At 37.8% G+C, this 69,887-nt stretch overlaps 7 protein-coding genes and 1 pseudogene across 9 annotated transcripts; 6 read left to right on the top strand and 2 right to left on the bottom strand.

The window, feature by feature from the left end:
* Window positions 1-1,439: 1,439 nt before the first annotated feature.
* Window positions 1,440-5,332, top strand: LOC149014870 (B3 domain-containing protein REM16-like). 3 transcript variants are annotated; one of them, XM_089157105.1, is made up of 5 exons: window positions 1,440-1,674; window positions 1,752-2,133; window positions 2,258-2,496; window positions 2,583-3,021; window positions 4,747-5,332. In XM_089157105.1, exons 1-4 carry the CDS (start codon window positions 1,579-1,581, stop codon window positions 3,012-3,014), a joined length of 1,149 nt encoding a protein of 382 aa, XP_089013231.1. In that variant the 5' UTR covers window positions 1,440-1,578; the 3' UTR covers window positions 3,015-3,021; window positions 4,747-5,332. The 3 variants fall into 3 exon arrangements, with proteins under 3 accessions (XP_089013231.1, XP_089013230.1, XP_089013229.1); XM_089157104.1 differs by having other exon boundaries at window positions 2,240-2,496; XM_089157103.1 differs by having other exon boundaries at window positions 2,237-2,496.
* A 1,920-nt stretch (window positions 5,333-7,252) lies between these two features.
* On the top strand, window positions 7,253-16,180 carry LOC149014868 (uncharacterized). The gene is made up of 9 exons (XM_089155360.1): window positions 7,253-7,586; window positions 7,720-8,116; window positions 8,223-8,350; window positions 8,470-8,823; window positions 8,961-9,020; window positions 13,890-14,114; window positions 14,368-15,265; window positions 15,377-15,549; window positions 15,729-16,180. The coding sequence occupies exons 1-9, from the start codon at window positions 7,518-7,520 to the stop codon at window positions 16,002-16,004; spliced, it is 2,580 nt and encodes an 859-aa protein (XP_089011486.1). The 5' UTR covers window positions 7,253-7,517; the 3' UTR covers window positions 16,005-16,180.
* On the bottom strand, window positions 9,414-13,039 carry LOC149014869 (B3 domain-containing transcription factor VRN1-like). The gene is made up of 5 exons (XM_089156207.1): window positions 11,297-13,039; window positions 11,020-11,198; window positions 10,511-10,770; window positions 10,160-10,352; window positions 9,414-9,908 (listed from the first exon to the last, which is right to left on the bottom strand). Exons 1-5 carry the CDS (start codon window positions 11,583-11,585, stop codon window positions 9,642-9,644), a joined length of 1,188 nt encoding a protein of 395 aa, XP_089012333.1. The 5' UTR covers window positions 11,586-13,039; the 3' UTR covers window positions 9,414-9,641.
* Window positions 16,181-18,896: 2,716 nt separating the features above from the next.
* LOC149014867 (B3 domain-containing transcription factor VRN1-like) lies at window positions 18,897-26,222 on the top strand. Its single transcript, XM_089156029.1, has 5 exons — window positions 18,897-19,338; window positions 19,463-20,578; window positions 20,792-21,065; window positions 21,693-21,823; window positions 22,324-26,222. Exons 1-5 carry the CDS (start codon window positions 19,249-19,251, stop codon window positions 22,564-22,566), a joined length of 1,854 nt encoding a protein of 617 aa, XP_089012155.1. The 5' UTR covers window positions 18,897-19,248; the 3' UTR covers window positions 22,567-26,222.
* Window positions 26,223-33,365: 7,143 nt separating this feature from the next.
* Window positions 33,366-40,227, bottom strand: LOC149014866 (seven transmembrane domain protein). Its single transcript, XM_089156415.1, has 7 exons — window positions 40,029-40,227; window positions 39,490-39,559; window positions 39,150-39,209; window positions 35,714-35,828; window positions 35,104-35,219; window positions 34,612-34,736; window positions 33,366-34,034 (listed from the first exon to the last, which is right to left on the bottom strand). The coding sequence occupies exons 1-7, from the start codon at window positions 40,103-40,105 to the stop codon at window positions 33,911-33,913; spliced, it is 687 nt and encodes a 228-aa protein (XP_089012541.1). The 5' UTR covers window positions 40,106-40,227; the 3' UTR covers window positions 33,366-33,910.
* Window positions 40,228-43,128: 2,901 nt separating this feature from the next.
* On the top strand, window positions 43,129-55,526 carry LOC149014865 (transcription initiation factor TFIID subunit 6-like). Its single transcript, XM_089155533.1, has 12 exons — window positions 43,129-43,471; window positions 44,177-44,263; window positions 45,927-46,028; window positions 46,125-46,233; window positions 48,991-49,094; window positions 49,197-49,334; window positions 49,919-50,014; window positions 50,888-51,012; window positions 53,371-53,503; window positions 54,056-54,181; window positions 54,274-54,385; window positions 54,867-55,526. The coding sequence occupies exons 1-12, from the start codon at window positions 43,346-43,348 to the stop codon at window positions 55,238-55,240; spliced, it is 1,632 nt and encodes a 543-aa protein (XP_089011659.1). The 5' UTR covers window positions 43,129-43,345; the 3' UTR covers window positions 55,241-55,526.
* An 879-nt stretch (window positions 55,527-56,405) lies between these two features.
* LOC149014864 (pentatricopeptide repeat-containing protein At2g22410, mitochondrial pseudogene) lies at window positions 56,406-58,076 on the top strand (annotated as a pseudogene).
* Window positions 58,077-64,878: 6,802 nt separating this feature from the next.
* On the top strand, window positions 64,879-69,142 carry LOC149014863 (putative transcription factor KAN4). Its single transcript, XM_089156463.1, has 6 exons — window positions 64,879-65,354; window positions 65,484-65,560; window positions 65,724-65,760; window positions 65,916-66,075; window positions 67,553-67,661; window positions 67,765-69,142. The coding sequence occupies exons 1-6, from the start codon at window positions 64,904-64,906 to the stop codon at window positions 67,942-67,944; spliced, it is 1,014 nt and encodes a 337-aa protein (XP_089012589.1). The 5' UTR covers window positions 64,879-64,903; the 3' UTR covers window positions 67,945-69,142.
* The last annotated feature ends 745 nt before the right edge of the window (window positions 69,143-69,887 follow it).

Genomic DNA, 69,887 nt, shown 5'->3' with positions numbered 1-69,887 from the left:
ATTTCTAATTTCCGATTGCCAAATACCGCTATCCGAATCCGATTACCGGTATCCGAATCCGATTATCATCTACTTTTAAAGAAAAAATGTTAATTACTCTACTCTATCCGGATAAAAATTTATCCGGATATTATCCGATCCGATAAGCAATTATCCGAATCCGAATCCGGTTGCTTAACGGACATATACGAATATTTTCCGGTAAGAAAATTTTCGGATACGGATACCCTTAAACGAATACGAATGCGAATTCGGAGGCGGATTTTGGCTATCCATTTACAGGTCTAATTGATAGGACCCACTTACATGATTAATAATGTGTCAAATGTTGTATGAAGAGAACATAGATCACTAAATAGTGATTACCTCTATAATTTAAATACAACCGGTTTTGATCCCCTTGAGGAGATTCGAAGGAGACATGTGTTATTTGAATCCCAAAGTCTAAACCCTCGATCACATCGAATTTACATCCTCTACAATTCTCACTCTCTGCAATTCTATGCAATTCTTGTAATTCATATTGTTGCTGTGCAATCTTGTTCGTCCTCTCAACCAGATATACCTACAAGAATGAGCTCGACGTGGAGGTCGAGTATCACCTCCAACAATCTAGTTAGGAATTTATCCGATTAAGGAAGACAAAAAAACAACGAACAATAATATTGAGAATAGTTAATAGCATTATTCAGTGTACCTTTTTCTTATGATTACCTACCTCTTTATAAGGTTCTCTAGTGTTTGAATTTATCTCAGAATCATACTTTACTTAGACTCTGATATGAATTTTAATTCTTGAGTTCTTTTCAAATACATCTTCCTTTTCAAATATTCTTAACTGTGTAATAATGGAATTCGAATGGAACTCTACCAACTTTCTAGAGAGAAGAATCTTATCATCCAAGAGAGTACTACTTGGATTGTAGTTGTGGAATCCGATCTGAACTCTAAAAGCAATTCAAAATACCTGACTTGATTAGAATCTTTATCCCTATCTTTAATGAGGTTATATATGATTCAAACTGTACATGTAGCTTAGTACCTTCGTTTTATTCGTGGTCCGACCAAGGTTTGATCGGTCCAGTTCTTCTTTGGTTCGACCTAAATAAGTCTATTATAAAATACCCATAACACATAATCACATATATAAAATTATGACGTAGAACCTATAGTAGCTAAATGTAATAAATTCCAAAATTAAATCACAATAAAAGAGAGAAAATGGAAGAAATTTTAATAATTTATTAGATTCAGTTACAAATTAGATTTTTATTATGAATATTAAATTGGATTATTAATTGTGACGTGCCTAGACATTAATTATACGGAATTGCAGGAATTAATTTTAATTATGAATATTGGATTGGATTATTAATTTTGACGTGCCTAGATATTAATTACACGGAATTGCAGGAATTGACAATTGCAGGGAGCATGTGAACCCGATTGCATCGGTCCCGGAAATTATTCCAGTTGCACGTGGTGGTTGTTACCTGGATTTTACCCTAAACGGTGGTGCTCTCCTCTCGCTTTCCCTTCTTCTTTCTTCCCTGTCTCTCTAGATTGCTCTGAAGAAATATGGATGAAACCTGCATTCACGAATATGTTTACTGGACAGAATTTCAGTCAAAGCGATTCTACCAGATTCTGCCTCTGGGTTTTGATCGAGAGCTCGTAAGTCTAATTTTATCTCTCTTTTTCTTTCTATGTGTTTTTCTATTTACCACTTTAGTGTTCTATGACATTTCCAGAGGATCCCAAGTAAGTTCGTTGAAAATGTTAAGGAGCTTTGTGGAACCGTTTGTCTGAAAGGTCCTGCTCGAAAGACTTGGAAAGTGGAGTTGAACAAAACCCAAGATGGTTTCTTTTTCCAAAATGGATGGTCACAGTTCGTAAAAGATAATTGCCTGCAAGCAGGGAATTTTTTGGTGTTTAAATACAGTGGTCAGTTACATTTTGATGTCTCCATTTTCGATCATGAGAGCTTATGTGAGAAAGCTTGTTCTTTTTTCGTCGAAAATCGTGGCTGCCGTGTTAGTATGGAGCCTTCATCTTCTCGTTCACCAAATGGAGTACCCACATCATCAAAGAAGCCTCGAAGTCACAGGGTGGAGCCATCACGCCCAGTACCTGGTACCAGTTTCTTTTTCTTCTCTTCTCGATTTTCTAATTGCTTCCAAAATTCTGATTTGCTTCTCTGTTTTTCGATGGGAATGGTCGGCTTTCACTGATGAAGTAGTTGAAGATTCTTCTTCAGATGATGAATTAGACAATGCAAGTGAAGATTCTTCTTCAGATGATGAATTAAATGATGCAGGTGAAGCTCCACCGGGCTTCAAGCGTAGTGTTCGTGAACATAAATCGGGTAGACGAGCTGCAACTGAAGAAGAGAAGAAAATGGTCCGGCAATTGGCCGACGAGGCCTTTGCTGCTTCCTCGAAGGGGAGCTTCTTGATCACCATGCGAAAGTTTAATGTTTATAGAAGATTTGTGGTGGTAACTATAAAGCTGAGCTCTGACTTCTTTTGTTTGGGCATCGTTATAATCTATCCCCTACTCATCTGCTACCAAATCGGTTGCAGACGATCCCTTACGACTTTGCTCTGAAGCATTTTCCTCTAAAGGAAATCAACTGCACTCTCTGTTGTGAAGGGAAAAAAAGGGTTGTAGAGTTTAAACCCAGACAAAACTCTGCTGGAGGAATGTTTACAAAGGGTTGGGCTGATTTTGTTCTCGAGAACAACATAGAGGAAGATGATATTTGCTTGTTCCAGTTTGTTGAGCCACTGCAGAAGCAGGAGGAGCAACAAATTGTGTTAGACGTTCGCATCTTTCGGGTGGTAAAAGAGATGGTTCCCCTCATTTGCCTCAGAACTCTTTGCCCTGGCAGCGAAGCAAGAAAAATTCAGAGAGGTGGAGCTTCTGGACGAGGGAATGTGCGTGGCCGTGGCCGTGGCCGTGGGCGCGGGCGCGGGCGTGGAAGGGGCCGGCGCCGTGGGCGTGGTCGTGGCTAGAGTTCTTGTAAGTTTTGTTTCTCCATCATATATTCTCTGTTCTTGTGATGTTATACTAGTGTAGAAGGCCTTTTACAAATAGAAAACCCAATTCAGGGCTTGCAGAAGGTGGTTAACCAAGCAGAATTTCATTGTGGAACTAAAGAGCTTTCAAGTTCTATGCTCAGATATTGAAACTCTGATTTATACAGTATTAGATATTAGTTATAAAAGATATTAGCCATCTTGCAGCTTGGGCTGTACAAACCTGATACCCTTTGCCTTTGGAGCACAAAACCTGTACCAACCCACTTTGGAATTTTTCTTTGGGATAGTTAGAGTTGAAGCCTCTTATGATCTTTCCCAAACTGAAAGTAAGCTTTTCTACCCAGGGAAAAAAACAACTGGAACTGATTATATGTTCACATTTACAGTTTTCTTGATTTATATATTAAGCTCAATATTTTTATGATTGGTGGTAGCATGGTTGAAGTATCAAATGGTAACAGTCTCTGTGGATTGCAGCAGTTCAGGCCAACCTGAACTCTGAAAACCAAGCAACTGATTCCCCTTCTGATTATTGATTCTTCATTTTGATTTAAGTTTGTTACTATTACATGGTTGTATTGTAAGGGACATAACTTTGTGGTCACGAGTATGTTTGAAAGGTAGGTGATGACATTGGTATGTGCTATGATCCATTGTCCCTGTCCTACTTTCACCCACCTGGAAGCTGATGTGAAACTTTTTCATGTTACAGACAGCCCCAGGATCTCTGTCTCACTAACCCACAACCATTATACTATTATATGCCGATCTCCGGAAACAACATTTAGAATCATTTGAATGCTTGCGAAGAGTTATCTTTGTATCCCAAAATTCAATAGTTCTTTAGATCAGGGAAGAATCTTTTTGTCGAAAATGAGTCCTATAGAAACTCTACAAGAGTTTTTTTTTATCTGTATCAACTGCACCGTGATGACTTTTCAAAATTTTTATGTGTTTTGGTGGTACATTTGGGGAATACTAACTACTTTTAGGCAACATCCTTGTTTTTTCATACCGTGAAATTGTTTCAACATGGTTCTTTTGTATTCGGGTCTGGATGTTCTTGATCGGGTCAGCAGCCTCCATATCTTCATAGAAGATTTTTGTTATCCTCTTTCTTCTAAATAGTTGTTGGAACTTAGAAGGAAAGGAAATAGAAGTTCAAAAAACAATGCTAAACAATAAAGCATGCGCAAACCTTGAACAGCATCATTCTTCCTAACTTGAATCTGTATGGAGTGGCTAATGATTATGACATTTGCAAGATTCTTTGATCCTTGTTAAAACTATCCACCATTTTCTTCCAATGCCTAGCTACATGGGTTCTCACCTGGACACAACATACGCATGCATTCACGCATGAAACCTAAAATTATGTTTTCCAGTAAGGTATCAAATATGAGAAACATTTCATGCCTGGCCGAGCTTACCCTGACTCAAAAATCTGAAAGATCTTTGCCAAGGCTTGATTAAGGTTGGTTGTTGCAATTGCATAGGTGATCTTCATTTTGGATTGACTACAATTACACATTTCATTAAGTTTCAGTTCATGATCACATTTAGGTGTTCTCTCTGTTGTAATATATCCTTCTAATGTGGCTCCAGGGTTGTCATCAATTTGATATGAAGTACCTACTGCAACACATTCTGATTTCTTTCATGTGCTACATCTAGATTGTTAACTGTTAACAATTTTGTATTTTAGGTCATGACATCTAAAGATGGAGCTTCAATGGCTTTGCTGTACATCTTAAGTAACCTCTACTTGGCTGGACTAATCCAGTTAGTTGAGCATGTATGATCTTAACCTAGAATGTTTTCAGTGTTTTTAAGGTTTGATGCTTTTCTACTTAGTGTAATTGAACTTGCATTGGTACAGTTAGTGAATCTGGCTTTATCATGCAATTTTCTCTCATGATGCTTTCTATAGCTGGACTTTTATCGCAGTAATGCACAGGGTCTTGCACATTTGCAGAATGAATAGATACGCCTGTGATGGCAGTTCTTTGGCTGGGGAACTTGTTCTACACACTGTAGAATGGATTCTTAGATTTCCTGATTTTGACCCACAGGGGGGTTTTGAAAATTTGGAATACCACGGATGCTGGGATCTTGATTGTTTGTTTGTTAGAAGGGAAGGGAAATAAAGCAAGAGAGGTGAATTTAAATCAAAATTTTGTCTTGTTCTCTTCTTTTGGAATGATAGTTGATTTATCCAAAGAAGAAAAAAAATTATCATTTCAAATTCAACGCGCGAGCTGGTTTTACTTTGATTAGGGGTGTCAATTTGTAATCTTAACTGTTAAAATCGGACAGCACGGGCCCATTATAACCCGAACCGGCCGAACCGAACCTTAATAAGCTGTGGCAGAGCGCGCCCAATCTAAACCCTAACGGTAACCTATTATAACTCGTTTTATAGTTTTACATTAAATATTGTTTGAATCATCATATTACCACTAGGTAGTTGGTATAGACTATTAGAAAAACTGAGCATGAATTCAAAGATCAAATAGTCTTCTACTACGGGTAATGGACAATTAAAAGGATTAAGTATGAATACATAATTGAATGTAACAAATTTGTTTAAATAAGTAAATATTTATCCAATTTAGAGGTATTTCTTTTGCATGTCAAGTTAAATATCAACCAAAAAGAGAGAGGGATTTCATAGAAGGGGAAAAAATCAGCATTCTCACAAAACAAGAACCCAATTTTAAAAATTCATTTATAACCCAAGTTGGAATTTAAAAGGGTTTTTTGTTTGAAGATTTGTTTCAAGATGACTATCTTATAGAGCCTGAAGATGAGCTTACAGTTTATAGGTTACTACTTACTATCTGAGTTTTTTATTTCATAAGGTGGGTGAATTTCTACAAAGTCGAATGACTGATCAATAATAATTTTACTTTCTATAGAATTTTGGCTTTTGTTATAGGATGTTCAACTATTCATTTTTGTTCTTTTTCTTGCATATCATAAATTGTTAGTCAACCCAAATATAGACCGTTAACCCAAACCGTTAGTTAGCCCGAACTCAAACCGGCCCGAAACCATTATTTTGCTAATGGGCTTGTTTGGGCTGAGTGTTTTTGAACCGAAAACCGTTAAGCCCAACCCGAAATCGCCCCATACCGCACTGTTGACATCCCTAACTTTGATTATACACATGAGAAAATTTGAGTATTGAATTATCGTCTCAATAATCAAATTCAGTTGACAAACTATTGCATGTACGTGAAGAAGACTGTCCTCTCAAGTTTAATGTATAACCTGATGCACTTGTAGATCATTTATTTCTTAAATTACCTTCTGCTGTTTAGGATAGAAAGAAATGTAAGCTTCATTTTTCTTGGTGGTAACGCATCAAGTTTCCTGATCAATCCATTTTGTTGCAATTTTCTTTTTTTTTTTTGGTAAGCAGTACTTTATTCATTAAAGAAAGAAAAGTACAGACACACAGCTGCATGAAAACACAAGGTTCACACCGAACCAAGGAGCAGAAAGTGACCAAACTGTCATACATGCAATAGACAAGGTCATTCTGAGTAAGGGATGGGTCAAGCCCAATATACCCTTAGAAATAAGCACCAAATAAGCACCGGCACCTACATAAGAGAACAAAATACACGCCTCAAGGGCGGACACAAAAATCGTTCGTTTGTCGCAGTGGTAACATCAAAAGTACGGATGTGTATTGTATCTAGTGTATTCAAAATATACGCATCAACTAGTAGTATATATCATTGGAGACTTTAGATCATGCTTCGAGGGACGGAGTCCATAACTTTATCATTATGGTGGATAAAAACAACCCTAACTTTATCATTATGGTGGAGAATAGATTTTCTTGGTGGTAACTCATCCGTTACTAATAGATTTTCTGGTTGCTACCAAAAAAGGGAGAAGGTTTTTCTGAAAGAAAATTTAAAATTTGAATACAGCCCCTTTAATTCGATGCTACGCCAGGAAAGAAATCTATCCTGCTGGTAGGAACCCTGCCAGGACATCCTTCTCTAGAGGATTTTACAACCATTAATGCGCCTGAACAGACGAAGAAACTGGAGATTACAGGTCCAATCAAGGTTCAAGTCATCGACCTACAGTGAGAAAACAAACAAATTTCCTGGTTTCAGAGCTCTTGAGACCTGAAATCTAACTTAATTCAGCTTTAAATTTTGAAATGGTACGAAGTACGAACCAATCTTTCCGACCGTTGGAAAGATATTTATGGGTTGTGATTTGTGAATAAGATGCGAGGCTGACATCTGCAACCCATTCGTGTGACATGTCTTTGGGTATTTCACTTTAAGGCCACACTACTTCTCCTTTTTCCTATGCTTTTTCCGCCTCTGTTTTCACTGGTTTCCAATGGGAAGGAAGCAATAAAATTAATGCTTCTCAATTCAGTGTTCTAAGCTCTGCTTTGTCCTTCTACCTATTCTGTTTTCTCCTCTTTACTCCTGAAGCCTTCCAATGGGTAGGAAGCGACGAGCTAGACCATGCTTTTTCAAAATCCTCCTTGGTGACTTCTCAAGAAAAGTGGTAAGAATTGAAAACACCTTTCCACACTGCACTGCACGCCTACATCTCCCACCACAAACCCATTCCTTGCTTTCTCCTCAAGCTCTTTGGGTGCACTTAGCTGATTTGAATATGTTTGTAATTTGTCTTACAGAAAATACCACAAGCTTTCGTCAAAAATTTCGAAGAGAATCAGCCTAAAAAGTTCGTCCTTCAAAATACAGATGGGAAGTCATGGCGTGTGAAGATGAAGAAGACGAAGAATGGCTGGTTTCTTCAAGAGGGTTGGCAGCACTTTGTGATGTATCACTCTTTAGACGTTGGGGATTTGTTGGTTTTCAAATATAATCGCAAATCAAAATTTAGGGTGACTATCTATGACAGAAGTGCTTGTGAAAAGGAATTGCCTTTAGACAAGAGAATGAACTGCCATCCTGATGAAGTAAATGCTTGTGAAAAGAGGATGAACTGCCATCCTGAAGAAGCAAAACCCATGTACCACATTAAGAAAGAAGAAGAGGAAGAGGAAGGCTCTCAGGAAGCAAAAATTTGTGAGTGCTTAGGGACTATTCTTCTTTTTTATGAAAGAAACAGCTACCAGCTCATGATCATACTTCATTTTCAATTTTATACAAATTGTTTAGCTAAAATGTGTAGGTGGAGCCATTGTACCAGTGAAGCAAAGAAAGGCTAAACATGACAGAGTGCTTGAAGGAGTCAGTTCATTCAAAACAGAGCGCCCACATTTCATACATATTGTGAGGAGTTCCAGAAAATATCATGTAGTGAGTTTCCTTCTGGAATTGAATGGATGTTCTATTCTATTACACGCACCCTCACTGCTCACTACAATCACTACAAACTCACAATTTTCTGTTGGTCTCATTTTACCTTGTGGTGCTAGACCATTCCAAGGGCTCTGGCGCTTCAGTTTGATCTTTTAAGCAAGGGAAGCGTAATGCTTCAGGTTCCTCAGGGGATATCACAGCCGGTAAGGATAATTCGCAAGAGCGATGGTCGCATCCAGCTATCTTCTGGGTGGTCGGAGTTTCAGCAAGCAAACAATCTGGTTAATGGCGATGCTTGCATCTTTGAGTTCATCCAAGAAATGGATAATGCATTCTGTGTTCACATATTCCAAGCCCTATCACTTGCACATACACCAATAGTTCTGGAAGTGGATCCAAGCAGCTACTGTGCACCCAGTGGGGATGTTGGAATGTTGACTTATGACAAAAATGCTTCTGATGAAGAAACCTAACAACAGCCCAATGGAAGAACTAGAACCACCTTCACCACTAAATCTACTGTAATATTTTCTTTTTATTTGATAGTTTAATGCCATGATTCAAGCTTCAACTAAATCTACTGTAATCTTTTCTTTGTATTTGATAGTTTAATGCCATGATTCAAGCTTCAACTAAGGTTCTAAGTGGGAATTGTCTGGTTAGCCTGGTTAGTTTCTAAAACCCAGATCTATGTAGTTCACTTTGATCAATGACGAAGGTAAATGTTTCTAAAAATTTGTCCATGTAGTTCACATTGATCTTAAAGTGTATTTCTCATTGATCTAAAAATTTGTCCATGTAGTACATATTTCTGGAAATTAAATGAATTTGAGTTCTCAATCGTCCTAAAAGCAATTGTGTGAAACTTTAAAATTCTAAACCACCTGTTTATACACCACCAAGCATCACTTGAGAAAAACATGTATGTGTGTCTCCCAAGTAAAGCACTCCCATAGTCCCATTCACTTTTAGTAATGAAAACTTCATTCAAGAGGTTCTACCAAAAAGAAGAGAAAAAAACTTCATTCAAGAGGCAAAATCCAAAATGTCGACCCCATACATAAGTGAAAAGAAGTTGGATATTGATCAAATCTAGCTCAGAGGCATGTGTTTTGTTCACAAGATGCTTCAGATAGTATCGACTATCTTCTCCACCAAAATAAATTTAGAATGAACTGTCACCATTGATGCATCCTTCCAACAAGATCTCTGGTTTCTCTTTTTACATGTCATCATCGCCTTTCTTCTTCATATTAACTTACAGTTAAAGCTTAATGCAACTATGGACTTACCTAGCTTCTTCTTTCTGCTGCCCACAGTATATGAAAACTTTCAACTGAATAGGGCTCTTCTTAACTAGCTCAAAGATGCAAATATCACCTTGCTCCAAGTTATTCTCCTCTACAAACTGTTTCCACCCTAATGTTATCTTAGTGGAGCTTCCAGGTGATGAACAACGGCACTGTACGTCCCAGTTTCTTCCATCTGGGACCAAAAGTGTTAATCCCAGACGGGGCGCCGTGGCAAATTTCCTGGCTAGACTTAGTGGCACATTCTGCAAAAATCAAAAGAATTGAATACTAGAACTTAGATCAAGAATACAAAAGCAACAAAAGTTGAACAAAGTGTTTGGAATGAATCTTTTAATGCTCCTGATTCTGCAAGGAAATGTAAATGGTCTACTCCTGAAGATGATAACTGGTTTCCTTCACTTGTCCAATGTAGAAGTGGAAAGCAGCAGGGATACGATAAGTGATGACTGTATAGTACCCAAACCTTGAGCAGAATCCAAGTTTTAGAGCTTACCAAAATAAAAAGACCAGACACATAAGATGAATGCATTTTCACCATGCAGTAGGGATTTGCGGACTTGAAAGTGGCGGCTACTAGAAGCCTCTTTTCTCTTGACACTGAAACCTTTGGATCCATATGCCCTTGAGCAGCAGACAGGTTCTGATCATTATCTGCTTGTTGCAGCCTCGAACCATATTCATGGTCACTGCATCGATATTTTATTTTGTTGTAAGGGTGCAGTTTACAACTATGTACTATCTCTATGAAACATTAATGTCTGATTCTAATTCTACGTCATTGCCTTTTTTTAGTATTTCTAAATTTACTATTCACGGTTACAGCCTGATGCAACTACATACATACCTAGCTTCTTTTTGCTGCTCACGGTATATGAAAACTTTCAACTGAACAGGGATCTTCTTAACTAGCTGAAAGATGCAAATATCACCTTTCTCCAAATTATTCTCCTCTACAAACTGTTTCCACCCCTTTGTTATCTTGGTGGAGCTTCCAGGTGATGAACAACAGCACCGTACATGCCAGCTGCTTCCATCTGGGACCAAAAGCGTGACTTCCAGACGGCACTCTGTCACAAATTTCCTGGCAAAGCTTCGTGGCATATTCTGCAAACATCCAAGAAATTGAATACTTGAATTTAGATCAAGAATACAAAAGTAACAAAGTTGAACAAAGGTCTCAGAATGAATCTTTTATGCTGCTACTTCTGCAAGGAAATGTGTGTGGTCTACCCCTGAAGATGATGACTAGTTTCCTTTCACTTGTCCAATTTAGAAGTGGAAAGCCGCAGGGATATGATGAGTGATGATTGTACAGTACTGAAACTTTGAGCAAACTCTTAGTTTGGAGCTTACCAAAATAAAAGGATCAGACACATAAGATGAATGCATTTTCACCATGCAGTAGGGGTTTAAAGACTTGAAAGCGGCGGCTGCTTGAAGCTGTTGTTCTCTTGACACTGAAACCTTTGCATTCACAGTAGCAGACAAGTTCTTATCATTATCTGCTTGTTGCAGCCTCAAACCACTTCTTTCTGCATTTTTGTAGCTCAAATTACTTGAAATAGTTTGCAACTCATCCAGCTGCACTATATCAGCGAAGAGTCTAAAATACATGGAGATGATGGATTACCTCTGGTTTTACAAAACAGTTGCTCTTCTGGTTCATCACTCATTATCTTTCTTGAAGCAGCAGTTCTTCCGCTTGGCCTTGAAGGAACATTGAGAATTTTTTCAAAGGACTGCTCTTCAATTTCCTCAATTTTACATCCACCTATAGGATTGTTTTCTTCACAATCCAAGGGATCACATGGATATTCTATTTCGCAAGCCGTCATATCAAATATAAAAACATAGAATCTTGAATTACCATCATATCTGAAAACTAAAAGGTGGTTCTCACGAATAGAATGGTATTCCATAAATTCCTGCCAGCCATTACCAAACCAAACCTTCCTGTTGGATCTCCTCAGTCCAACATGCCAGATTTTCCCAGTAGGGACCTGGAGAACTGCAACGTCAGCAAGTTCATCTCTGAATTTCGTTAAAAACTTCAGAGGAATCCTCTGAGGGAGAATACAGGGGAAATCACGTAAGATTCAAATGATTTATATATGGAAAGAGAATTATGTTTTATGATCTAAGGCAGTCTCTAATAGTATCTATTGATGCTAGCAGTATATTAAAGGGAGCAGCATATTAAAGGGCTTCAGTCCTTTCTAAGGTACTAAAGTTCTCTGGAAAAGTGAAGTAGATCATTGTCCCACCATAACAACTTGCAACAGGGGTCTGAATTAGCAAATAAGAGTTACCACTAAGGGATGTGATTCTGATAATCTTAGAGCAATATTAAAAAAAATAGCCATAAAAATAAAGATGATAAAGCATTATTTTAAGCACTTCCTAGTGTTTAAAGTTGGAAAGAAGAAAAAGCTTTATCTGATTTCGACACATTGAAATTTATATAGAATAATAAGGTGAACAAAAGGTCATTATATCAATATCTAGAAATCGGATTTTTTAAACTTATTAACCAACCAACGAAGTGACAAGAAATTATCATCAAAATAAAAATTAAAACTTAAAGTGACCTGAAATAGTATAAAATCTTTTTGGCTATGAAGGTGCCCTGAAATAACTTACAAAGTACACTGTAAATGCTCATGAAATCAAATTAAAACACTTTAACAGAAAATATCCTTCTTAACAGGGGTAAGGCTGCCTAGGTTTGACCCTCCCCAGATCCAAGAGGATGTGATTCTCTTTCAAGTAATTTACTACTACTACCCCTTTCAAATATGGGATTCATGAGGGAATAGGGTTAAAGAAGTTTGAATGGCAAAGAGATGGGGACGAGTGGGAGCAAGAAGAAGGGATAAATGACAGAGAATTGTTTATACCTTTACTGAGGAAGAAATTAACTCAGCTAGTTCCACAAATGAGGAATCATAGACATTTGAGTTCAAAATAAAAAAAAACAATGAAATAATATAAAATTAAAATTAAACTAAAAAACATCACGAACAAATCCTCCATAATCCAACCATAACCTCCATAAAACCCAAACCCACATCTTGCAGGCTACAAGCATGTGAAAAGAAAATAAAAGTCAAATCTGAAAAGGTCCAAATGAGATTCTGCGGTATTATATTAGCTTTGGAGTTAATTCAATTGTCGGCCCTGGAGACTCAAAGTAATCTTCCTTTGTTCTTAAAACAATCATTTGTAAAGTGTAACTAAACTAAAACAAACATAGCCCAAATTCAGCCAGAACTCAACAAACAAAAGAGTTGATCTTTGTTCCAAATATATGATCAAGAGCATTCATGGAACTTCTCGTTTATAGGTCATCCTCCCCTTAAGCATATGTCAGAAGACAGAAATAAAAAACCATGCATAACAGAGAGAGAGAGAGAGAGAGAGAGAGAGAGAGAGATTACTAGTCGCTGATATCGAACATTGGCCTCAAGAATGATCTTGAAGAAATGACATCCTCCAGCCGGGTGACCGGAGCTATCAGGTCCTTCTCTACTTCTCCGGTGACGGCGCATCGCATAACCACCAAGGAAGGCTTAAGAGGGTGGCTCTTTTGCTTGTGCTGGGGCTCGACTGGTAATGAAGATTGTCACTTCCAAACTCAACGCCAAATAAAACTAAGTAGAACATGAAACGAAAGACGATCTTTTCCCTTTTTGAATTTGAATGCGAATCATCCATTGTTTAATATTCTTTCCAAACTACTACCGAAAATTCCTGAGATTCTCGGGTTGTTCAATCGTCTTGGGACTGTTAGAACACCAAAATCATTCTTTCCATAACGTCTATATTGTGATTTGACATTCCAATCGACGAAGAACGGAACACACTGATTAAACTGACTAGGGTTTAATAAAGCAACGAGTTTCAGAACTGATTGAATTTGACTCTTGGTTGTGCTTTGGAAATTGGAATTTTGCATCACTCAAAACACCAAAAAACCGAAACAAATACAATACTTGATCTCTGAGATCGCAAGTGGGACCCATCCACCAGGTGGGCCATATTGTAATTAGAAACGTTATAGAAGAGAATTTCTCGGTTAAAAACGTTACAGAAGTGTTAATGTCTATAATTATAAGATTAACCACTCTACTGAAAGGGTTTTAGAGGGCTAAAACTCGCGAGATTTGAAAATTCTGAATTCTATCATTACCTTAGACAAGATTTCTTTCCAGATTCGAAGCTAGAACCTGAGTCATATCTCTCGATTTCCTCTGTTTTTCTACTTCTGTTCTTGTTGTTTCCAAAAATTTTCTCTTTCTATTACCATCGTTTTTCATAATTTAGCAGAAAAGAACATGAACAAACGCCGGAGAATCCTTGAAAACTCTGGTACACGGGCGAGTCAGTCGGAGCAGGAAAATCATTTCTTCAAGATAATTCTCAAACAAATTCTTGATAGTGGAGAGTTAGTAAGTCCCTCCCTCCCTCTCCCCCGTTTCGGATTTCTGTTTTTGTAAAATTTTAGGTAATGAACCTTTCTTCAATTTTATACTCTTGGTGCTCTTTATCCGTATTTTTCGTCTTGGATTAAAACAAATTCTAGTTGATCGTTTGTCTTCTATATGTGAGATTGACCCTCTTCTATGGCGAGAATATTATGTTGTTGGTTAATGTGAATTCGATGCTTTTGTCACATCTGATAATAATTTGGGGCTCTTACAGGAAATCCCAAAAGAATTCAGAAGAAAATTTCTAGATGAAGTACCTGAATTAGTTGCAGTACTAAAGAATCCATTTGGTAGAAAATGGCAAGTAGAGGTTAAGAAAGTAGATGGTTCAGTTAGGTTTCAAAATGGACTGCGAGAGTTTTTGGAGTACCACTCGGTTGCTGTTGGCAACCTTCTCCTTTTCAGAAACGATGGGGATTCGATTTTTTCGGTATTTATATTTGATCAAAGCGCTTGCGAGATAGATTATCCAACTGACGATGGTAGTGGTCGTGAAGAACCGAACTTTCATAATAAATGCTGGAATCTTGTAAAGAAAGAACCGAAGGAAGAGGACCTTGTAGAAGTGGAACCCTTGGATATTTCTACTCCACCACAGAGTCTGCCTTTTTCAACAGAGGAGCCCATTGACAGGTCTCAAGAGCCACAGATTACTAAAGGCAAGAGACCCATAAGGAGAAGTTCTCGGAAACAGACGAGACACAGAAATATTCAGGAATTGAGAGAATTGGTTGATGGGAGTGCACCACTTGGATCCAAAGGTAAAGATCAACTTTCCTTTGGCATAAGAAATGAAATTGAAATGGTTGAAGTCCATTCCGATGATCATATCAATCAAAAAAGCACATCTACATCATCAGAATCTTCTTCTTTAGATGAGATGTACATGCCTTTGGATTCACCTATGCCTTCTTCCAGAGAAGTGGTTGTCGACAAAAGTCAGGAGAAAATACGTATTAGTAGAAGAAGGCCAGAAACGATAAGTTACTCTCAAAAACAGAAGAGAAACAGAAACAACGAATCGAGCAATCTGGGTGTTAAGCCTTCTAAACCATCTACTTATGGAGTAGAATCCAGCATTTTGGAGGGTCAATCTGGAAAAGAAATTTCAGGTAAAAACAGGGGTACTCCAACAGCAAAACCCAGTGTCTTTTAAAACCGGTGGTTTTTTCCATGCAATAGCTATCATAATCCTTCTCATTTAACCGTTGATTTGTCCATAGATGCAGAGAAACACCTCAACCCTTCAACCATGAAACAAGTGAATATGAAGAGGAAGTTGGATACAGAGGAAGAAAAAGCTATGGTGGAATCTACAACCAAGAGTTATGACACCAAAAATCCTTCTTTTGTGGTAACCATGAATGAAATTGCTGTATTGAAGTCTTTTATATTGGTAAGTTTTCAGGTGTTCACACATTCAAATGTTTTTTCTGACTTAAATCACACTTTCTACAGTTCTAAAAAAAAATGTTCTGTAAAGCTTTTTTGGGTCATGATTTTGGTGGAAACAAGCTCCCTTTGCATCACTCTGTTTTAAATCAGTTACAGATTATGCAAATCTTTTTTGTACAGTTTATACCAAAAGATTTTGCTGAAGAACACATGAAAAGAGGACCCCAGTATATCAAATTATCAGTTTCAGATGGCAAAGTGTGGGAGGTCAACTGCATTTTGTATGAAAAGAAAGCAATCTTCAGTGGCGGTTGGTGCAAATTTGCTCGTGACAATAAACTAGAAGTGGGTGACCGCTGTGTCTTCGAGCTCTCTAAGGTTGGAGGTGTGGATCTCAATGTTAATATCTTCCGTTTCGCTGAAGAAGCAGAGCCTGCGTCAGAAGATGATAAATAAAACTTATTGATCATGTAATCATTTAGGGTTTTATTCATATTTTTTTCCCTCAAAAACCACCTGTACCCAAAATCCATCCTCTTAATTATACTGAAGCATTGGTTCCTTTTCTATACTTTTCTCTGGAATAAACAGATAAAGAACCATTATTTGCATTGTTTGTTTTTCCAGTCTCCATGGAGGGGACTTGCCCTAAACATGCATGGGAACCAATGAAAACATGCTATCCTAGCTATCTCCCTCATTTCCCTTGACAATAATTGATAAACCTAACTTGTTACCCTCCCCAATACTTATCAGATAATTTCCTAAATTAATCACTTAACAAAATATTCCCCCAATCATTCTTATTCAGCAGAGGTTGAGAATATACTCGAAACACAAGGGGTTTATCAACATTTCCCTCCAATAGTTTCAACCTTTGTACTCAAGTCTCAAGATAAAAGTCTAGAAATTGGTTGTTTGCCTCATCATGGTCTTTCCACGTATTTTCACATGGAGTCAGTTCTTTCTACTTAAGCAACACTTTCAACAGCCCTTTAGTCGCAAAATTGGTTGGAGAGTGATATGCTATCCGATTACTTTCTTCAATTGGGAGATGTGGAACACAGGTTGGACCTTCAAATCTGTCAATAAAAGAAGTAACCATTGAGTACAAACAAATAAATTAAGAAATAACCTTCAAATCTGCAAGTAAAAGAAGTAACCATTGAGTGCAAACAAATAAATTAAGAAATAAGAATGTAAAAAGCAATAACTCAATAATAATTTCTATCATTATATTTAGCAATTCGTATAATGTCGTTTTATCGAGGTTGAATCGGTTTATGTCATACTATATTTGTAGTGAACAAATATAATATGGTATTACTATAACATGGTGTTACAATTTAAAAAAATGGTATGATACTAGTATAAGGGCAAAATGATATAACCTATCGCCCCGATATCGTACCAATTACCAAATATTGAAACCATATATTTACTCAAAATACTAAAGAGTAAATTATATTCACCCCTTTGTATTTGCAAACAATTATGTTTATGTCTATTCTAAAATTTATTCTATTACATTTACACACTTTATATAGAATTATTTAACAACCATACCCTTAGTGTCAAAATCTAGGGTTAAGTGATGAGTCAACACTATTATATTTCTAGAATTTGCAATATTACCTTTCTGTATTTAAAACCCTTAAAAGGAAAGGGGCGGCGGAGAAAAAAGAAAAGAAAACAACTGAGTCACCTATCTTCTATCAAAAGCAAGTCCTTTTTTTTAAGCAATTTCACAAAAAGTCTCCTTAAAAAAAAGGCTGATGCATCTTTAAAATTGACTAGCTTTTATGTATGCTATTAATATTATACGTGTAAATGCACATGGTAGGGTGCATTTGAGTTTTTACTAATGATATATTTGATATTTCTTTTATTTGTAACTCATTGAGATTATTTATGAATAAGTTAAAGACTATATATGACGAATGGTTAGTCTGAAGTGGATTTTGAGACCAATAATGGACCTATGATTTAACATTGGGGGAGGGGGAGGTAATTGCTGATATTATTCAAAATTTGGAAAGGGGAAAAGAGAAATTCCAAAAATTTGGGGAGGACCATGGCCCCCCTAGCACTGTAGTAGACTAGTAGCTCTACCCTGTCTTAGACAAAGTAGGCACCCACAACAGATGACAATCTCACTGCCAACGCTTTGCCCATAAGGGCACGACCAAAGGTTGAAGGAGTGGAAACAACTTTGGACACTGAGCCTGAATCCTTCAACCTGTAGGCAAGAGGCCTGGAACATAAAGAAAAAAACATGCTTCAAAGTTTGCTTTGAGCTCGTAAAATACATCAATAATAACCAAAATTTTGATGGCAATTGAGCTGAAATTATCAAATCGGTCGTAGATGGTAAATAAAGATGAAGAAACAGGTCAAGAGTAAAGTTTTTCATTCAAGGTTATTCTTATCTTTTTTGAAAAATTTAACTTGCTTACATTAGCATTTAATTGTGATACCTACTCCTAAACTAAACATAAGGGAGGGGGCTGGGCTTATCATATCAAAAGGGTTGTAGAAAGAGAACCCGACCACCTATTTCATTAGATGTTCTAGTGCTCGAGAGATCGAGTCCTTCTCATTATCGCTACATAATAGACGTGGCTCCCAGATGAGCTCTCCCAAGGAAGATGGAATCCAAAAAAAGTGTGGTCTCAAGGTTAGATAAAATTGTCTTTTGGATTATATGTGAACCTGATTCCAACTGATCGTAGACCACCCTCAATAGGAACATACGTCCGTGATTACTTAATTTAGCCACGCCCTTTTAGACCAATCGAATCATGAGAGCCGAAATGCCCCGAACTCCAGTTTCCTCTTGTCTGAGCCAATAGGGATTTCTTAATGGTAAGGATGTCATTGATATACTTTCATCCCTATAGGAATCTCATTGATAAATTAAATAATTCAGAGGGTTGCATTGATTTTAAGGAAAAATTTGAGGTTGTCGGTTAAAATTTCCCTCTGCATTTGTTTGCTGGAATAAAGGTGGGGTGGAAAAATTCTTAAAAAAAACAAACATTTTATACTTTTCCTTTAAATCCAAAAATTGTAGATTGTTTGGTTGCTTGGGATGGGAATGTTAGAGATGGTGAGGTGACAACCCAACTTTCTCACCCCAAATTTTTAAAAAGGCCTATAAAATATATAAGATTTTAGATTTTGTGAAAACGTAAAATATGGGGCCAAATGGGTGCGAACCCAAGACCTCCCCTTAACCACTTTACTAACCCAGGCATGAAGGGCCACTTTAGTAACTCAAAATAAGCCTAAAATCCAATTTCTACTTTTTTTTGGCCAAAACAAAATCCAATTTCTACACAAACACTAACACGGGAAACGATTTCCATAAGAAGTAACTCAAAAATCTAATAACTGAAAGCACCTTCGTCGAATTCCTTTTCCAGGGTTTCTGCTGAAAATTAGTTTTATCAAAACAAACACCACCTAAAATTTCTAAAGCGTGGAAGGATTAGAGTGAGAGAGCTGATCAGAAGAAGCTATGGAGTGAGAACGATGATCAGATGAAAAAGTTGAAGACCGTGGACTCCTTCCTCTGTTCGACTCTGTAGTTTTCGAAACTTTAATGTGGCATTAAGTGAAGTGACATCCTTAGTAGTCTTTTCTCGCCATTCATTCTCGTTTTCCCAGATTCCGATTTTCTCATCCCAGAAGAAAAGAGATGCATCAACGCCGCCGGAAGAGTTCTAAGAAGAGGAACCCTCACTTTTTTAAGGTTATTGTTCATTCAACAGTCGACTGTGGACAGCTGGTAAGTTCTCTCTTCTGCTCTGTAAATTTCTTTTACCATACCAATTTTGTATGCTACATGTTTGTTCGTTTGAGCTATGTAGAATTTTGTGGGTACTACAAATAACACCGCTTGGTTGTTTCAGGAAATGCCAGTTGAGTTCGTCCGAAAATTTGGTGAAAATCTGTCTGAGTCTGCAGTTTTGGAGGTGCCCACTGGGGAAAAATGGGTTGTAGGCTTGGATAAGGTAGATGGAGTTTGGTTTGATGACGGTTTTCAGGGGTTCTTGGAGTATTATAAGATATGTGTTGGTTATTTTCTAGTCTTCAGATACGAAGGGGATTCACGGTTCTTTGTTCTTGTATTGAATCATGATTCGTGTGAAATAAAATATACTACGGAAGAATCCAATGTTCATAACTTTGTTGTGAAGCTTGAAAGTGAAGAATGTGGAGATGAGGAAGACACTCCGGCTTCTTTGGAAAAGGGAATTTCTATTGGTGATTCTCAAACCAGAGTTGAAAAACAAGGGGAGAGAAGTCCTACCTATGATGGTTCATCTGGAAAAGACAAACAAGGAAAGAGAAGTTCTTCCTCCAGTGCTCCATCCGGAGTTAAGAAACGGGGAAAAAGAATTCCTACCTGCAATGCTCAACCCAAAGATAACATACAGGGAAAGAGAAGTTCTCTTGATTCAGGAAACCCAGTAAATGAACCCTTTTGTCCTGCTCAAAAAAGAAGGAAAGACAAACCAAATTTGTCAGAAGAGGAGGAGACCCAGAAAATTCCTACCTGCAATGCTCAACCCAAAGATAACATACAGGGAAAGAGAAGTTCTCTTGATTCAGGAATCCCAGTAAATGAACCCTTTTGTCCTGCTCAAAAAAAAAGGAAAGACAAACCAAATTTGTCAGAAGAGGAGGAGATCCAGAGAATTCCTACCTGCAATGCTCAATCCAGAGATGACAAACAGGGGAAGAGAAGTTGTCTTGATTCAGGAAGCCCAGGAAATGAACCCTTCTGTCCTGCTCAAAAAAGAAGGAAAGATAAACCAAATTCCTCAGAAGAGGAGGAGACCGATGAACTTGAGCCTGTATCACAGATTCTTTTGAGAGATGAATATGAGTGGGCTTTTCTAAGGAAGGAAAGGCCGGTGACAAAGACGGAAAGAGAAAGGGCAGTTTGCGCAGCCAAGAAGTTCAAAACTGAAAACCCTTCATTCATGATGGTTATGAAACCATCATATCTGCGCAAGGGATTGGTATGAACTCCTTTGAATTTTTGAATATGATTTGCATTGCCTTCAAAAACACTTGAATGCTCCTCATTTCCCCAAGTCAAGACAGGGGTCATCATTTGGTGTATAAAACATCTCTTTTCCTGCTTAGTAATTCCATTGGTTGCCTTTCAATTGTCAAGTAAAATTTTAATTATTGTGCCTGTACGTTTAATGCAATCTTTTTTCCCACCGCAGAATGTTCCTCTTGAATTTGGCAGAGAGCATTTCACAGAGGGTTTTCACAGTGTCAAACTTATGCTTCCAGATGGGAGGAAAATATGGCCTGCCCGATTCTTTCTCCGCAGTACCATTAAAGCACTTCTTAGTGGTGGTTGGAATGCATTTGCTCGGGAGAACATTCTTTTAGAGGGAGACTGTTGTGTTTTTGAGGTGTTTAAGAAGGAAGATATTGAGATGAAAGTTACACTTTTCCGTGTTTTGGAGGATCGGATCCCTCTTCCCAGATCTGGTGAGTAGAGTTTGAATTGGATCAAGATATTTGTGAAAATTTTTCTTATGGCGTTGTTGAATTGCTTTTTCTTTGTTAGTTCTTTACTTTTGGGGAATTAGGTCTTGCCTGGTAGCCTAGCTACATTCTTTATTCTTGCTATTTTGATATGACAACATGTGGGTTCAAAACTCAAGTAAAGATAGATTTTAGAAAATAGAAATTCATTTTGGAATTGCATTAAAAAGGTGACAATAATATATTAACTGATGAATTGCAATAGAGACTTGATGTTTGCTTTGGAATAAGAGGAGGGTCATGGTCACTCTTGAGTTTGAGAATATAATTGGACTGTGCAAGTTATCAATAAGTTAGTGGTCTAACTAAATAATTGCAGTAGCTTGATAGTCCTAATCAGCTATAAGAATTAATTCCATCTGGTTATATGATATGTAATCAGTTAAAGGATAGAAAACATACCAAGAGTATTGTAGAAGGGGTGAACTACACTTTGTAATTCCTGGGTTGACATGCTCCCAGCTTGATCTCATTTTGATAATTGCTTGATTATACAAAGTTTAACTTTATTTGTCTGTGATAAAGAAGAGAATGCCCTCACTGTTGCTAAAAGTCATTCTTTCTCTATAGTTACTGTAAAGACGAGAATACCTCCTGTGATCAAGGAAAGTAAAGCTACTCAAGAAGCAAGAGAGTTCACATCTGAAAACCCTTTCTACACAGTTTACATGCATCAAAGCTATGCTCGGAGGTCTGGGATGGTGAGCTTCTAACCTGGACACTAATTGTTGATAGAAAATTTGGTAAAATTCTGTCATAGACTATCCTCTAGCTGATTTTTTCCGTCGTCTCCTAAGCACTTTAAATTTCTTCATGTGTTCTGGAATATCTATCTCACTAGCCTGGTGAATGAAAAAGTTATAGTCAAAAGCATCGCCCCAGGTGACAATGCTCTTCTTGTCCTTCATGTTTAAGGTGTTTCCTTGTCTTGAATATCAGGATGCTTAGACATAAGAATGAGAAAATGCATTTCCCTTGGGTGAACTTGGCCCCTGCCTTATTGATGCCTGGGCAACATGCTCACTGGCCTTGGCTTAGAGTCACCCTGATTCCATGACTTATATAATGAAAACAAAGCGGTCATCTAACTGTTGGCCAAAGTTTCCATATATACTTGAGGATTGAAAGTTTACAGCTGAAATTCTAATTTACTGGTATGGACTTATAGTGACATTAAGTGAAACACTTCTCCATTGTGCAGATTATGAAGTCCGACTTTGTCAAGAGCCATATGACAAATGAAGTAGATAAAGTGATGCTTCAGAATACAGATGGGACAAAATGGTCTGTTAATTGTGTTATTAAGGATGGTGCAGGTAAGTTTGGGCGTGGTTGGGGTCCATTTGTTAAGGAAAATAATATAGAAGAAGGAGATGTTTGTGCTTTTGAGCTTATTGATAAGAAGGATAATGTTTTGAAGGTCTCCATCTTCAAAAATTGCTGAACTTCTGGTGAAACTGTAACACGTGGTAATTTAAATGAAAATTTTCCTTCTTATTTTCCTATTTGGAGAAGAATTTGGTGTTGGGGGAAGCTACTGAGACTCTTTCGTTCCATTTTTTCTGCTTTCTAAGAATCAATCACGTTTGAAAATAGATCTGTATATTGTATGTGAATGTTTCTCACACTGTTTTCACTTAAATAAATTGACCTATGAATTGGCTATAAGTCAGGGTTTGATGGTTCAACCGATAAAGAGACACAAGGAAATGGAACCAGTTTGACTGTTATTGGAATATCTTACTTCAAAAAGTAGCATGTTGCACGTACTGATTCTCCACCTAATGCAATGGATTGACCTGGAGGAACGTGTTTTTAGTTTTTTTTTTTTTTCACTTTTTTAATCTTGCGTCTCATTTTCTAACTGAAATAAACTGAAGATGCAAAGCCTGTGCAAATATCATCAGTTGCTAAGAACATAGATGATGAGATCATTCTTTGATCAGTGATGGTGTCCTGTCCATTGTTCTGTACAAGAGATGGCCATCCTTTGAAGGTTAATTTCATCTCATACCTTCTTCCTCCGGTCACCATATCTGAAGGTTGTATTTCAAGTCCGGCAACAAGGTACATCTCTGATTGCCAGTTCTCTTGCTCTGAATCATGGTTTGATCCTTTATTTTTGCTTTCTCTTTGTTGGAACTTTATTTAGTTTTCAAATGTGCAGAAGGAGAAGGATTATTTCTTGCTTTTGAATACATTGTCATTGCTTTGTATATTGAAAGCTAGACTAAAACCCAGAAAAAGTACATCCACAGGACTCCAAAAGCTATTTGAAGATGGCCTCTAATGTAGATTAGATTCAAACCAGAATATCCAACTAGAGATTAGTATGAAACAGGATGAAAGAACCGGGGGCAAACCAGAAAATTGAGTAAAATCAATGGTGCTGCAGCATGAAGAATTTGACAGAAACCTAAATTACCTAACTTTCTGGCTTGAATAAAATTGTTAAAAAGGAGGAGGAATAATAGAGCTGGAATCCACCCTTCCACTAATGCTAAAGAGTTCACTTTTTCCTTCACTAGGAATCATAGTTGTCATGGCAGCTACGTGATCCAGGCATGGTTGTCAGGGCAACAAGGCGAGGTGAGGCGAATAGAGGACAGCAAAAACCAAGGCAACACCAAGCAAGGTGACAAGGCGACAATAGGATGACTTGACCCAAAGAATGGCCAGGATGCCGAGGCGACGCTTTGGCAACGCCTTGACCCATATGGATCCAGGCTGTCAAGGGGAGGAAAAATACCAAGGCAATTATGCTTGGAATCCACCAAACACCAATTGCTTAATCCAGGGCAACAACTACCGAATTTGCAACAAAAAATTTTAGGAAACTAAACTGTTCTGTAAGGATAGATAGGAGCTATACAACCCCAGACAGGTTGCAATCACAACTTGAGTACAGGTACTGGTTCAGATTTGTAACAGTGTTAAAGGTAGATAAACAAGGTTGCTGAAATTTGGACTGGTTTCAGAATTAGATAATAGAACCACAAAATACAAACAACTGTTTATAACCAGATCAAGCCTTTATCACAGAATAAGTTTTGGAGAAGCCTCAGATGGGTAATATCTCAATATCTGGAGTGAAACTGGTGCCTGATCAGAAGATATTAGGGCCTGAAGTTACTGCAATTCCAACAGAGTAGGGCCACAGATAGTAATGTAGTACCGTATGTATTTGATTGATCAAAACAGTAGCCAAATAGGACCTTTCACAGGGAATCAAGTTCAGATTTGATAGACTTAAGATGAAAGAGAATTTAGACGTGAAAGAGGGCTGAAACTAGAGTGGTTTTATAAGGATAATAGCATAACAATACGGGCTGAATAGATCTTCAAAATAGGGGCAAAACTATGATGAAGAAATTGAAGGGACAATATGAAAGAATTGAGAATAATAATGTAACACCCGGGCTTCACACCGCAAGGTGGAGCAATTGGATCAAACACCAACCTACCTTGATCAAACACAAGGAGTCTTCATAGAGAAGGAAGGCAAACAAAGCAATTTGATTTCAATTGATGAGTTGTATCTTCACCTCTTGCATAAATCTCTTTATATAGCATTCTAAAGAGACAAACATTAATGGTAACATCCAACCACTAGCTAACATCACCTATCTATTAATAACTCAACTACTACCTAACTCTTGACAAAGGGAAACTCCTTTGATAGTGAGTTCTTTTATTTCAAAGCACAACCCCTTTTATTGACTTTTTAAGAACTAGACTTGGGCTTAGGTCTAGACCATGAATATGAGGGCTAACTTTAACCCACTAAAACAGCCCTAGCCCATGAAAGCCATGGGCTGATTTGGGTGATAGCTTTAGGCCTTTGATGGGTCTGACCCAATGGGTTTCTTCTTTCTTAAATATGTCTTCAATTCTGCATCAACTCTCCTCGGCTTGAAAACATTCATCTCCGATGAATGGATAAATGATATGTAATGCTCATACCAATCGAGATTGAGTTTCTTGAGATTTTTAGCATGAATCCAAGTGCTATCATGTTGTGGACAATTTTTCCATTTGAACTCGCCCTTGCCTTGCTTTAAACATTCGGTAATAGATGCCATGGCTGCACTGAAGTTCCGAATGACTCTCCTGTAAGATGATGCAAGTCGATGGAAATTACGAACTTCAATGATTGTCCTTAGGTTAGGCCAGCCGATGATGCTTTTTATCTTCTTTGGATCAACTTCAACCCCCTGTGTTATAACCCTCATGAAGGCGCTAGGTGCATTTGTCATACCAAAAAGCATGACTTTCCATTTAAATAGTCCATCCTTGGTTTTGAAAACAGTCTTCCATTCGTCTCTAGGCCTAATACGGATCTGATGATAACCACTTCTGAGGCCCAATTTAGAAAAGATCTTAGCCCCGGACATCATTTCTAACATGGCATCAAGCTGCGCAATAGGAAACCTATACTTGACTATAATTTTATTGATTGCTCGACTGTCAACACACTTACGCAGTTACGCCATGAACCGTCCTTCTTTGGAGTGAGTAATGTCAGTACAACACATGGACTTAAGCTCTCTTGAATGAATCCTTTATGTAGCGACTCATCCACCTATCGTTTGAATTCATTGTGTTGTGCTAGGCTAAGGTGATAGGCCGGTAAGTTTGGCAACATCGAAGCCGATACCAAATCAGTGGCATGCATAATATTGCGAATAAGAGATAGCTCATTAAGCAAATCATCAAGAACCACCTCAGAAAAATTAGAAAGTAACTCTTTGATAAGTGGAGGGAATGTCACCTTAGGTTAAGGGGTAACTTCTCTCGTAACAAGAGCCAATACTAGCCTTGTGTTATGGCTAGTGTGAATGAACTCCTAGTGTTCAAGCTTTTACCTTTTGAGAGTCACCAACATGCTTATTGAATGTAGGTTATTCTCCAGTGAAATAACTTCGTATGTGCTGTTCGAGGGTTGGTAGCAAAATTGGAATCCTTTGGGGCCCTCTCTTTATATTCATCCGGGTAGGAAAGTTGGATGGGATTCGTCACCAAGTGGAGGGTGTGGAGCATGAGTAGAGGCAACAACTCTAGCCTCCATTGCTGAGAACCTCTCTTCCACTTGCTTGTGGCTTGCAGTGATTTGGTTGTTCAATTGTTGCAACATCCCCATCATTGCGCCGTCAAGGTCAGTATCCAATCCAAAAGTTTCACTCCCTGTCATGGCTCTGATACCAAATAATATAGTACTATATGTATTTGATTGATCAAAATAGGGCCTTTCACAGGGAATCAAGTTTAGATTTTAGATGTGAAAGAGGGCTGAAACTAGAGTGGTTTTATAAGGATAATATCATAACGTTACGGGCTGAATAGATCTTCAAAACAGGGGCAAAACTATGATGAAGAAATTGAAGGGACAATATGAGGGAATTGAGAATAACAATGTAACACTCGGGCTTCACACCGCAAAGTGGAGCGATTGGATCGAACACCAACCTACCTTGAACAAACACTAGGAGTCTCCATAGAGAAGGAAGGCTAACAAAGCAATTTGATTTCAATTGATGAGTTGTCTCTTCACCTCTTGCATAAATCTCTTTATATAGCATTATAAAGAGACATAAACATTAATGGTAACATCCAACCACTAGCTAACACCACCTACCTAACTCTTGACAAAGGGAAACTCTTTTGACAATGAGTTCTTTTATTTTCAAAGCACAACCCATTTTATTGACTTTTCAAGAACTAGACTTGGGCTTAGGTCTAGACTATGAATATGTGGGATAATTTTAACCCATTAAAACAACCCTAGCCCATGAAAGCCATGGGCTGATTTGGGTGATAGCTTTAGGCCTTTGATGGGCGTGACCCAATGGGCTTCTTCTTTCTTAAATATGTCTTCAATTCTGCATCAGGCAGGAATTTTAATTTTCATGAACCAGCTTTTGTGACACCAGATTGGGAAAATTCTCGGGATCTCTCAGTGATAACAATGATGGCAAATAGTGTCTCGATAATTCACATGGGTTGAATTCATTGCTGAGTAATGAAAGTGGAAAAAGAAATAGTTAGTAAGAATGACAAGGAGATCAAGTACAAGAATGGGGGTTGTGGGTAGAATGGCTCTCTATATAACAAAGCCTCCCCTTCTAGATTGTATATAACAAAAGCTTTGCTTCTACTTTTTTATATAATAATACGAAAGAAGGAATATCAACCCCTTCCCCACTAGTTAAAATTATTTACACATAGGTCATTACCGAACAATTTTTGTTAAATTTATTTATAATTAAAAAAAAAAGATAAAAAAAAAAAAAAAAAAAAAAAGAAAGAAAGAAAGAAAAGAAGAAGAAACACAAACAATACCAAAGAGAGCCTTAGGTAAAGCTTACTCTAGAGATAAAGATAAGAGGCATACCTAATATTAGGCATTTTCTCCTTAAGCACAAAATGAATAATAACTAAGATATAACATATAGAACATAGTTGTTAAGGCGTCGCCTAGGCCACGCCTAGGCGTCCGGGCACCTTCGGAGCGCCTCAAATCGGTGTCGCCTCATTTTCAAACAATAAGGCGACCGCCTTGTGGTATGAGGCATTGCCTAGGCGTCGCCTCAAGAGCCTCGAACACTTTATACCCCAAGGCGTCCGCTTTCTTTTTCTTTTTAAATCACATGAGAGATGCCAAATTGAAGGCTTATATTGAATTACTTATTAGATTCCAATTGTAAAGTATCTATTGTTTGAACCTATATGCATATATAATGACGCTATATGTGATCAAATGTTAAAAAAAGACAAAAAATAAACAAAATCGAAAGAGAATAAGCTCTTGACTCGAGTCTCACACTCTCACTCTCACTCTAATCCCTAATCTCTTTCTCTCTTCCTCTCTTCTTCTCTTCCATTCCCGTGATGACACTTTGGCAAGCAGCAGCCAGTGACAAATGACTTCTTCTCTTCCTTTCTTCTTGCGACTTTTTATTTAGGCCCTACTATGTGTGGTTTGTAGTATGTTGGATGACTTGAGGTAGGCTAATATTAGTTTTTTTTATTATATAAGATATGATAGATTCATAATGAATTGGTGTGAATGAGATGTACACTAAAAATTTCACTTAAAACGCCTCAACCGCCTCAAAAGTGCCTCGGAGGGCGCCTTTTCGACTCATTGCCTCAACTAGCCTAAACCGCCTCGCATCGCCTCATCGCCATGACAACTATGATATAGAACAACTACTAAGACTCTACTTGCCATATTTCTACCTTCTACTTGTATTTTAGGCCCATTGAATTGGCAAAATATATTGAAAACCCTTGGATTAAAGGCCCAACATGTATATAGCCCAATTCAGATTATTTTAACGAAAGCATTTTTTTAATTGAATTCCCCCTTTGTTATGTCCGGAGCTTTGAAGTGACATACAGTCTGGACCACAAAGTAAACTTCCATTCTGACTAAGTTCTTGCTTCTCTCAAAGTAGAAGAGTAAAGTCAGCAACACCCAAACTGATCTCATCTAATAAGTGATGGTTTTGATGCCAAATAGTGTAGCTTTATCCGAAGCCTGAAAATTCCAGGCAGAGACCTATACATTCAGCATTACAGACAGGGCAATGAACCAATAAATAGAGTGAAAGCATTGTGACTGCTGGGTGAAGACATTGAGAAAAATCTTAGCTGTTAACTTGAATAAAATAGATTGAAATAAAATAAAATAAATTTAAATAAAAAAATAAAAAAGGTGACAAGGCATCCTCACAAGCAGAGTCCAAGGTGGCATTTTTCCTTTGCAACCTTAGCGTAACAATTTTTTCTGACAGGCTGCTTCAATACCTTGACCTTAGGCTACAGCGTTGGTCCACCAACCATTATGCCAAGCCCCACCCCTTTGTATATGATAGATTGAAATTTTGGAGTATTAGGGAGAGAGTACTTGTAAACCCTAGAAGAGACTCCAGTCTTCCACAAAGGAATCCACTTGAAATCCACCGAGCATAGTACTGAATACGCAGGGGGAAAATTCAGTAAGTTTGAACTGTTATTACTGCAAATCATTGGGGGAAGCATAAGGCCTTCACATATATATAGCCCTTTTTGCTAACCAGTACTAGGATGCGTCAAGTGTGAATTACAGAAAATTTGAACCAGAATAGGTGATTTAAAAAAGCAGAATTATTAAAAGGCATTAGAGATAAATATAAGTTGGATTCTAACATCAGGCCTATTCCAGCTACTGAGACTACAATTAATCCTGTATGCCTACTGCCTATCACATTTTAGGCCCATTAGACTGACCTAATACAATGAAAGACTTGTTGGAGCAAAGGCCTAACAAGTATATAACCCCTCCCAAGGCTTATATCTGCTAAATGAACTTCATATTTGTGATTTATCTGCATCAGCCTGGCTGCAAATATTTATTAAGTACTCTGTTATTCTACCACTGCCCCCCCCCCCCTTTCCAGTTGGGTAAGAAGCATATACATAAAGTTGCATTAAACAAGGTTACCAAATAATAGCAATCTCAGTTGGGCACCGTTGCAGGTGCCCGCCCAAGGCCCTTTGATCTCGAGATCCGCTGGTTCTTCTCCCACTTTTAGGGCACCTCCATTGGTGACATAGTTGGGAAACTAGTTTTTAGGGCTTGTATCTCTCATATTTGGTTAGAACAGAACCTTTGTAGATGGATTTCCAAATCTAGATCCCTTGACCAGATTTGGATGGGCATCTGTAAAAATGTTTGCTCTAAGCTCCTTTTGATGCCTCACAGGCTGCTTATAGACACCCCAAGGAATAGACATATTGTTGTTACCTGGGGTTTAGATTTGTCCTTGCTCTCCTATAGCTGTTGCAGCGCCGCCACCCCCCCCCCCCAAAAAAAAAAAAAAAAAAAAAAAGGGAAAAAATACTATCAACTTTGCTTAGGATTAGGGGTATTGTGGTCCCTAAAGTTTGGTTTTCTGGGTTTTTCTGTAATTATTTACTCTGGTTGTAATTTGTGGTAAGTTAGGTAGTTAGAAATAATACTGTGAACACTTAACAGTGTATCTACTAAATTAGGGAACTGTTACCTTAATAAAAAGGAAGGCTGCCAATGATAGAATTCGCAGGCTGCTCTATTGAAGGCTTGTGGCATGTCCTCTCCTCTCTTCTTCTTGTTTTACTCTCTGTCTGTGGTTCAATGGATCTTGGTTTACTACAGACTTCACCACCTGCCCACTACATTAAACACGCAGGATCCCACCCTTTCACAAGGTAATAGCTACCTCCTTGCCTAGAAAAACAATTTAATCCTCTTTCATACCTGACTTGTGCTACACTACCACCACGCCCAGTTGAGTTGGTGTCAAATTACTGCTTTGTCCCACGAAAAAATTGTTGCTTCAACTGCCACTTCTTGCTCTCTCTTCTATGAGCATTTACATCTTCTCTCTCTTCTAATGCTGACTAAATATTCCTCCCTGGAGTTTTACTCAAGCTCAAAGCTTCAGCTTACAACTGTATGTTACTTCAGACTGGTTAGTGTTCAATGCCAGCAATGTTTCTGATGGATATATGAGACTCATAAAAAATTGAATATGGTGGTATCTTGAAATCAAAACTTTTATTTAGAACAATGTAAATGGCATGTAAAACACTATGCTGTAGAACTTTGAAAAAAAGGAACTAATTCAATTACAATGGATATTTTGTGAAAAATAAAAATAGGAAGCAATGTTTTAAAATAAGATTCTAAAATTACAATCCAAACTCTCTGATAGATAATGCCTCCAAACTCTGTCAAGACTTCATGTTTGTTACTTCTTTCATCTTCTCTGTTTATTGGTCTGTTTCTTTAAGTAGTTCAAAAGATATGGAAACAGAAGATCCTTCCTCCACCAGTGACAAAAAAATAGAAAGATCCTTCTCCATTTGGCTGCCACTTCAGGGTTCAAAAGCATAAGTTGGTATGACTTCCTTGATTGTGTCCCAGCCATTGGCTGTTAATGACAACACATAGCAATTTTCAAGGAAGACTAGTAGTTAGTAGATATGTTAGAAGGGACACTGATCTACAAACACTGGAAGTTACATTAGATAGATGGGACACTGAGATACATCTCCATTTATGCAATACATGAAGGTAGACTCTTTTCTTTCAACCTGTTTCAGTTTTGATATCTGAATGTTGACAGTCAGTCCCTAATGTGGTGAAGGGTTGAAAATCGACCTTTCTAACAAGATCCCCAGACAAACCCCCATTTGGAATAAGTAAAAAACAAAAAAACAAAGACTCAATTCTGGCTGAAATCAATACCTCTCAGCATATTGCCAAACCATAGGAAACAATAGCCAATAGGATGAATAGGATCTCAAAATATGGGAACAATCTTTTGGTGTCTCCCCTTCACCCCTGGCTATGCCTGCTTCATTAGGAAATGTTATTTATCTCTAAAGTACTACAGGTACCAAAGGACATTCAATCTGCTAGAATGATGTCTCTGGAACCGTTAAAGAGAAATTCATTGGCATATCAAACCATAGCAAGTCTTGACAGGCTAGGGGTAGAAGTGAGCCTCCAGAACAAGGGAAGAGTTGAGGATTTATCAATCCAAAACCATTAGGATTTACAACAGTGAAATATCAGTGAGGGAGAAAATTGGGTAATGAGATTATGAGAATTGATTAGATGGGATCAGCTAAGTTGACACTAGACCTGGATGTTGATAATGTGCTGTCTTTTTCTCTTAGACAATTTGACAAATTATCTTAAAATGGTTTTTGTCAGTGCTTCTTGTACTTGCTACTATATTTGTTATCTTGCTGATTTGCTTCTTTTGAACTCTTCCAGGTTGTAAGATACATGGGTTTCTCACTCCCAATTTAAGTAATGCGGCTAGTGATTTTTTCCCCTTAAATAAAGGCTTGATCATTTAGTAAAATCTTGATGAAATTACCTGCTCTCCATGGTTTTTAGCCCTTCCATGAATGTGGCTGATTGGATGTATTATTTTTTGACAGAAGGATTCATCAAGTTATGTTGCAGGTCTTTTTGGAGTCAAAGATCTATATCATGGGCCAATATCTGAAACATATTGCTGAGCATGGGTATTCTGTCTATGCAATTTGGTGTGGCTACTGTAATATTTTGGAGGCCGTCATTACATCAAATACTACAAGCTGCCCTTGGTACCCTCATGTCCTGCATTTTTCCAACTTAAACTTTTAACAAAGCGGTAAGACTGCGTTTGGTTGACAAGAGATCCATACAAATGACAAGAAAATCACTTTATTTTACTTACATTGGGCATTCAGGTAAGGATTTTGTTCCCAGTGACCTAGATTCTTGCACAGACATCAAATCTGCTTTCTGTATATAAAAGATTTTCCTTTTCATAATCCAATTTTATCCAAAGTGAAAGGGCAAAACACCTTCCTAATAATAAACATGAGAATTCCCAAGCTGAGATGTATATCATTAAAAGGTATGTGGCCAGCTGAGATGTATATCATTAAAAGGTATGTGGCCCCAGCATACATAAGAACACATAAAATTACGGCGTTGCTTTTTATGAAAAAAAAAGAAAAAGAAAAGAAAGAAGAAGAAGCTATGTTTATGTTCTTGAGTTTCACTCATGAGTGCAGGGCTTGGTGACCAGACTGTGATCTCTTTTCTTCAATGTAATAACAGCACACGCACAAGTGTGCATTTTGACCTGGATCTTCTCTCAATTGGGAAAAACGTTCCCAACCCTACACTAGTTCCTTTCTTGGTGAATGAAAACTTAATTCTATTTAAGATGCTTTGTTTCTTATAGGAGAGGAAATATCTTCACATCTCTTCACCACACATTTAAGAATGAATTTACCTATGATCCACCATATCAATACTTGGAGGTGGGTCTTCCTAAATTTGTGGTAAATGAGTGTAAGAATAGTCTTCCAATCTATCCATCAGAACAAACCTCAGTTGAGAAGCCAGCTTTAAAAGAGGTCAAATGGATACCAAATGGAAACTGCGAGTGTTCTGCTCATTCTCAAATCTCACAGGATTGAAAAAGCACATTTTCCAGATTTCTGAACATCATTAAATATTTAGGAACATGAATCATTTGTCTTTCCTCCTCTCCGGAAATTTGTCTATCAGAACGCCAACAATGGTGAGGCATGAATTTTTGGCATTGAAACTTGTTTTTCTCGGTGACCATTCTGACACAATTCAGTCCATCCATTCCATCGCATATAGGCAACACAGACATCTGCGAGTTCAAGGATCAAATTTGATGAATACTGTCTTTCACCGGATGTTAATTCTCTTCAGTTCTTCAGGTTGACAAGACTTAATAAGCACCTCAATAGCTTCACATTGCTACGAAAAGCTGGGTGCTGATGCAACTCTCATTCGTTCCAAAAATCTCTACCGTTTTAAGAAGATATCTTTTGTCTAAGTCTGTCCATGCGTGGCCAAATATTTGTGTTTAGAAGCCACTACTGGCATAGAAGGATCTTTGGGCCATGTAATGCTTAAAAAAATCATTTATAAAAGTGAACCAACCAGTGAATCTCAAGAATAACAAAAGAACAACAAAATTATGGTTGGGCTTACAATTCAGTGCAAAGTTGGAATTCCGCAAATAGAGTTGACTCTGCTTGTTAGTGAAAACTTGAAAAATCAAAGCATACAAACACAGTTCCTCAACATTGAACTTGAATGAGGATAGGCTTATTCCATGTTGGGAACTTAGAGATCCTGCAGCAATAGAGTTAAATATGTGTTGAATCCCTTCATGATTAAAACTGATTCGACTTCCCTTTGGCAGATAGCAGTTTTTCTAGGCAGAAGGTCGCTGGCATGCAGAGACAAGTTGCCAACTAACGAATGCCATCGCAAGAGAAGAACAGAGTTCAAAACCCACCACTTTCGGAAAGTGCCATCCCAAACCTCGCCTGAGATAGCTGTCAAAAACCAGATACCGTTTATGAGGAAAAATATAAAAATTAAAAGAAACTAGCAGAACAGGCTGTTCTATCATGGATGATAAGCCCCATTGTGACTGGTTTAAATTAGGAAGTTTACCATCCTAGGAAGCCGACAAACAAGAGATTTCATGATTCAGGGTCAAATTCCGACATTGACACATCTATAGCTATTTTATTGTCATTTTGGATCATCTCAAAACACCACGGAATTAATATAAATTGGAGTGATCATCGGGGAAACGTTTGAGTGATTGTTTGAAATTGGGAATAAATTAAACAGGTCATGCTTCAGTTGGTTGATGATATCGCTTGAAAACAGACGTTTCATTTCAAATGAGAAATTCCAGAATTTCACACCTCTGCATTTCTATTATGCCAAAAAGAGAAGGAAACAGAGCAGCTTGCAAAAAAAACTAGGGGCATGGTTGTCCATACATGGAAACAAGAAGTTGAGCTTAGGGAACTATCAGAATTCAGAACATAGAAGTAAATAAATTCTTGCTTTTGTCAAGCGTACTTAAAATTACAGGGTAAGTGATGAATAAAAGCAAACCTTGTGATAGTTGGCATAGTAGCAAGGATCCCAGCACATGCATAAATTAAAGGAATCAAAGTCTTGGGTTTGTTTTTCCGGAGCCACATCAAAGATACCAAGGCAGCAAGACATACGGTAAAGACCTGAATGCAGAATACAAAAAATTTGGATCACAAATCATCAGAATAAGACCCAAAAATAAGACCTGAATGCAAGCGAGAAAAGGAATGAAGTGAAATATATAAAGCATTCTCTAGAAGGTGAGCCCAAATTGACCAGACCCGGATCCCACTACAAGACAAAAAGATGAATAGCTTTCTTCTTTACTCAAAATTACTTTTTGTCAGTAGAATTTGATGCAGCTAAACCGAATTTCCAAACCCCCAACACACTTTAAAATTTGAATGAACTACACAGAAATTTGACATGTTTTCTGTCACTTGTCCACAACTGCGGAAGTTGGAAGGCATAGTGCAACTAAATAACAGGGGTTGCAAGAAAGAATCTCACCAGATTGGCATTTGCCTCAAGGCCTTGTAGAATGTATTCATAAGTAAACTCCAAGCCTCTTGCACCAACCCATAGGGGTGCGAGCCTGTGTAGAACAGAATCAGCAAAAGCCCATCCTGGAGGCAGCAAAAAGATGGTAAGATAAAGCAAAAGAATGAATGAAAAATCAACTAAAATAAGAGACTACGTAATGGTCAAGCTCCATTGCTCATTTCTGGTACACATAATCATTGACATTACATGTGCAAAATGAAAATGAAAAAGAAGCCACAACCCTATGATTCTTCTTTCACTTGACAATATCTCAACTAAATTTATTTCAAAACCTCAATCAAAAGGGGATCAAGGATCAGATGTTAAAGTAGAAGGGGTCTCAAATGTTGAATTTCTCACGGTATGTCATAACTAGAAATAATTCAAATGCAGATATGGTTCTACTGTTACATTACATAGAAACATAATTATGTAAACTACCATCACTATATTGCATGTATTGATTATGGCATGCCTGGAGTGCCCTGTTGCATAGCCATTCGTCCAATGCCTACGGCTGCCTAGTCATGTTAGCAACCATGAAAAATTGAAAGGCAAACTATTAAGGTTCTCTTACCAAGTCCAACAGCTTGAAATTTATGATTCTGTGATATGTTTCTGTGAGTCAACTGAGTCAAAGCAAAGTACAGCCCAACAACATCAATAAACCCGATCAGAGCTTTCAATAATTCCTGAAAAGATAATCAATAATCTGTCACTTACGGAGCAGTATGACAGTCTCTTGAACGTAGTAGATTAGGTGGTATCCCACAAAAAAAAGAGTAAAATGTCCTAAAACTTATTCATAAGAAAAATAAAATAAAAACTTGGAAGTAATAAAACATCCATTCCACTTACTCCACATCCATGGAAGATAGACATAGATAATTTCCCAACCACCTTAACAAAGGAAGGAAGCAAGTTGGGAGGGAGGTTTAAGGTGTGTGTGACAGGTGGGGGGGGGGGGGGGGGTTCAATTAGGTAATGTATTGGAAAACATACTTAAGTAAACCTCTCCTATGTAAGGCCACAATCTTTTTCTCATCTAAAAAGGCACTATCATAAAGAATAACCAATAGAACCAGATATGGTAATATTCTCAACTTCTGAGCTGCAAACAGGAACACCAAATGGAGAGAGAGTACAAACAGAACTTGCTATAGCATTTGAAGTACTGGTCTACCGTCTACAGATCAAACTTTAAATGTAAGTTCATGTGAGTTTCCAATGTACTCTGGTGCTGCTACCCAGACTCAGAATCAGATAATGATTCCAAAAAAAATTTACACGTCATGAAAAGCCCTTCACAAACTGTGTTCGTGCTTCGAAAGAGTCAGCAAGTATGTACAGACTTAATTGACTCAGTGGGAGAAAATATGTCATGCTTCCATCCTTAATTGTCTAACCTTGGTGGCGTCCAACCCAAAAGTCTGAGCATAAGGCTGGAGCGGCCATTCAAGGTTATAAACCCAACAGCCACCCACTACTCAACAATGTGCGATAAATTCCCTTCGAATTCCTGCCATGGAGTGCACACACTACATCAACTTCCCCTAGATTTGGGCCATGAATCCCAAAATTGACCAATGCACTAATAACCTGTTTTAATAACAATTTGTTAGTGTGACTGGCATCCAACCCAAAAGCCTAAGCTTCATTAAAAAAAAAATTTATAATTTTTTTTTTAAAGGAAAAATTTTTTATTTTTGTAAATTTTCCTTTTTTTTTTTTTTAAATAATAAATTGTGATAACCACGATATAATTTGAAATAAAGAAAGAAAAAAAGAGACAAACAAGTCCACAAGGGAAGTGAATGATGAAACCAAAAAGAAAGGGGGGGGGGGAAAAAAAAAAATAAAAAAATTAAAAATTTTAAATTTTATTTTTTTTTTTTTAATTTAATAAAACAGTGCACCTGGTGTGTGGGGGTGGGCGGGGGGGGGAAGAGCACAAACCACACCGGGCAAAATTTGGGGCGGGGGGGGGGGGGGGGTTTTAAGGGGGGGGGGGGACGGCGGGTAAAAGGCTTTTGCCCGCAATTGACACCCATATACTATGATTGCTATCCAACTGATGTGGGATAAACTCCACTCCATTCCTGGCCATAGAGTACATTCACTACATCAACTAATGATAAAGCCACATTGTCAGGTCATCAATTTCCAAATGACCCAAGAGTTAACTGGTACCATCCAACCCTTGTAATATTGTACTTGGTTCATCATTTTGGTAATAGACGTATACTATACTTTTTGGTATCACAGCAATTTCAGACCTTGAGGCTTGTGATGGCTTTATGGATACAAAGAACTCTAAGGCCAACAAGAAACTAACCAAATGTAAAATATCCTACCGTGGGATGTAAGTTGTCCAGGAAAAACATAACAAAAATATTAGGATCATGAAAACTTTGCGTACGCATTGAATGAACATTAGATCATCATTATTAACGCCTGATTCTATGCTACAACAATGAAGAACAGCAAATGGGTACTGCTGGACAAATATCAGTTGAAGAACATACAGAAGAAAGAAGATAAGAATGGAAATGGTTGACCAGGCTTCACCAATGTAGGCCATTGAAGAGGATTTCACCACCCAATAATCTATTACTTCACCACAATAGAGTCTTCAACACTTTACCCTTGGAGCACAAGCTCTCACAAAAGCCATTCTTTCCAATCACATAAAGCCAATGGGTATATCTCCCCTTATTCTATTTAAAGTATAGTAACGATCATATTATAAGTGCTGGACAGTGGAAGCTAATAGTAGCTACTCAAATGCTATTACAATAAAAATCTACTTCTTAAAATTGAAAACTGAAAATGGCAACTTCTAGCTGCAGCCATTACCAAGAAATAGAAAGTAACAATTACCAAGAAATAGAAAGTAACATAATGGTAACTAAGTTGAAATATCTCAGCAGCTACTATTCCATCCTAGTTGCCAAGGTGGAGCACATGCAATAGTTTTAAGAAGACCACAAAGATCTTCTAATATATCTCTCATGTAAAAAGACCAGAAAGATCTAATATGTCTGATTCATGCAAGGCAGCATCCCAACTTCATAATGACTCCAAGCAATGGCCAAAAAAGGTTGTCCGACCAGATCTGGAAAATCACCCAATGACTATCCTTCATGTGGAGGCCATATGGAGCTCACTATTTCCGAAGGAATGGACACCTTGACAAAACTGTTTCATGGCTATTTCGGGGCACAAAATAGCCGAACCAGGGAACTTAAATATACCATCAAATGAGGCCTGCCTAGGGGTTAAACAAGGGCTCTTGTACTGCATGAACAAGCATGTAACAATTTATCCATTTCAAGTCACTCGATTCCCTGTGTAAAATTTAGAAGCACTCTCCATCACTTATAAAGGTACTGACTCTGGTCAGGAACTTCTATATTCACCCAGATCTTGCATGACTAGCTACCAAAGCTAACAAAGTAGCATTAATAGGTCTTCATCTGGAAGATGGAGTAACCTTAGCTTGAGGATCTCTCTGAGTCCACCATTGTCATGCTACCGCACAGCATAGGTTGAAGATTTTGGAACATATGACCTATCTGTTACAATAAATTATTTGTACCTCAAATTTCACTTCTAAAATTTGACTGCATCTCAGTTTCCATGCATAAATTACACAAAGCAAATATTATCTGCAGTGTTTTCCAAAAACATTTTAGGACTAGATTTGAAGCTGCAAGCTAGAAACATAATCTAGACTCTGGCTTGATTAAGGAATACTATATGTGACTTTAAAAAAATAAAAAATAAAAAAAGCACACGCAACATACACACAGTCATGTAGATATTGGTTGTTACAGTTGCAAATTATATTCCACGTGAAATTTAAGGGACACATCAGAAGGCTATGAAACTTGAGACATACTAAAGAGAGTTGTCACACCAAAACTTAGGAACAACATAAGAATTGTAACTTTCCAACAATAAATGACACCTCAGTGAAACATTTTGAATTGGAGTTTATGAGTGAATCAGACCTGATACGGATCAAAACTGTCGTTCTCTGGTACTTTGAGAAAGGTTGCTATGCATACAAGCTGTCAGGATGAGCATATAGTGTTACAATAGCTTTAAGGCATAAAATGCTTATAAAATTAAGAGAAGAAGAAGAAAACTAAATTCTCAACTGAATCAATTCAGCTAAAATCCAATTATCAAGGTAGAACGACAACAATAACAAAGACGTTTGGTCTCATGCAACCAAGACCAATTGTACAAATCAATTCAGCAGAAAAAATTAAAGAATTCGAGTCAACTAATTCAAGTCAGCCTTACTGCTGTACCAAAACCCCTAAAATTACACTAGTGTTTACAGACCTTTACTAGAGCTGCTCCAAGATAAACCAATGCAGCTTTAACAGATGTACCAAGCGTATCGTACTCGGATCTGCATACACATATTTCACACTAGCCAATTACAAATTTTGATGAGAAGAAGTTGGGAAAGCTAAATTGCCGAAGTACCAAATTTGAAAAAGAAAAAAGACCAACAAAAATTCTGTGATTAAGTGTAGGTAAATCTGAGACCATAAGTTCCAAAAAAAAAAACATTTATTTTTTACATATTGGGGAGTTTCAGTACCATAATCTACGTTAATATTCAATCTCCGAAAGAGCACTGTTTTACCCTTGCAGAAAAAATTGAGGTAAGTAAAAATGAAAATTTGAAGAAGGAAAGATTTAGAAAACAACATGATCATTGAAGTCGATCAAATTTATCGGAAAAACAAAAATTGTTCGAAGCTTCCCTTCCAAAATACCAGTTCAGGGAGATGGATCGAAGTGGCGGACATGTATGAACTATGAAGCTTCTCAATAGAAGGCAGTTCTGCAAATCAAGCAAAGCGATAACTTACAATGGAGTCGCCGAGTAATACACGGCATGAGGACCGAAAGTAAGAATTGCACAGTTGAAGAAGTGAAACACCGTCATCTTTCTCCCTCTCTCTCTCTCCTGGAGCGCTTCCTCTCCCAAAACTGTGGTCTGCTATAGAATCGGAAGACGGAACTGGAGACGCGAGGCCCTGCGATTCCAAGTTCGACAATAAACGAACCAGGTCCCGGGTGGAAGGACCCGGATATGTACGATCTCCATCTTTTCTTTTCTTTTTGTAATTAAAAATAATAATAATAAATAAATAAATAAGTTTTTTTACATCAGGGTCCCTTTAGTCACTAAGGGTGTCAATTCCATACCGAAACCATTTAACCGTATCGAACCTCACCGTTCAAAATTTGGTACAGTACATCCCGAAAATGAATTTCTTTGGCACGGTTCCGTTTTTAGGTATTCATACTTTTGGTATGTACCGAAACCATACCAAATTGTTACCGTACTAAATTAAATAATATAAATATAGTTTTACAATTAAAACACTTTACCTTTACCCTATCCCTAATTCCTTGTTTCAATTTTTCGTTTAGTCCTTCACTCATCTTCTTAGATTTACTTGTTTTGTCTCTGTTAATATCAAATTCTATCAATTGTTTGATCGCAATTTGATTAGGATCTTAATGAACTAATAACAAAAGTGATATGGATTCGTTCATACCAAAATTGTACTACACTAAATACCGTGTTTAAACCGCTTTTCTATACCGACTTAATGCCGAAACTGTACCTAATTGTTTTTGCAAATACTAAAACTATACCATGTAAATTTAGTATGGTTCTGATTTTCGGTATTCAAAGTTTGTACCATACCTATTGACACTTTTACCACCAACTAATATTGGGTCCCCTTGGTGCAATATATTACGTGTGGATCTTAATTAGACTAATATCATTAGTTATTGTTAAGTATATTCATATTTCAAACATAGAATGACCAAAATGCCCTTCAAGTTGTTTAACACATTGTATTGTTATGTTTTTTCCTCTCGTTTTTTGGATATATATATTTTTTAACCATATAATTAATGATTAATGGCCAATTATGTCTTTTTAAAATCATATATTAACATAATGTATTAAATAACCTAAGGTGTACTTTGGTCCATTTGTGTTTGAAATTTCAATATACTTAACGGTAGTTAATGGTGTTAGTCTGCTTGAGACCCACACATAATATATTGGGTCACAATTGAACTAATCAAGCAAGTTTGAATTGACGTAACATGAAACCTATTAGTCCGAAAGCACCATGGAGAGCAACAAAAGTCCACAGACCACCTAATTGACACAAATGAGTAAAATCCCCTTGTGCTTCAGGACCCCATAAAGTTTTCGACCCAGTTTAATGACAGATACCCACTATTTGGGAGATCTCGAACCCATACGTGTTTCCTTATGTCTTACTGTAACGGGCTTGTCTATAAATATATGTACCCATATTTTTCCACCACGACGCGCATGTCGTGTCATTTTTCACCGCCCTACTTCTATTTGTCTAGATGTGATCCAAGTGAGTTCAAGTGCTTGAAGAGCATATCTGCTGAAGGAAATACGATTGCCTCAATAAGATATTCCCTTCATTCTTCCTCTATGTTGTTTACGGAATTTGTTTTTATTTTATTTTATTATAATTGATGGGAATTTGTAAATTCCATCTTTACTGCACAATGAACTTAATTGATGTGGCTCATTTCATACCAGAGAAGCCCATGTATGAAGAAGGATTAATTTGACTTCTCCATCTAGCAACTCTAGGGCGGGGAGTAGGCCCTAGGGGGGAAGTTATAGACACCTTTCCATTATGTTGTTGCTAGCAAATACCACTCTTTTTGGTTTTGGATCTTCCAAATCATTTCCGCAGGAGATCCAGGCCAATTTTTTTTTTGATCATTCAATTAAAATATTCATTATCCTCATAAAAAAATAACACAACATTAGTTTATGGTCCACTAAAATACCCACACATAATAAACTCTAAATAAATAAAATATTAAAAAAAGAAAGAAAAAAAAGAAAAAGGGACCATGAAGTCTTGCTTGCAACAACGCCCTTCAAGCCAAGGTATCCACCACACAGGTTGGAAACCTTAGGAACAAAATAAACTTTACATGAAATGAAGCGATTCCTCGATAAACCTAATGTCATATAGAGCACACTCAATAAAATTGGGAGTCAGGATGGGCGTGTCTTTGGCAAGCAAGATGGTTTGATCTATTTCCTCTCCCTCGCTTATTGATCTTTGTAATCAGGCCGTCTTGGTGGCGGTTTGTCCTTTTGTTTAATGAATTATTTTCTTACAAAAAAAAAAAAAAACTGGGAGCCAAAAATCATGGGCCAAAAGTTCACTCAGCCCATGACAAACACCAAATGCTACACGCTACACGTTGCAGCACATTAGTCCTAGTTGTGAGATTGACATTTCAAAGACACCTGCTTCACTACTATCATGACAGATGATGCCAATTCTCGAGATACCCATGCTATCCGCTGGTGGCTTTTAGGAGCGTAACAGATTAGATTTGGATCGGATAGCGACAATTCTTGGGTGACACACCTGGTTGTGGTGGGTGAGTCTCCTAGTGGAATTTTTTACATCCACAAAGTTTCGATACCAGAACCTTGCTTAAGCGGACCCAGTTGCTTACCACTTGAACCAACCCCGTTGGTACCTATTGACATCTTTACTATTTTATTTGTGAGGTTAGATTTGAAATTTAAGAATTTAACAACTTGAATAGTCATTTTAGTAGAAAATATAGAAAAATAATCACATATATCAATAAAAAAATAAATCCAAATAAGTAACTTAATCAGATAATTTAATCATAGATAATGATAGGAGAAAAGTATACCATATCCGCATCCAATTAGTAATCGAAAGGATTCAGATACCATTAAATAGATAGGGATGCAAAAGGTCCATTTATAGTTTTACACCCTTACTGGCTTTGGGCCTATGGGCCATTTGATAAAGACTGGTCCAGAAATCAGGACCGGTTGAGAACAGCACGAAAATTGGACAAAGTGACCTAATCGGATTATCGGATAATATCGGTGCTCTCGGCCCCTTCCCCTCTGAACCGATTCGGCTTTGGGTGGATTTTAATCGAAGTCGATAACCTCGGCTTGGCGCTCCCTGTTCCAACTTACGGCTCTTACAAGTACGCCTCAGTTTTGAGAGAAAATGCGCGCTGGAGGGAGAGGGAAAGAAAGATTCCGGTGTTTGAGCGAAGCTTTCAATGTGTAAAAACCGATGAATAACTTCTGAAGTAGAAGAAGATGAGTATCGTGCCTAAAGAGACCATAGAGGTCATCGCACAGAGTATTGGTATTAACAATTTGTCTCCTGATGTTACACTTGCTCTTGCCCCTGATGTCGAGTATCGTTTGCGTGAGATCATGCAGGTAACCCCTTTTTAATCTTATTTTTAGCTGCTACATTAGGTTTTCTTTTTTATTCTGGAATATTTATTTTCCTGTTGTTGTTAATCCTTCGACAAGTTTGTGCAATTGTCTGTCATGCCAATTCTGTAGCTTAGATGAGAATTTTCATATAATTCAACCTCAGAGACTAGGAATGATTTGGAACAAGAAATTTGTGTTTTCTGGGGAACCTAGCACTACTGGTGACAAGATGAGGAAAGTTATCTAGGATGGTTCAACCACGAATTTTGGAATTAATATCACTGTAATTGGAGGTGGGGTGAAGGGAAAGGTTCCTAAATTGTGTGGAACCATTGGAACTTTGAGAAAAGATAGGAGTTGGCAGCTGATTTTTGTATTGAATAGAATGGAGCAATTTACGTGACTCAGTTCAGGTGCTTTCAACGAAGTTTGGTTTATTTGAATCATTGCTACGTTCATAACAACTAAAACTGCGAATCCCATTACTGGGTGCTACTGACAGTTCATAACTACTTATTGTTCATGGATGTGATTAATGATAAAGAATTCCATCAGATTTTATTTGGTTTCTTTGATTTCACAGAGGTGTTTTGCCTTCTTAATATCTATATTTCATACTTGTTTTTAATGATCTTTATTCATTGACCTCATTATATTAGTTCATCAAATACAAACTATGATGAGTTAATTATTCTGAAAATGCAGGAGGCTATCAAGTGTATGCGCCACTCAAAGCGGACAATTTTGACAGCAGATGACGTGGATAGTGCTCTAGGCTTACGAAATGTTGAGGTAGTAAACTCATAGTTAGATTTTATGATGTTGAAAGCATTATTTAGGTTTACATAGGCTCTGTATGGCAATGATTCTGTTTTTTTTTCCCATGTTTCTAGGTTCACACTTAGTTTCTGTTATTGTGGTTTTGCATGTTTCTGGGTCCTTGATTCTGTAAGTTAACACTTGGAAGAAAAACATTTCTGTAACAACAAAAGAAACACACACAAGCCCTTTTTGAAGTGTAGTACATCTTGTGCCACTGCACTTTAAAGAAAAAAGATTTTTCATTGAAGCCAATAAGGCTCAAAAGTGTGCTGCACAGCTGGTTATTGCCAAAATTAAATAACAGAAAAGGAACCAGAACACTGATCGACAATTTGACCTGTTTCTGTTTCAAAAACACTGAAAAATGGCAGAAACCTTTATTCTGAATGTTACCATATATAGTCTTGGTTTCTGATTTGGCTGAAATTGTCATCACTTCAGTACCCATCACATCTAATTTGAACTTATGGCTACAAAATATTTTTGAGTCACTGTTATTGCACTAAGGATCTAATAAGAGTCCAACCTACCCTCTATTTTTTCCCCCTGAAAAGATAATCTTTTCTCTTATTAGCTTGAGTATGAGTATTACCTTTGATCTTATTTGCTGGAGGACAAGTGTTACCTTTGATCTTATTTGCTGTAGTACGAGTGTTACCTTTGATTTTTAGTAAGGTGGATTTAGCAAGGACCCTGAGAGTCTGAAACTCCCACTTGGATCTGGAACCCTAATGTTGAAGTGCTGATTCTCATAATTTTGATAGTCATACTTGTGATATGGAAATGTCCCGAAAAGTTTTTAGTGTTCATTTTGGGTGGGTCACCATCTCCATTCTTTGGTTGGGCAGGATGTGTTTACATGTTGGTAACTTTTCTAATTATGATGTATGGCTAAGTGCACTGACTCATGGTAGGCTTAGCACCCAGGTTGTTTGGCCAATATTAGGTGAAGATAAGACTAGTTTATTTAGCATATATAGAGGATCTAGCCTGTGGCAAAGATGAAGGTTACCGGTTCCTCTACATTTGGATGCTTAGTATATATTTTCATCTGACAGTGATACAAATTTTTTATATATGGGATCAATCCTTCTTCATGTCTCAAGGAGGACCTACACTTCTATTTTCTAGTCAGACTTTCTGCATTTTTCATGGTTGTTCTATAGGCGGGACCATGGTTCTTAATATATATTTGAACATGCACTTGTACAAACCATAAGTTGAAATTGCTGCATATCAGGTATTGCTGTTTTGACTGAGAAAGCATAGAATTTCGACCAACTTTTAGTTTTGACCAGTTTAAATCAGGCTACATTTCAAGTTTGGCACTTTGGTGCAGAAGAATACCAGCTTTTAACCGGGCATTGATCCTAACTTGGGTTATCTGGGTTTTGGCCATTGCTGAAGCTGTTATCGAAACTGAGATTTAGAACCTTGGTGGGACTACTGTGAGTGGTCTAAATATTGACCTGTATTCTCTCTTCAATAAAAGAATTGTCGTATTTTCTTGTTGACATTTCTACTGCATTGGAAATTGGAACTTTTGGTTCATTTTTCAAGAGAATTAGCCACCTTCAATTTCCACTGTAAAAATACCTTGTCTTCTTATACTTATCTGTGGTTCCTGTCTCAGCCAATTTATGGCTTTGCTTCTGGCGATCCCTTGCGGTTCAAAAGAGCGGTTGGGCATAAAGATTTGTTCTATATTGATGACAAGGATGTGGAGTTTAAGGATGTAAGAACTTTCATTTGATGTCAGTGCTTTCATTTCAATTTTTTTAGTGTTGAAGTTCCTCATGCTGCACCAATATTTTTTGTGTGTCATGTACAGGTAATTGAAGCACCTCTACCAAAAGCACCACTTGACACTGCCGTTGTTACTCACTGGCTTGCTATTGAAGGAGTACAACCAGCTATTCCAGAAAATGCCCCTGTGGAAGGTCTGTTTCTGAGGACTTTGTCTGATATTTCAGTAGTTATAGTAAAATGTTAGTGAGTGGAAGGCCTGGTTGCACTGGGTTGGAGGCTTCAGTACCTAATTGGATACCTCTTTCAATTAGAATAGTGTCAGCCTTTATGAGCTGTACCACACTCAAGGGATAGGAAACTAACAGAAAAGTAGCTGTATACCATGTCATGTGTTTGAAGCCTGAGGGCTTTCCAATTACAAAGGATTTGATTCAGTTACTGATTCCCCTAGATCTTCCTTTAGTGACTCACCACAGTAAAAGAACCTTTGTTCTTGTAATTTCCTTAGTGCATGCTACTGGTGTCAGTAAGGATGTATGGCTACCTTATACTCCTGAGAAAAAGATGCTTGGCATGCTGGTAATATTTTACAGGCCTTCAAAAATTTTAAGAGTTTTTTACATGGCACCCATTGTTATTGGGGTGAAACTAGTGACCACCTACTATTATGCTCTATATTACATGACACCCATTGTCAAAATTACAAGTTACCTACAGTTAAGATTTTCTGTTAAGTGATGGGTATAATGATCTAAATGCCCTTAGCCCCATTTATCTCATTTAAATTTTGAAATGTAAATTACCCAAATGCCCTTTGGGAAGTAAAATGACATTATTGCCCCCAACTTGACTCACTAAATGACATAAATACCTTTACCCCCATTTAACTCATTTAGTGGGTGATCTTCTTCCTACCCCTTGCCTGTTGGAAAACACTTGCCACTATGGCTCATGGCCGAAAATCACCGTTTGTCGTAGATGCAACAATCCTCGGCATTAATGAAGCCCTCTGATTGGTGGGCGGAGGAGCTAATGATCCTTGAGATCGGCTTTTTCCGTAGAATACTTTCTGCAATGAAATCTCACGACACGAAAATCCAAACCCTAGCCTCTGCCTTGATGACATACCCCGAAAGATCGCTTCTAGATCTTGTTTGAAACCATACTAGCAACTTCACATCGCCTGATCCAAACAATCAAGAACTCAAAAATTGGCAACGTGATCTTCTAGAATCCAACATCGCTCATCTCTCACACTTATCTGTAGCCCCTTCTAGAGTCTAGGGTTTTGAGTTTGAATCACCGGAATCTGATGCTTTATCATTTGTCATATTCACGTGAAACCTGGTTTCATCAATGAACCTGCTTAAGTTGCTTTTATTGGCTGGATTTTTTCAATGAACCAGCTTAAGAGGTATTTCTTTGATCTGCAATTTTTGTAATTCGTAATCAAGTACACAGATTTTTTGTTTTCCGTTTCACTTCGTTACCTCACCATGTTATTTATGATGAACAACGAATGCGAATTAAATAGAAAGTTTGATGTTGCCATGGATCTTACTTTATATGGTGTTGAACATCCCGATTTAATTAGGGATTCGGAAGCTACGGATGTTGAGCATCGCTTTGTTGCTCAAATTGATGAAATTGAGTGTTTGATGACAACAAAGCTGGATTTGAGGAATGCATGGAGGGCAAAGCTGAAAACAACCCTCTTTTTGTTCATTTCCAAATCAGAGTGCTTCACTAATGTTGAGGATTGCTGCATCTACAACAAACCGGTGATTTCCGGCAAGGAGCCGTGGTGGCAAGTGTCTTCCAGCAGGCAAGGGGTAGGAAGAAGATGGGTGCCCATTGAATGAGTCAAATGGGGATAAGGGCATTTAAGTCATTTAGTGAGTCAAATTGGGGGCAAGAATGTCATTCTATTGCCCAATGGCATTTGGGTAATTTGCATTTCAAATTTTAAATGAATTAAATGGGGGTAAAGGCATTTAGGTCATTTTACCGATCATTTAACACAAAATCTTACCTGTGGGTAACTTGTAATTTTGAAAGTGGGTGCTATGTAATTTAGAGCATAATAGTGGGTGGTCTCTAGTTTCACCCCAATAATAGTGGGTGACATGTAAAAACTCAAAATTTTATGTTCCCTACTCTAAAAAATAATGCAATGGTTAGAGTCCTCTCCCCCTCCCCCCTTCTTTAATTGTGGTTCACTTTCTAAGACAGTCTTTTTTTCTTTCATAAAATTTGTCTTTCCTGATTGTGATTGAGAAGATATTACAAGCTAATTTTTGTACCATTGGTTATTTATCTTTCGTAGGGAAGTCCACCCTACAACATTTTTTTTTTTGATGAATGAAGAATTCATTACCAAAGAACCCTCCGAAGGGGAGAGAGTTCATTACCACCCTATGGCTTGTTTATGCCCTAGTTGGTTAAAATGTAATTTTTTTTTTTGGGCATTTAAAATGCGAACTGCAATTTTGGTTTGGAAGAGTCTGCAGAAAACATGAGCATCTCAGGAATATGTCTTAAGCACGTTAATTCACATATACATCTTTTATAATAATAATAATAATAATAATAATAATAATAATAATAATAAAAGAAAAACTGATATATAGGAACTCACAGTTCCCAGCTACAGTTGACTTGTTTGTAGTTCCCTTAGTTTTATTTATTATTATTATTATTTTTCAATGGAGCACATAGCTAAGGGTATTTTGGAATGTGAGAATAAGTGAATGCATAAATGACACTCAAAAAGAATCTGGAAAATATTAGAGCTCTAAATGGGACACAATCTTTATGGCATGGTGGATGTAAAAATTGTTTTCTTTAATTCTTTTCTAAAAGAATTGAGTTTTGTTACTTTGTGCTACTGCTGATATACCCAGCTGGGTGAAGCTTCTAACCTTAGTTGGTTTTTGGCTGCTTTGTAGCACTTGTAGCTCCTCCTGAAAACAAAAAGTCAGAACACAAAGACGATGCATTTCCTTCTGACATTAAGTTACCTGTCAAACACGTATTATCTAGGGAACTTCAGGTGAACATTATATATCCCATTGCTGGCTGCAAAATCTTTGTCAGTTCTTTCCATTGAAATTTATATATTCCATTTGGAACTCATTTTATGCTTTCTGTGCAGCTATACTTTGACAAGATCACTGAACTTACAGTGAATAAGTCAGACTCGGTCCTCTTTAAAGAAGCTTTAATGAGCTTGGCTACTGATTCTGGACTTCATCCTTTAGTTCCTTATTTCACATTTTTTATTGCTGATGAGGTATTGTAACCAACATGATTTAATATTTAGTATTTTTTAGTATTTTTCCTGCCATAAGTCTTGTGTGATGGTGAAGTTGTGCTGTTGCAACCTGTTAGTTCCCCGTTTGAAATTTGAAAACAGCTTCTTCTGCGAAGCAGGGGGTAATCCTGTTTATGTTTGTCTTCTAGACCCTGCTGCAGCAGGACCCTCATGTACTGTTACATTCTCAATATTTTTGCCGCCATCATCGGGCATCAGGACTGTATAAACTGTGTAAACCAATGCTTATTTTTCAAATGAAGTTTAGCTTGAAATTACATCCTAATGGTCCGAAAGTATTCTACCGATTACTTTTATTTCAAGGTAAATTAGGTCAGAGAAGAAGACATTACTAGTTAACTAAACCCTTTAGTATTGGCAATCTTCTTTCTTGTGATCATTGGATGACTCACTCTATCAATTGGATCATTTGGATCCTTTTGCTTAGGTTGATTCACTATCAACCACGAAAGGCAACTGCTGTGTGAGTTATAATATCTCTTTGAAAATACAAAAATATTTCACTTAGTCATTCTAACATGATTGTTCTACTAATATTTCAGGTTACTCGGAGTTTGAATGATTTCCAACTCCTATTTGCTTTGATGCGTGTTGTTCGGAGCCTTCTTCAGAATCCACACATACACATAGAACCTTATGTAAGCGTGATATTATTTACTGCACTAGTTGGAGTGCTTATAAACATGAGGCACTGCATATTTTATGCCATTTTGTCATTTGAAGGATCTAGAATATTGGATCCAGTTTTCTGATTTTTAAAATGATATATATAGTGCTCTGTCCGTGCATGCTTCATATTCAATAGGACTAGAGTTTCCAAGGGAATGGGAAGAATCTTTTATATATAGCTTTTTTGGTCTGTGTAACAGTTGAGCCTTTTATATGTTGGTTTTTCTCCTTAAATCCATCATCATTTCAAGAGGTGTGAACTTATCTCCCCCACCCCCAAGGGGGTGGGGGAAAGGAAAAGAAAAGTTGCCATGGAAAACTGTATGCTGCACCTGTTTATGGTGTCAATATTTATGATTGTCCATTGCATTGGTGGCACTCATGAGGTCAAATTTCAGCACAGTAAACATTGCTACCCAGTTCTGAACCTATGATGTAGAGGCTGCATCTGGAAAATATGCTTCCTGTCTCATTGTCTTCCTGATATAATGATATCAGTTGTATAACTCCTTGGCTATTTTTTTTGGGTGGTTGTGCTCAGGTGGCCATTAATGTTGCTATCATGGCAATTGTAGTGCAAGAATTTGCATGTTAGAAAACTGAAGTTATGGGTTTGTGACAAGTTTGTTTTCGAAGGAGAAAATGTTGGATGTTTTCGTTGTTGTTAGTGTTCTGTTGACCTTGGTTACGTTTAACATTTTTTTTGAACGGAACAGGAGAATTGCAATTAGAATGTCTAGAATAACTTTATGGCTTCCTACATGTACGTTGAGGTAGCGCATGGTACATATTTTTAAGGGTCTATTTTCTGCTTATGTAACATGTTTCCTTTCCTTGTTCAGCTACACCAAATGATGCCATCTGTGATTACCTGCCTTGTTGCCAAAAGGTTGGGAAACAGGTTTACTGACAACCACTGGGAGCTTAGGAACTTCACTGCAAAATTGGTTGCTTCCATATGCAAGAGGTGAGCTATTGTGTGGGTTTTTTTTTTTTTTGGGGGGGGGGGGGGGTGTGGTGGTGTTGTGATTGTTGTCTTAGATCAGTTATATGTGTGAAAATGGATGGAATTTACTATGCAATGTCAGCTATCCTAGGGCAAACAGCCTGGGTTTCTCTAAGTTTGATTTTCAGGCAACTGTTATTCCTAAAGGAATCATTATTATTTTTCTAGCTGAAAAGATTCAAACGTTATCATCATACTTCCCACAGTTTTGATCTCAGTGGATGTCACATTTCATGAAATTGAATCATTCTAGCAGCCTTCTCTTCAGGGCTAGAGTACTGAGGATGACCTTCCTTGTGGTTGACATTATACACCTGCGGGAAATCTGATCATCCATCAGCACTAGAAAAAAGAGAATAGATTAAGCAAGGAATGATCACAAGAGAGTTGTTGGAGGTTACTTGGCCATTTTCAACAGAGGGGTGATTTGATTCAGATTGAAGGAACTAAAAGAGCCTGGGACAGGAAAAACATCCATAGCTTTTCTTTTTGATAGTTAACAAAATACTCTATTAGTCATGTAGTCAATACAGCTCTACCCAAGAGGGAACAGTTTTGATGTGAACCCGATTTTAGGGTTAGGGTTTCTTGGATGAATTCCCTAAAATTTAGGGTTTCCTAGAACTTCAACCAAACCAGCAAATAAGATCCAAAAGATTAATAGATGATTATCATGATTTTACAGTAACTTGGAAACCTAAGCGTAAGGCTATAGGGAAGATTGGAAAAGGGTAGGGTTTTACTAAATTCAACTGGGATGAATAGGGAAACTAAAACCTATCCTAAAATTAATGGGAATTATTTGGGAAAAGGTTAGGGTCTTGATAAGCTCCAAATGGATGATTTGAGATAACCCAAAATTAATATGGGAAGGTTTGGTTAAATTGGGAAAAGGATAAAATTAGGGTTTTTATCAAAGTCACTATGGGATGTTAGAAAGATAGATAGGGTGTGTTGAGGATCCTAGGAAGCCTGCAGTTGGGCATGGAAGGGTTTAGGGTGATGAAAAGGGGATGGATACAGAGAAGGGAAGGTTTCTTGGCAAGTTCTTGGGCAATCTTTCTTTCTTCCTTCTTTTTTTCTTTTCTTTTTTTTTTTCTTTCTTTCTTTCCGGTTTCCAGATCTGCCGCAAGACTTAGAAAGGGAAAGAAAAGGGGCTGAGGGAGAAAAGAATGGGGAAAGGGGTTTGCAAGGGTTAGAGGAGGGTGGAGGTGCTGTTGCAGGGGTAGGGGAGGGGTCCAGGTGGGATTGCAGGGGGTGGGAGGGGGCTAGGGATGTTACTGCGGGGTTCAGAAGGGGCTGGGGAGACTTGCGCAAGGAGGAGGGAAGGTGGGAAGGGGTTCTTGGTTGCTGCACTTGTTTGGGGCTGGATTGCTGCTGTGGTAGTGAATGAATGCTGGAGATTGGAAGAAGATGCTGAAGTTGAAGTCTTGATTGGATTCTTGAAAGTTAGAAACCTTGACAACCGCCGTGACCCTCTCACATGAGCAACCTTTTACTAAAATCAGCTTTAATTCATTCAATCCAATCTGCCTTTACAGTTGAAAGAATGGCCTACTTATAGCCTTACGTCAAGAAAGAACTTGACTCAAACTGGGAACTAGACTTGGACTCAACTAGGGACGTAGGAACTAACTTAACTAGGGTTTGCTTCATAAGTTAGGATGCCCTTTACAACTAAATAACCACCACATAAATTAAAAGAACTCTCTTTGAAATAAAAGACCTAATTGTCTCTGAAGAGTCCTACTCAAAAGTAAGACTCCTTCAGACACTAGAACTCAACTACTAACTCAAACTAGGACTTCAAAACAAAACTGGACCCTGAAATTAAAACTGAAATTCTGAAATTAATATTCAGCAGCTGATTAGGACTGGAAATTGATCAAAATGGCCCTTCTAGGGGTTCGGCCAGCCCTAGGTGCGCTACCTTGGAGTGGCCTTGGGGCCCACTCTAGGGTTTTGGCCCTGCGGGGGTGGGGGGAGGAGTTGACCCTTGCTTGCATCAAGTTTACTACTGAAAGCCTTAATCAGATCCAGAAGATGCTCTGTATACAAACATTATACTGAACTTTACCTCACTTCTTCCCAGGATCTTAGTTTTCAATAAACAATATTGAGCACTTGGTCACAATGATATGAAATATATTATCAAGGAAATTGCTGGTCGGTTTCATGTCTACATGGATGGAACCAACAACTTTTGATCTTATTGATATACATCTGTTCTCTACACAATTCTTATGTCTGTGACCACTATTTTGGTTGAGTTCTTTATCGTTGAAAATTCATGTCATGAGTTGTTTTGCTGCTTTGCAGATTTGGGCATGTTTATCACAATCTTCAGCCACGTATAACAAGGACTCTGCTCCATGCATTTCTGGATCCAAATAAAGCACTGACTCAACATTATGGTGCCATCCAAGGGCTTGCAGAACTGGGACCGAGTGTGGTAAACTCTTCTTTGCATTAAAATTCAGTATAAGAAAGAGTCAACTGATTTTTTGGCCCTTAATACTTGATGATTCTCAAGAATCAGAGATAATATGGCCAACTGTTTGATGGCATAGATGTGCACCTCAGATGGGCTGCTGCATCTTCCAGGTGCCAAAAAGAAAGTATTTTCCCAGATAAGAAAAACACATGGTCTTTATCTTTATATCTGTGAAACAACACTGCAATGCTATAGCAGCTTGAGAAGCACAAAGTTTTGCATAAGTACCATCAAAAGATATTCAACTCCTTATTTCTATTGAAAGCTTACATATTTTTCCAAAAATTAACATTTCAGTATAATTCCTTATCAATTTTGTCTTCTTTTGTGCCGTCTAATGTCCTTTTATCTTCAATTTTTGTATATTGTTTTAGATTTTCCCCCCTCCCTCCCACCACTAGTATTTCACATATCACCTGAATTCTGTTAGGTCTTTTTCTTACAATCAGAGTAAGCATTTGTTCCTATTACGGATTTTGACTGAACAGTACTTTTGACAAACTTGACTAGGTTCGCCTTTTGATCCTGCCAAATCTTGAGCCTTATCTGAAACTGCTAGAGCCAGAAATGCTACTTGAGAAACAAAAGAATGAAATCAAGAGGCATGAAGCTTGGCGTGTTTATGGGGCCCTTCTGGTTGGTATCTTATATGAGAACATGAATCTTATTATAGTTTGCTTCCGAACTGTGGTTACAATAGAGATGCTAATGGAATATGCACTAAACAGTGTGCTGCAGGTCAGTGCATGTATGATCGTCTCAAGTTATACCCAGGTCTGCTTACTCCTCGATCAAGTTCTGTCTTGAGGACTAATTCCAGGATTGCGACTAAAATGCCAAGTAAGCTACCAAGAAATTTCTGTTGTTCTTGTTTAGGATTATATAATATTGTGGGAAATGTAACCCATATCTTCAAAAGTTGACAAAAGGGGTATGAACATGCATCACATAAACAATAGTATCTGAACACCCATCATGTATGGAGGGCTATTTCTGGCTTCTCTCAAGCTGATGTGAGTGAATTTTCGTGTATCCTGGTCAATTATTGAATAGGTTTTGTACTCTTGGTTGTCAGTGGCAATCAATTCAAAAGATAAATCCACAGATATAGGGACGATATAGCAGTGAAACTAAATCATTATTGTTGTGCATCAGTTTCCTAGAATGATATATGTTTGTCTCATTCAGTTATCGGTTATTTGTATGGATGGTACAAATGCTGAATTGCCATATTTCTTCAGACTAGTTTCCCAGGTTAACATACTCATATAAGTCATCAGAATCATATAAACTCTTAACACTTTGCTTCAATTCTTTCAAGATAAACGCAAAGCAAGTATCGACCACTTGCAGCAGCCACCACAGAAGAAAGTTGCAACTGATGGCCCAATAGGCATGATGTCAACAATTCCTATGTCTACTGGCAAGCAAGTTGGGATAGATGGTTTTCCCCATGCATCAGGAGAGTCTGGGGTGGGACCATCATCTTCTGGACTAGTCATCAATGAGAACATCTCCGGCAGTAGCAGTGTAACAGATAAGGACAGTGGTCAAGCACAGAAGATGTCAGCAATCCTTAGTCAAGCTTGGAAGGAGGATATGGATGCTGGACACCTCCTGGTTTCATTGTTTGAGTTGTTTGGTGAAAGCATGCTATCTTTCACCCCAATGCCTGAGTTGTCATTCTTCTTGTGATTTCCTGGATATGGTTTGTATATGTTATGGCTAAGAATACTTTTTGTTTAAATGAATGGTGAAAGATAGGATAATTTTAATATATATCCCACTTTAGGTGATTTTCATTAGGAAATCAGCACAGCCAGGATTTTATTTGTAAGCAATGTATACAACATCAAGCTTTTCCCAATTAATTGGGGTTGAGTACATCGTCTCTTAAAGGATGATTGAATTGGAAAAAGAATCATTATTGTTGCCCGCTGTAGTATTGCTAAATTATAATTTTATCCCTTGTATTTCTTGAAATTATTTATCGAATCTCTGTGTGAAGAATCGTTTATTAGTTAATAATGATGTGAAATCTTTCTATCTTTGTAAAATGTTTTAAATAACCCTGGTCAGTATTGATTTAACCTGCCTTAAGTTATTTTTTTAACTCTTCCTAAATAATTGTTAAAAGCTTATCTGTCGCATTTTCCTCCGAAAATGAAGTTGATAGTTTATCGGTGACCATGACTCAATAATTAGGGCAAATAATTTTACATTTATCTTATTTTAATGAAGGTTAAATAGTTTTTGCGACGGTAAAATGGTCTTTTAAGTAATATTTGATAGCTATTTAATACCATTTGAAGTGATGAGACAATAATAATAAGAGCAAATTGCATGACACCCTAAAATAGAGGCTGACACTCTCCTATATTGAAAAATACAAAAATCTAAAAATTGAATTTTCATTGGCTACAGTCTAATTTGTCATTCAAAACTGTTAAGTTACTATTTATTATAAGGATATTTTTGAAATTAAAATAAAATAAATAGAGATTTAAGTATTTAAATATATTCAATGACAAAATGGACTATTGTGTCCAATAAAAATCCAATTTTGAGGTTTTAAATGTTTTTCAAACATATGGTGGGGTATTAGTCTTTAAGGCCTCCATTTTAGGGTATCGGTGTAATTTTCTCCAATAATTTTCATAAAAAGGAAGGTTAAATGTGTAATTATACTCTAAGTGAACATCAGAAATTATTTTTCATTAAAAATGTTTTCTTTAACCAAAATTCCACAGTAATGAGTCACTCAATGAAAAACTTGAGCCGTGTGGAGAAAACCATAGCATGCTGGTCAGCCTCGCCAAGAGCGACGCATATCATTTTCAATCCCTGAAGGGGAATTAGTATGACGAGTGGGCATTTGTATCTTATTCTTCAACATCTGAAAATTTCAAGTCATTGCAATCAACTTGCCCAGGTGTTTGCGCAAACCATTGTAACTGGTCTCATACAAACCACTCTCACATGGAACTGCGTCATAAGAGCTTACTCTAAGAGCTCCACACCCTTCTATGCCATCCTTATATACAATTACTTTTTCAGAGCAAATTCTGCCAGCCCAGATAGCCACACCTTTCCTGCCCTTCTCAAGGCTTGCACCCATTTGGTTTCAATTCCGAAAGGGAAAGAGATCCATGCCCATGCCATTAAAATTGGCCTTGATACCAATATTTATGTACAGAATTCTCTTATCCACTTTTATGGGTCTACTGCACTCCTTCAAGATGCACGACAAGTTTTTGACATAATGCCTCAGAGAGACTCAGCAAGCTGGAATTCACTTCTAGGTACTTTTAGCAAGAGTCCAGGTTTGCAGTTTGAAGCCTTGGTTATGTTCAAGGCAATGGTGGTTGATAGTGTTCAAGCTGATGCAGTCACTTTAGTCATTCTATTAATGGCCTGCACTCAACTTGGGGTCATGGAGTATGGAAGAGGTCTTCATGCTTTTTTGATAAAACAAGGGATTATATGCAGTTTGAATTTGGAGAATGCGTTATTGAGTATGTATGCTAAAGGTGGAGATATGAACATGGCATTTCGATTTTTCATTGCAATGGACAGAAGAGATGTGGTCTCAAACACTATTTTGATCAATGGATATGTCGATTCTGGGCTCATAGATCTTGCTCGTGGTGTCTTTGATCAGATGGTTGTTAAGGACCTGGTTTTATGGAATTCAATGATACACGGGTATGTTAAGGCCAAGCGTCCGAGGGATGCTTTAGAAATTTTTAAGAAAATGGAGATGGAGAGCATAAAAGCAGATGAAACCACCATTTCTAGTGTGCTTTCAGCTGCTGCCAGCTTATCTGATCTCCAGTTTGGTAGATTAGTTCATCAATTTGTCTTGCAACATGATATAAGAATAGATGCTATTGTTGGTACAGCTCTGATTGACATGTATTTTAAATGTGGGAGTTCTGAAGATGCCATGCTAATATTCTACAAGACTGGTTACAGAGACACTTTTTCTTGGAGTGCTGTGATTACAGGGCTTGCAAATTGTGGGGATGGAAGTAAAGCCTTGACCTTACTTGAGGAGATGGAGATGGAAGGAGTTGAGCCAAATGAAACCACATTCGTTGCTGCTTTGACTGCTTGCAGTCGATCAGGCTTACTTGAGGAAGGTTGTCTTTTGTTTGATAGGATGACAGGGGTTTACAACATAAGACCAAAACTTGAGCATTTGGGCTGCCTAATTGATCTGTTCTGTAGAGCAGGGTTGCTATACCGAGCAGAAGATCTCACTAGAACATTGCCAACAGATGAAAGAGTCATAGCTTACAAAACAATACTTGGTGCCTGCATTAATCATTCTGAGGTTGATCTTGGGAAGAAGGTTGCAGAGGATTTGGTCAGTTTGGGTCCCCGCCAAAGCCATGGAGTCTACATCCTATTGGCAAACTTTTATGCCATGGTAGGTCAGTGGCACAAAGTGGTGGAAATTAGAGAACTCATGAGGAAATTGAATATGAAGAAGGATACAGGCATCAGTATGATAAAAGCTTATAGGTGATGTGAAGAAGTTTTTATCAGGCATTGGATATGCACCTTTCACTGATTTTACTTATTTATAACATCACATCACCCACATGAATAGAATCTCTATGTATTTAATATTTATCAGCAGGATCTGTTGGGCTGGGCTTTTTTTTTCTTCTTTCTCAACAGGGTTTGGGCTTATTATGGCAAATCAAGAAAAGCAGGCCTGCTATGCTATGCAAGCAGAAGACAGTGAAAAAAGAGTCATTTCCATTGGACATTCTAAGTTGGATGCTTCAAGAAGGTCAGGGTTTCCTTTTGACTTCTATTACAGGAGTCTATATGATACAAGGTATGTTTATGATGGTGGGCCCAACTTACCTAGCTCAACACTTGACCAGGTCCCCACATCAAGGTCTCTTCCTTTTTCCAGTAAATATTCAACAGCTCTTGTTCCCTTCCAATGTTACCTCATAAGTTGAGAAGATTTACCTTGATAACCACAAGAAGATAATGATATAAATAAGCAATAAATGATGATAATTGATACCTTGGACTTGGGTAAAATTCCAAACTCCTAGAATGAATAAATTCCCATTTATTCCATGAAAGGGAGATGAATTATATTTATAGGTGTTGATGTTTATAGGGTTATGGTTTTTCTAATAAAGGGGTGCATGACAGCTGAAGGGGCAATAGTTTTTCCCTTACATAGTTGGAAATAGTCAAGAGAAAGCCTGGAGATGAATTATATTATAAATGGAAGTTGGTACAAAACCTAAGTTTAGGACAAAGGGATATAATAAATTCGTGGTCTATCAGTCTATGTGCCAACTTGGAGAAGTAGGAATGTGACAGTATCTCAAGAATATTTTAAAGGCTCTCTATATTATTATTATTTTTTTTTTTTGGTCTAAAGGCTCTCTATATTATGAAAGATTGGAAAATAGGACACATAATGAAGACTTAGAGAAAGAGAGAGACATGGGAAATTAAACCGCAGGGCCATGGCCCACCCGATCTTAAATGTAAGACACTTATTTGAACTGGGCTCTCTCTTGTCAGTGGGGTTATGCTTCAATGTTGCGCATTAATTGCAATGCTATACATTAATTATGCAGTACTGAGCTGCCTAAAGTCTAAATCGATTCTCGACCACCATTTTAGATCTGGACTGAAGGCAACTCACTACTGCACAACATTGAAGCCAAACGCCTTGCCAGTGTAAGTAATGATAGTGGATCCCAACTCAGACGGATATTCTATCCTGATATGATACGTAGAGGTCAGTGCTCTCCTCACCGTTTTTCATTATACATAAAGAAGGGCCCATCGAGGTATCACCTTTGATTTTTCCTCTCGGAATTCAAAAGGTGGACCTCCCATTTAATATGTAGTGAAGGGATCTGAGGGGAACAAAGTCCTCTACTATGATTGGTTAGAGAATCTCAATTCAAATAGGATGGATCCTGACTCGTTTCGAGTCCAAATAACATTTCTATCGATGAAAGATATGTGCTATTTTCATACTTTTCTACTACATAATAAGGATAAGGCTCACGTATAAATTATTAGAAATCCTACTTCTATTTCATTTAGTTGGTGAGAACTGTAGATCCCACTCAACTTTCTCCATTCATAACCCATCTGACATAGAATAGTTGGGTGCACCGTCCACCTTGGTGGAGGGGAGAGGATCTGGCCCCGCTTGCTGCAGCTTTGGGGCAGTTTTCACCGCGTTGATACCACTATCAATCACAATCACGATTCTGAAGGGTTAAAATGATAGAGGATTCAGATTAGTGGTGACCCCACACGCGCATGAGTTAGCGGTCCCGATCAATTATTACATATTTAACCACTCATGTAAATGGGCCCGGACTCCAGCCTTGTTCAAACGATACTCGGATCCGATACCATACGAAATGGTGAACCGATACGATAGGATATCACCACCTGCAAAAATTTCTCTTCCTTGATGGTGAACTTTTAATGTCCTGGAGTTGTGGGGCATTGGGGCAAGTAGTTCTTTTCTCGAACACTCGGACAGGAAATGGTCGTAAGAGTTTTAATTACATTGTGCACAGGAAAGCGTGGCAGCATGCCTGCCATGATCAAAACAGAAGAAAAAAAGGAACTTTTTTTCCTCGACAGAGGCATGCAGAGCACGAGAGAGAGAGATGAATGACGTCTGCGTTTGCAGCAGAAATACGGAAGATGAGAATAAAGGCAGTGTAGTACTACCATTGAATTGAAGAAGGCGAAGATGGCGGAGATGGTCATGGGTGGTGGTGCATGGTGTCGTTTTGAAAGGACCCATGTCGTCGTTTAGCAAATTAGCGTTCTTTCCTGATTTCTACTCTTTAGTCCTTACCTTCTATAGGCCTTCCCTTTCGTTTCCCTCTCACTCTGAGAGTCTGAGACCCAGACCCCACTCAGAGACCTACGTCTTTCTTTCTCTCTGCACTCTTCTGCATTTGCAGTACTGCTGCAGCGCTTTCATAGGTTCCACTCTCAGTGGGTCAATAGACTCAATACCACAAACACTTGACATGCGAAATGCGATGCAACAACCTCACTGGGTCAAGTCCTTCTGCTTCTCCAACTGTCATGTACAGTTACTCCTCCACTCCAATCCAACGGTTCTGCTCTATCCACACAGACTTCAGTACTGGCACAGGGATTTGGAATATTTATTCTTAATGGAAACTTTCACAAAGAGGGTCTGTAGAATAGACAAGGGAGGGAATGGAGCAGGTAGAAACACTCACACAGTAAACATCGGTAGCTGTGGTGGTTGGTTTGGTTGGACTTTTGGAGTAAACACAGACAATTAAATTTGAATTATAACGGCTATATAAAAAGAACATTTTCTCGACATTTGAGGTAGACCCAGAAAAATGGAAGCTTAGTTTACCCCCCCCCCTTCTCTGCAATTACATATTAGCCTATAAACCCTATTCTGATATTTTAAAACTCGTTGAGTTTTGCCTTACCTGGAGCAGGTTTTAGACTTTTGAACTTTAGAATTTTTAGAATGTGAAGTGGGAACGTGTCTGTGACTGTGAGGCTGGATTACACGAGTTGATAGCGCTGAAACATGGAAAGAAGAACAGAAAAACAGGGGAAGACCGGAAGAAGTTCCTAGTGGGGCTACTGACATGGAAGAATTAAAAAGAATAATAGCTTTATAAGCTTCAAAACTTCCAATTCAACATGAACATTAGGGTTCATAAAAAATTTCGATTTGGGTTTGACCGCCATACCCATTTGGCCATTTTTAATATCAGATTGCACGTTAGTCCAGACGGCGTTGTTCTCGGTGATTCTCTCATTCTACTTTAAAAGAAAAGAATGAGAATAATAGAAGGGAAGCTTTAAAATTGAAAGCTGTCATCTCTTCATCTGCAGTGTTTGATCTGCATGTATTGCATGGCTGTTTAAGATAAGATCATCTGTTGTAATCTTTATAAGAAGTGAGAGAAGGGAAACCCAACAAAGATTATTATTCTTTAGCTTATACCTTCGAGGCGGCGCTGAGAGCGGATCAAGTCGTCTCTTCTGTTTTGCTCTGTCTGTAGATTCTCATATACTTTCTCACTGTTTATTTGTTTCTTTGCTTCTTCAGTTTCCAAAGACTTTCTCCACTTGTTGACACCATAGCTATTAGCTACAGTATCTTTTATGAACAAATTTTATATAAAAAATAAAATTTAGTACAATTTCAACCTTCTTCAATTAAAAATAAAAAGATGCCCAACAGTTGTACCTAGCTATCAGATGCAATCTGGTTCAGTCCCAAAAAAAAAAACCCTAAAATGAGCTCAACTGCCTAAATTCAACAATCATGTTCTGGTGTCTTGGGTTTGGTTTCTCATACCTTTGAAATCATTCACATTGAATATGACCCAATTCATATAGTTGTAGGGTCAGTATTGTTGAGTCTGTTTGTGTTGTACCTATCCTGTTCGTTTCAAGTCTATGCCCCGATGAACCACTAGTCTTATCTAGCATATACATGTTCGAACACCCCTGTCCGGGCCAGCTAGTAAGAATTTGGAATATCCGTCATATGCCACATCTGGAGCCACCTGGCACATGCGTGTTTGAAAAGTTGGACGTGCATTTGACACATGCGAACCAAACTGTCTACATCAAAACTTTCCATGTCACCTAATCTTATCCTTTGTGAATATTAACTTTAGAATTTTCTTTTGCTGACTAAGCCACATGCATGGAGCTGCCTCTTATGACACAACAAGGTATGGAACCCCCTTTGTATGTCTAAACGAATGTCTCTTCTCTCTTTCCTAAGCTCAAGCTCTTTTTCTAAGCTAAAACCCTGCAATCCGGTTCTGTGATTGTTCTTCAATCTATTTGGGCATCAAAGGCAATTTTCCGATCGAACCCAAATGTGTTTTCTTCACCGGTCAGATTCTAGTTGGTTCAACGGTCAGATTTAGCAACTAACTTTATGTATAAATCTGATCATTCCATAATACCTTTAGGTTGACCCACTAGTCTAATTCATATGAATCTTTTCCTTCAAGTTGAACGATAATTCTATTAAAGATCAAACGTACATTCTGCTAAAGCATAAAGGCACATGCTTTTATGGGTGGTAGCTTGTAAGGGAGAAGAAAATGACCCCTTGAGTAATGTTTGGAAGGACTAATATTCCAAACTTAAACACAAAGCGAAGAAAATTATTTTCATAAAGACAAACACATGGGGTGGGGTGGGGTGGGGGGGGGGGGGGGGGGAATATATATCTCAACCCCTTACAACACTTATAAGGGACTTGGGAGTGAGTGACCGACAAGAGACATGTTGACCGAATATATCACTTTCTCTCTCCTCATTAATAAAGATAATTAAAATTAATTAGAGAGATTAAAAAAAAAATCCCATTTCCCGGAGAATCTAGAGCGCATCAGCCGCTGACCACAGCTTCGAAAACGATTAACAAATGATTAAAAGTAATTAATCCCCTTGTTCTTATTCTTAATTAGTTAATTACATGGGTTTTTTCTCAAGGAAAGACAATTAAAGATGTTGAGAAGAACCTATCGCCTCGACACTGTCACGCCCATATCTCACGTGACCGATGCCGGAGTATATGGTTGACCGTTGGATGGTTGCCACGTGGGCCTCGACTTACGGGAGGGGCTCGAGAGAGGAGAATATATTTGGACACGGAGAGGGAATATTGGGAGAAGACAGTGATGGGTGAGGACAAATAGTAACCGTTTGAAATTAGCGAAGAATGAAAGATTTTGATTTTATTTCCATTTATTTATTAATTATCTCTCTAAATGGGCTTGGATGTTTTTGCTGGGCTCATATGGGCCACGCTCACCTGCATGTGAGTTGCAGCCCGATGTTACCGGACACCCCTACCGTACTGACACATCTCGCGATATATTCCCTTCTTCTCTTCTGTATTTCTCACGAGACAAACATCAATTATATTCCTTTCTTGTATCTTTTTCTATTTTCTTCCAAATTTTGTGCGCGGGGGATGGTGTGTACTAGATCATGGAGAATTCCATCCCCACGTGCACAGCTCAACATATTCTACATAAACAGATCAGATTTGAATCAAATACCAGAAAGATTTCTCCGATTGGATCCCCTCGGGGCTGAGGTGAAATCTCGCTTTATATATAAATTATATGTAATAGTTACTCTCCTGAAGAATAGTCAAATTTGCATATAAGTTGGTCTGGACGAAACACGCAAATCCTCTATGTCCAGACAGGGTGTGCATCTCTATAGTACTTGAGTTGATTGCTTGGTACTATAGGCAAGGCATCAAGTGACCAGATGCATGGACGCATGCCCTACTCGGACGCAGATCTTCTAGTTCCCCGAGTGAACTTCAATTAAAAAAAAATCTCCAATATCGATATGAATAGGTGAATCCAATACTAATTGCCAAAACCATTAAAGGTTGAGTTCAGATAACCTTATTGTCAGTAGAGAGATATGTGTTCCTTATATGTTTTTCTATCACATGATAAGGATGGAGTCCATGTAAAACTCGCCACTTCTGAATTATTTAGTTAGTAGTTAGAAATGGAGTGTATCCTTGTTGTATGGGGGGACAACCGTAAAAATACCATGTACCTCTTATCTTAAATGTGCAGGGTATAGGATCGAGACTCAAGTCATTTGGTCATGGTCTTCCAAGTTTATTGTACAAATTTTGTTTTCTCGTTTTCCAACTATTCTCTGCACCATCAGCATTTACTGCTTTGCATCTCCTTTTTCATTCCCTTCATATAGATGGGGAAATGTTCTAACAAAAAAAAACAAAAAAAAAAAGGGGAAATGAAACCCCTCTCTGTGGGACTCTGGTGCTCACTCCTTCCTTAAAGTAGACCCTTTTCTCTGTCTACTTTCTTTATCTTCATCTGTCCACCCTAAAGTCTTTCTCTTCTCTCTCGGTCTCTTTTCTCTTTTTCTGCATTATTTTCTGACTATTAGTCGCTGCAATTCCTTCAAATCTGTCACTTTTCTCTTTCAATTTTATTAACCCTAGAGAGATCCTACTAAAAGCCTGCCTTTCTTTCTTTCTCTCTCTATCTCTCTCTTCCTACACCCACCCCCCTCCCCAAAAAAAAATTCCATCCCTTTTCTCTCTCTCTTTCTCCCACAGTATAAACAATCTAAACATTCATGCAAATCATAAGGCACTCATGATATAATCACTGCCTACTCCAACCCTTTTGGGATCTCTTCCCTGCAAAATCTTCAAACTTATCACTCTCTTTTTCCTTCTTTGTCTCAGACAACTCTTTATCTACCTCCGTCATCTGATCAGGCCTCTAGTATTCTAGGTTCCTGAGCTCCAACTCCATGAGAACTGCTTTGCCTTTCCCTGACCTTTCTTTGCAGATCAGCCCACCATCAGTTTCAGATTGTGAAGCTAAGATGGATGTGGGATATGATGGGTGGATGAGAAGAACATTTTATGGTGAGAGAAGCTCCACAACAGACTCTGGAAGCAGCAGCAGTGATATAAGCCATGAACAAGGGTTCTTACAACCTGACAAGGGTTTTGATCTTCCTACACTGAGCCTGGGAATCGACAAGGAAGCCTTGAATGCTCAACCTCAACCTCAACCACAGTATCTACCCCGCAATTTTCACTACTTGCACCAACCTCAAATATTCAGTCGTGAATTCAAAAGAAATTCCAGAGTCATTAATGGAGGTAGGAGAAGCATTAGAGCTCCAAGGATGAGATGGACCACAACTCTTCATGCCCATTTTGTCCACGCAGTGCAGCTCCTTGGTGGACATGAAAGTAAGTAAATCATAACCAAACACACCACCACTCTTCATTTCAAATTGATTTAATCTTTACTTACCAAAAGCCCAGATTCAATTTGTTTGAATAAGCACCCATCTCATTTCACAACATATATTTTGGCAGGAGCAACACCCAAATCAGTTCTGGAGTTGATGAATGTGAAGGACTTGACATTAGCTCATGTGAAGAGTCATTTGCAGGTGAGGTTATTAGTTGTGTATTTAGCGTATCTTTATTATATTTGTTAGTGGAAGTGGGGTTTGATCTGTTTTGGAAAACAAAGGGTAAGGACAAAAGGGCATCCAGAGAGCAATCTTTGGATTGTGGACTTTTCTAATTATTTCCTCTTGCGTGTTCATGCAGATGTATAGAACAGTGAAGAGCACTGACAAGGGAGCAGGTATTTTGATCTTCCTCTCTCCCCACCACCACCACCTCCACCACCACCACCACCAAATGACCGCTCCCTTTCTTCTCTCTCCATTTTGTCTTGAAGATTTTGCTTAGTGTCTGATAAAGCAGAAGCAAGGGTTATGAGACTGATGAATGTTGCAGGGCAAGGGCAGGCAGAAATGGGTCTGAATCAAAGGACAGGGATGATTGAAGTAAATAGTGGTTTATCTTCAGAGAAAACTGCTCCAAGCCCTTCTTATGCTCTCAACACACCACCTCCACCATCATCACCACTAACACAGACACTACCAAAATCTCCAAGGTGCGTGTGTACTTCCACTGCTGCTCCATGTTTTCAAGTTTCATGTCCTTCTCTATATCTTATTGAACATGCAAGTCAAATGAACACACATACACATAAAGAAACATATCTTGGGTATTCGAGTTCATTTGAGAATTAGTTTTTAATCTTCCATGTATCTCGATCTTGATGATGCTACAGTCTAAGCTCTATCTACAGGTTTGAGACTTGGGCTCTACTTGAGAACTGTAGTTAATGTCTTTCACTGGTTGGGTTTTGGTTGACTTTTTCTATGGATCGATGAAAGCAATCTACCAAGAATATTTATTTATAGACTTTATTATCGATCAGTCTGGTTTTGTTAACTGGATCGGTTCTTGAAAAGGTCTTTGATCTTCCGTATGTAAAGGCTACTTATAGTACTTGATCTTTTCAGTATATGCTGCTGCAAATACTGTTTGTCTTGATTTTTGTTCAATTCCCTTCTCGAGCTGGTAAAAAAGATCCCTTCTTTTCCATTTTTTACTTTTCTGGGTTGTTGAACAGAAACGAAATCTCGAAGTCCCTGAACAATGAAGCTTCTGTATGTGGAGGCTTTGGTGCATATCCGGTTTCATACATTGAGTTGGATTCCATTAATTTTTAGTTCAAACACCCGATCATATATGCATAGAATGTTTTCTGTGGGGAAAATAGAAATTTTTATTATATCTGTAATATTGATTGATTTGTTACTGAGACCTTATTTTTGATAACTAGTGGGATCTGATCATTTCTTTCTATTTTTAGTGACACTTGAACGCATTATTTCATCATCCAGAGTGGAGCCTTCTGTAATTATCATCATTATTATGTTAAATTAAAAAAAAAAAAAAAAGGTCATCTAAGGTTCAAGATAAATGTAGATCTACAAGTTCAACCCTACTTTGTTTTATAATTTATTTTCTTATTTAATAAATCAACGTACTTTGCCCTTGTATTTATTTGTTTGCAGACTAGCTTCGCTGATGATCACTCCATTTCAGATTGAGTTACTGGTGTCTAAACCTAAGTTTCTTTACTAAAATGTCCAGAGTAATTAAAGACACCATTAGAGATTAGATGTACAGTCTCAATAAATGATCTCTACTATCTTATTTCGTTTTAGATTACAGATGTTATAGATAAAGAAAATTGAAGTAGAATGTGCAAAACCCACCTTATGTAGAATCCCCATTTCTGCTGGTATCAGGAGCAAATAGCATAAATGTGGAGGATTTTATTTTTTATCTCAAAAGAGATGCTATTAAATATCATATGTTCTTCTGCATTTTCATCTAGTACTATAGCTCAAATAGTAATGATATAATAAGTGACTTGGATGAATGGTGACAATGTTTTTAATTCACCATTTTAATTTTGTTGCCTTAGTTTTGTTTCTAAACGTAAATGTAGGAGACAGTGTCCACATTAATTTCCTCTTGCCTAATGCTTACACCCCTAAATTAACTTACTACAGAAGTTCATGGCCATCAGTGGAAACAAATGTTTGGAACCCTTCAATGAAAGAGAACACATCAGCATGTTTTTATTCTATCCCAGATGAGCTCAAAGATCAAATGAACAAGGTATGAGCTTAATTTACTGGGCTAAAGGCATCATAAGTTCTCTGCTATTTCCTAAATCAGTTCCATAATCTTATATTCCATTTTACTTTGAATAATGACGCAGGTTGATGGATATGGAAGAGAGCTTTGCACTTCACACAATGAGAAGGAGAAGTTGTACTTGAGCTCTTTGGCTAAAACCTCACATATGTTGCCAAACCTAGAGTTCACCCTTGGGAGACAAAGCTGGCAAATGGACTATTCTGAACCATCAAATAATGAGTTAACCCTTCTGAAGTGTTAAACTACTGCCAAATTTATCACTATTACACTTCTCAGAATCAAAGGAAGGGAAGGGAAGGAAAAAGAAAAGAGAAAAGAAGGGTCTTCTTCTTCCCATGAGCTTGTCTTATCAGTCTACCCGTACTCCTGGCATGATTCCTATATATGTTGCTTCCATTTTGTGGCATCAAAAAAGCAGAGAAGAAGAAGATGATAAGGGATGGGGCTGTTAGGTTAAAAAAGTGAAAGATGGACTGTGATGATGACATTGGAACATATAATGACCCATCAGGTAAGTACTGTTAGAAGTTGAGGGTCCTTTACTTGTTCAGATCTGGAAACTCAGCTCCCCAGCAAATGAATAGGGAAAAGAAAAGAAAGAACTTCTATAGACAATAATGGCTTCCTTTTTCAGCTTGTACGTAAATTGAACATCTCAGTCTGATAGCTGATGCCAACTTTCAGGTCATCTTCCAAAGACCCAATTGTGCCTGCAACTAAGTGGTTCTTATGCTTTATGGAAAGTAAGAGAGAGAGAGAGAGAGACAGACATTTGAGGGTTGTGAATGAATGTGATGAACTCAAATCTCTCGCTTTGTCTTGTTATATAAAAATCTGGGTAGGATTAAAGATGATGTGTGAAATGGCAAATGGATTGTACAAGAAAGGAGGGAGTAGTCAATGGAGTTATTATCTTGGTGACTATTTACGTAGGGGACCATGAGGTTGACAGGCTTGCCAAAAGAATCATTTATTTGGAAAAAGAAATCCGAAGTCCACTCATCAATATTCTTTCTCTTTTCCATCAACCACTTCAAAAGCATGTTATATTATTACCAAAGGTGAGAAGCAAAATCTTTTGAGGTTAAAACTTCGATGTTTTGGATCCTCTGATCCAAAATAATTTAGTTAGTCATGATTTGAAAATTTGATTCAAATTGAATATGAAGATATTGATTGGGTTGCCATGCACCAGTTTCTAGATTGTATTTTCATTCAAAGATGGAGAGTTAAATGGTTCTTTTGTGCTCTGTTTGCTACTCTGTAATCTCTACTGATCTATTTTGGCCGGACCACTGTAATTATATTGGATTGGCTTTTAGATTTCAAATCCAAATGCGTCTGTTGTTCCAAAGAATTTTCCCAATGGGTTGATGATTATTTTTATGATTTGCAGAATCCCGTGTGTTTTGTTGTTAATTTCTCTATCCTTAGTTTTTTTTTCCTTTGGTAATCATTTTGCTAGCCTTAGTTCGGATGATCACTGCAGTTTTCTTCTCTGGCCCTACCTGATTGAAGGAGTTTTCCATCAGAGAGTATCATTTTGCTAGCCTTAGTTCGGAGGATCACTGCAGTTTTCTTCTCTGGCCCTACCTGATTGAAGGAGTTTTCCATCAGAGAGTTCTGTGAGGCTGGGTAGGTCGTGGGCCTGTATAATAATGGTTTTCTCCATCTGAATGTAACTTTTGTTGGCATTTCTCGGGAAAAAAAATCATTTGTTCTACACATCTCTTGTTGTGCACGGCAATGTAATTTTTATTCCAAGTAAAACGTTGAGATTAAAAGTTTGATTTTAAAGTTAAAATGTCCAAAATAGCCTTCTAACTTCTTTGCCTTCTCAACCACCTATTTGGTATAAATGTGCATTGTTATGCACGGCCAAGGATGTTATCATGGCTTTTCACCCTGGTCTTTGAAGGAACTAGAATACTAGGGCTTTTATTGGTAAAAAGAAATTTTATTGACTAATAGAGTCGGTACGACTAGTGAAATAGCCTTTTGCAATCAGAAACTCAACCGGAAAGACCAACATCGCCATAGATTCCGTCATAGAGTTGGCATATCTTGGAGTGTAATGACTTCATTGCTATCCAATTTGAGGTTGTTAGACTTCTCTTTACTCCCCACCCCCTGGTTGCTGACACCCCAAGGAATAGGCTCATTGTTGTTTTCTGGGGTCTTAGC

The sequence above is a fragment of the Hakea prostrata genome, chromosome 5, assembly GCF_041222555.1.
Source record: "Hakea prostrata isolate BN-2017 chromosome 5, UWA_Hpros_2, whole genome shotgun sequence".
NCBI lineage: Eukaryota > Viridiplantae > Streptophyta > Magnoliopsida > Proteales > Proteaceae > Hakea > Hakea prostrata.
The sequence above is the reverse complement of the archived record's forward strand: the minus strand, read 5'-3'. Positions and strand labels throughout refer to the sequence as shown.

Coding starts and splice junctions, on each gene's coding strand:
- LOC149014867 (XM_089156029.1), top strand. CDS start 19,249: ATGCATCAACGCCGCCGGAAGAGTTCTAAGAAGAGGAACCCTCACTTT. Junction 19,339..19,462: donor CAGTCGACTGTGGACAGCTG/GTAAGTTCTCTC, acceptor TGGTTGTTTCAG/GAAATGCCAGTTGAGTTCGT. Junction 20,579..20,791: donor CATATCTGCGCAAGGGATTG/GTATGAACTCCT, acceptor TTCCCACCGCAG/AATGTTCCTCTTGAATTTGG.
- LOC149014866 (XM_089156415.1), bottom strand. CDS start 40,105: ATGACGGTGTTTCACTTCTTCAACTGTGCAATTCTTACTTTCGGTCCT. Junction 34,737..35,103: donor TTGAGGCAAATGCCAATCTG/GTGAGATTCTTT, acceptor TTCTGCATTCAG/GTCTTTACCGTATGTCTTGC. Junction 34,035..34,611: donor ACTATGCCAACTATCACAAG/GTTTGCTTTTAT, acceptor GGTTTTTGACAG/CTATCTCAGGCGAGGTTTGG.
- LOC149014865 (XM_089155533.1), top strand. CDS start 43,346: ATGAGTATCGTGCCTAAAGAGACCATAGAGGTCATCGCACAGAGTATT. Junction 49,095..49,196: donor TATTATCTAGGGAACTTCAG/GTGAACATTATA, acceptor CTTTCTGTGCAG/CTATACTTTGACAAGATCAC. Junction 51,013..53,370: donor GTTGCTTCCATATGCAAGAG/GTGAGCTATTGT, acceptor GCTGCTTTGCAG/ATTTGGGCATGTTTATCACA.
- LOC149014870 (XM_089157103.1), top strand. CDS start 1,579: ATGGATGAAACCTGCATTCACGAATATGTTTACTGGACAGAATTTCAG. Junction 1,675..1,751: donor TGGGTTTTGATCGAGAGCTC/GTAAGTCTAATT, acceptor TGACATTTCCAG/AGGATCCCAAGTAAGTTCGT. Junction 2,497..2,582: donor TTTATAGAAGATTTGTGGTG/GTAACTATAAAG, acceptor AATCGGTTGCAG/ACGATCCCTTACGACTTTGC.
- LOC149014868 (XM_089155360.1), top strand. CDS start 7,518: ATGGGTAGGAAGCGACGAGCTAGACCATGCTTTTTCAAAATCCTCCTT. Junction 8,117..8,222: donor CTCTCAGGAAGCAAAAATTT/GTGAGTGCTTAG, acceptor TAAAATGTGTAG/GTGGAGCCATTGTACCAGTG. Junction 15,266..15,376: donor ATCTGGAAAAGAAATTTCAG/GTAAAAACAGGG, acceptor ATTTGTCCATAG/ATGCAGAGAAACACCTCAAC.
- LOC149014863 (XM_089156463.1), top strand. CDS start 64,904: ATGAGAACTGCTTTGCCTTTCCCTGACCTTTCTTTGCAGATCAGCCCA. Junction 65,561..65,723: donor ATGTGAAGAGTCATTTGCAG/GTGAGGTTATTA, acceptor GTGTTCATGCAG/ATGTATAGAACAGTGAAGAG. Junction 66,076..67,552: donor ACACTACCAAAATCTCCAAG/GTGCGTGTGTAC, acceptor AACTTACTACAG/AAGTTCATGGCCATCAGTGG.
- LOC149014869 (XM_089156207.1), bottom strand. CDS start 11,585: ATGGAATACCATTCTATTCGTGAGAACCACCTTTTAGTTTTCAGATAT. Junction 11,199..11,296: donor ACTGTTTTGTAAAACCAGAG/GTAATCCATCAT, acceptor ACAAAAATGCAG/AAAGAAGTGGTTTGAGGCTG. Junction 10,771..11,019: donor TGTCTGATCCTTTTATTTTG/GTAAGCTCCAAA, acceptor GGATGTTTGCAG/AATATGCCACGAAGCTTTGC.